We start from the raw sequence: 72,089 nt of genomic DNA on the forward strand, positions 1-72,089 counted from the left end.
CTGACATCACCCTAGAACAGGGGTGTCAAACTCATTGGTTACAGGGCTGGATCTGACATAAATGAGACCTTGTCGGGCTGGGCCAGGTATGTCATAAAATGTAATGCCGGGGAGCAGAGATAGAAACTTTATAAGGATACAAACACAATTTAAACATTTTTTTAAATTAAATAAAACATGCTTAACTGTATTAGAACTCTTGCAATATTGTGGTCAGTATAAAAGCAAGCTCTCCCTCTCCTCCCATTTCCCCAAGAGAGGAGCCTCAGGCAATGGGGAAAATAGAGGCTTTCCTCTGTAGCTTTTGGGCAGTTGAGAAATCCTGGCAAAGCGACTTGTGATGCAGAAAACAAGCAAAGAAAGGGAGAAAGTAGTGGAAGCTGAAGAAGAAGGATACCTTTAAGAGGTGCAAAGCTAGTCCAAGTGAGGTAATTAAAAGGGAACACAGGCTGTGGCAAATCAAATGTAAGTCTGTGATCAGGCAGGCAGAAAGGGACTATGAGGAGTTTACAAAAAAAACATAAAGACCAACAATAAAAATTTCTTCAAATACATTAGAAGCAGGAAACCAGCCAGGGAGGCAGTGGGGCCCTTGGATGACCAAGGGATAAAAGGATTACTGAAGGATAGGGAAATGGCTGAGAAACTGAATGCATTTTTTGCCTCCGTCTTCACTATGGAAGAAGAGAAGTGTTTGCCCACTCAAAAACCTCTGATTTCAGGAGGGGTGTTGAAAGACCTGAGTCAGATTGAGGTGACTAGACAGGAGGTCCTACAACTGATGGACAAATTAGAAACTGATAAGTCACCAGGCCTTGATGGCATACATCCAAGAATTCTGAAAGAATTAAAATGTGAGATTTTGGCTCTCCTGGCAAAAATATGTAATCTTTCTTTAAAATCTGCCTCCGTTCCTGAGGACTGGAAGGTAGCTAACATCACCCCCATCTTTAAAAAGGGTTCCAGAGGAGATCTGGGAAATTACAGGCCAGTCAGTCTGACTTCAATGCCAGGAAAGTTAGTGGAGATTGCTATTAAAGAGAGAACCAGTAGGCACATTGATGAACGAAGATTACTGAGGAAGACTCAACATGGGTTCTGTAAGGGAAGATCTTGTCTCACTAACCTGTTAGAGTTCTTTGAGGGGGTGAACAAACATGTGGACAAAGGGGACCCAATAGATGCTATTTACTTTGACTTCCAGAAAGCTTTTGAGAAAATTCTTCATCAAAGGCTCTTAAGTAAGCTCAAGAATTTAGTAAAATGTTTGAAAGAATGTGTTGAGTGTATACAGGGCAAGGTTTCGAACTTCTATTTACTGGGAAGGGGGCGTGTGAAGCAGGGAACAACAAAGCAAGTGGAATAGGAAGTCAACACAAACGCCCATCCGTCCTCCTATCTGATGGGGATTTTCTGTTTGAAACTCAATTCTCTGTATCTCAAACAGTTCGATGGATCGCTGGATCAAATCATCTTTGAGAGGCATTTAACATGAAAGCAAAAATGTATTTATTACTACAAGGGGATTGGGTACTGGGAGGTAAAAGAACAAAGCACTAAGTGCTACATCCTAACAGATTGAAGAACACATGCTTAATGGAGGATACTTCCCCCTTCTCCTTGACCTCTCTGCCTGAACAAAGGAAGTCTAACTGGCCAACTAACTGGCCAAACAAACCTACAAGCTTTCCCGCTTTATCTCTTGATTGACAGTAACCAGGATCCTCTTCCTAGGTCATGCAAACAAAAGGGAATCAGGTACAGTATTAACCCTTTGACGACTGGGACTTTAGAACATTGCAAAAGACAAGCAGAACAGATACATAATTCCAACACTATGTCCAGCAGCACCTTCAAGACTCAAAGTTGGTGGCAGGGCATGAACTTTTGCAAGTCTGTATAAATCGATGGTGCCGTCTCATTTGGAGTACTGCGATGGGCCCTGTTGGATCAGGCCAGTTTCCCCTCCAGTCCAACACTCTGTGTCTCATAAGAACATAAGAGAAGCCATGTTGGATCAGGCCAGTGGCCCATCCAGTCCAACACTCTGTGTCACATAAGAACATAAGAGAAGCCATGTTGGATCAGGCCAATGGCCCATCCAGTCCAACACTCTGTGTCACATAAGAACATAAGAGAAGCCATGTTGGATCAGGCCAATGGCCCATCCAGTCCAACACTCTGTGTCACAGAAGAACATAAGAGAAGCCATGTTGGATCAGGCCAATGGCCCATCCAGTCCAACACTCTGTGTCACACAAAGGATGAAAAAAACAGGCGCCATCAGGGGATCCATCAGTGGGGCCAGGACTAGAAGCCCTCCTACTGTGCTCTTCCAAGCACCAAGAATACAGAGCATCACTGCCCCAGGCATAAGAACATAAGAGAAGCCATGTTGGATCAGGCCAATGGCCCATCCAGTCCAACACTCTGTGTCACACAGTGGCAAAAAAATTTTATACATACACACTCACTGTGGCTAATAGCCACTGATGGACCTCTGCTCCATATTTTTATCTAAACCCCTCTTGAAGGTGGCCATGCTTGTGGCCACCACCACCTCCTGTGGCAGTGAATTCCACATGTTAATCACCCTTTGGGTGAAGAAGTACTTCCTTTTATCCGTTTTAACCTGACTGCTCAGCAATTTCATTGAATGCCCACGAGTTCTCGTATTAATAATAATAATAATAATAATAATAACAACAACAACAACTTTTTATTTCTATCCTGCCCTCCCCGCCAGGGCGGCTCAGGGCGGCTCACAACATAAAATACATTATACATCCATTTACTTATAAAATCACAGTTAAAACAATTTACAAATTATTAAAATTAACAATAACAACAATAACAATATTGTGAGAAAGGGATAAAAGTCCTTCTTTCTCTACTTTCTCCATCCCATGCATAATGTTGTAAACCTCTATCATGTCACCCCGCAGTCGACGTTTCTCCAAGCTAAAGAGCCCCAAGTGTTTTAACCTTTCTTCATAGGGAAAATGTTCCAAACCTTTAATCATTCTAGTTGCCCTATTCTGGACTTTTTCCAATGCTATATTATCCTCTCAGTGAGGTCCGTTTCCCAGAGGAAGGTAGTCTTCAAGAACACGGTGCTGGCTATACCCTCTCCTGGTCAGGTAAGTCAAAGGCTGAGAGCCGCCTTTCTGGTGTTGGCTTCATGGTCAGGAACTCCATTGCCTCCAAACTCGAAAACCTGCCAAGAGGTCACTCAGATCGCATCATGTCCATGCGCCTCCCACTTCAAAACAAGCAGCATGCAACACTCTTCAGTGTGTATGCCCCAACCCTTCAAGCAGATCCTGCAGAAAAGAACAAGTTCTATGCTGATCTACGCAACCTCGTACGGAAGACCCCTACAGAGGACAAGGTGATCATCCTTGGCGACTTCAATGCCAGAGTAGGTAAAGACTCGGAAGCCTGGAAAGGAGTACTTGGCAAACACGGCATTGGCAACAGCAATGACAACGGGCGCCTCCTGCTAGAATTCTGCATGGAGCACCAGCTCACCATCACCAACACTATCTTCCAGCAGAAGAACAGTCTGAAGACAACCTGGATGCAACCACGGTCCAAGCACTGGCACCTTATCGACTACATTCTGGTGCGCCAGAGAGACCTTCGAGATGTCTTAAACACCCGAGTAATGCCCAGTGCAGAATGTCATTTGGATCATCGTCTTGTACGCTGCAATCCCCGTCTTCACTTTAAACCCACACACAGGAGAGGAGGTATCCCTCGGAGGAAGTTTCAGGTTGGCAGCCTCCAGTCAGCCGAAGTTAAAGCTACCTTCCAGGCAAAACTCCAGTCAAGAATTGAGGACCCCAGTTGCCCCACAGACCCCTCTCCAGAAACACTCTGGGAACACCTAAAAACTACCGTCCTGCAGATCTCTGAAGAAGTCCTCGGGTTCTCCACAAGGAAAAACAAGGACTGGCTTGATGAGAACAATCAAGAGATCCAAGAATTACTGGCGAAAAAGAGATCTGCCTACCAAGCACATCTTGCTCAGCCCTCCTGTCCTGGGAAAAAAGCAACCTTTCGCGCTGCATGTAGCAACCTCCAGCGCAAGCTTCGAGACATTCAGAACGAGTGGTGGACCAAGCTTGCAGAGAGAACCCAGCTGTGTGCAGACACTGGTGATTTAAGAGGGTTCTACGAAGCCCTGAAGGCAGTATATGGTCCATCATATCAGGCTCAGAGTCCCTTGCGTAGTGCAGACGGCCAAGTGCTCCTCACAGACAAGGCATCCAGACTGAACCGGTGGTCGGAGTATTTTCAGGTTCTCTTCAGTGCCAACCGCGTAGTTCAAGATTCAGCAATCCACCTCACCCCACTTCAACCAGTGAAAACAGAGTTGGATGAGATCCCACCCTAGAAGAGACTGTTAAAGCCATCAAGCAACTGAAAAGTGGCAAGGCAGCGGGAGTTGATGGAATTCCACCAGAGATCTGGAAGCATGGGGGCACAGTACTACATAGCTCACTTCACAAAGTACTTGTCACCTGCTGGGAACAAGGCAAATTACCACAGGACTTTCGCGATGCAATCATCATCATCACCCTATACAAGAACAAAGGGGAAAAGTCAGACTGCTCCAACTACCGGGGGATAACCCTGCTCTCCATCGCAGGCAAAATCCTTGCCAGAATACTCCTGAACAGACTGGTGCCCACCATTGCAGAAGAACTCCTCCCAGAGAGCTAGTGCGGCTTCAGAGCTAACAGGAGCACCACCGACATGGTATTTGTTCTCAGGCAGCTGCAAGAGAAATGCAGGAAACAGAACAAGGCTCTGTAGGTGACTTTTGTCGACCTTACCAAAGCTTTCGATACCGTTAGCAGGAAAGGCGTGTGGCAAATCTTGGAACGTTTAGGATGTCCCCCAAGGTTCCTCAGCATGATCATCCAGCTACACGAAGACCAGCGAGGCCAAGTCAGACACTGCAACGACCTCTCGGAGCCCTTCCCAATAGGCACAGGTGTAAAGCAAGGCTGCGTTCTCGCGCCAACTCTCTTTACGATCTTCTTTAGCATGATGCTTCAAAGAGCCGCAGTAGATCTAGATGATGACGATGGTGTCTACATCCGCTATCGCACCGATGGCAGCCTGTTCAACCTGAGGCGACTAAAGGCCCACTCCAAGACAATGGAAAAAATCATCCGAGAGCTACTGTTTGCTGATGATGCTGCACTCGTCTCCCACTCGGTATCAGCTCTGCAGCATATGACGTCCTGCTTTGCAGAGGCTGCCAAACTATTCGGCCTAGAAGTTAGTCTGAAGAAGACAGAAGTTCTCCACCAGCCTGCACCCCAGGAAGATTATCACCCTCCCTGCTTCACTGTGGGTGAATCAGTTCTTAAGACAGTCCAGCAGTTCAGCTACCTGGGGTGCATCATCTCCTCAGATGCCAAGATAGACAAGGAGATTGACAACAGGCTGGCAAAGGCAAACCGTGCCTTTGGCCGACTGCACAAAAGAGTGTGGAGCAACAAGCATCTGAAAAAAGGCACAAAGATCAATGTTTACAAAGCGGTTGTTATGACAACCCTCATCTACGGCTCCGAATCGTGGGTTTTATACCGTCATCACCTGCGACTCCTCGAGCGCTTTTATCAGCGCTGCCTTCGCACCATCCTCAACATCCACTGGAGTGACTTTGTGACCAACACTGAAGTCCTCAAGCGGGCGGAGGTTACCAGTATCGAGGCACTGCTGCTGAAGACGCAGCTGCGCTGGGCAGGGCATATTTCTAGGATGGAAAACCACCGCCTTCCCAAGATTGCCCTGTATGGCGAACTCTCCACCGGCCATCGAAATAGAGGGGCACCAAAGAAGAGGTACAAGGACTCCTTGAAGAAATCCCTGTCGCATCAACCATCACCAGTGGTCTGACCTAGCCTCAGATCGCAAAGCATGGAGACACACCATCCACCAGGCTGTCTCTTCCTTTGAGAACGCACGCATAGCTGGTCTTGAGGACAAAAGGAGATTGAGGAAGAATCGCACTGCTACAGCACCAACCCTAAATCAGACTTTTCCCTGCAGCCACTGTGGCCGGACCTGCCTGTCCCGCATTGGTCTTGTCAGCACCAGCGAGCCTGCAGCAGACGTGGACTATTGCACCCTTCTTAAATCTTCGTTCGCGAAGCCAAGCCGAGAGAGAGAATATCCTGTTTGAGGTGTGGTGACCAGAACTGCACACAGTACTCCATACCAAACCTTTAATGGCATAATAGATTCAGATAAAAATACACAGAATATAAAAATTTAAACATTGGAGATAAAATCAAAATAAAACCGAGCTTACAGATACATTCAAACATGCTCAGAATTAAATTTAAGGATGTCAGCCAGAAATTTTGCCACAGCCTCACTAACCACCCCCTCAGTATCACTCAATAAATAATAACAGGGTGGCAGAATAGACAAATCTGGAGAAAAAGAAAGCTTGCCAAATAAATCTTTATGGAGGTTATGGTAAAAAGAACAATCAAGCAATATATGCTGGATTGAGTCAGGGGTATTCGCTCCACAGGAGCAAAGTCTGTCGGCTAAAGGGACTCGCTGATATCTCCCTTGTAAAACTTTGGAGGGAAACGCATTTAGTCTGGCCAACATAAATGCCCTGCGATGACTTGGAGTGGTTAGGTCTGATAGATAATTGGGCATTTGGCCACAAAAAGCATAAAGACCTAAGGAAGCTGGAGAGCAAGTATAAGGGAGAGTTGGCCGTAATTTCGTTTCCTCCAATTCCCACAGTCTCAGTTTAATACATCTGAAGATATATGACTCTTCAGAGGTAGAAAAATCATCTACCTCTAACCCCAATTGATTGAGTTTAGACAGAAGCACTGCTGTCCAGGACGAAATATATGGGTCTCTTTTCATACAATCAAGAAGGCTGTTGGGATCTGTTCTAAAATGAATTTTGAGCCAGAATTTAAACACTGCAATCCAGGCTTTTGTCTCCACCAAAGACTGACCCACTTCAGAGCAGAGAGCAAAGTAGGACACACATTTTGGCAAACCAAGAATTTGTCTAAAGAATGAGGCTTGAATGCCCTCCACTTTCCTGGTAAAAGCTGAGATCCATATAGGGATACCATAGAGGATTTGGGCAAGCGTTTTGGCTTTGAATACTTTAATAGCTGCTGGAACTAATTGGTTGCCCCTTGCAAAGAAAAACTGTTTAATTTGAGCAGCTGAACACTTAGCCAAGTTGATGGTGTTGTTACGATGTGAAACCCAGCTTAACTTGTGGTTAAAAGTGATCCCCAAGTATTTAAAATTTTTTGTTTGCTCGATTGTTGAATTGCCAATAAACCATCTCTGTGGGCCCCAGCAATTTGAAAAGACAACTACTTTAGATTTGGTATAATTGATAGTAAGTGAATTACAATTACAGTAGTCATAAAAGGCGTTCAAATACCTTTGCAGGCCCACTCTTGTACAAGAGAGGATGGTAGTGTCATCGGCATAAAGTAATAAGGGGACCGCTCGGCCTGCAAGTTTAGGCGGATGACCATTGATAGGGGTCAAAAATTGTGCCAGGTCAGTTAAAAATAAATTAAAAAGATGTGGGGCCAGCACACAACCTTGTTTTACCCCCTTTAACACTGGGATTTTACTAGTCAAGTCACCGCTAGAAGAAAATTTCACTTGGCAAAAGGTATTAGAATGAAGTTTCCTCAAGAGAAACAGCAAACGAGGGTCCATTCCCAGGTAACCAAGCTTGATCCATAGTTGGGCTCTATCTATTGAATCAAAAGCACCCTTCAAATCGATGAAGGCAGCATATAATTTTTTTGACCCGGTATGCATATATTTTTCAGCAAGGAAGGCCAGAGTGCAGCAGTGATCCATAGCAGATTTGCCTTTGGAGAAGCCGATCTGTTCAGGACCTATGATGTTGCCTAGGCGCATCCAGTCAGTTAATCGGAGTTCTAAATGTTTTGCATACAATTTGCCCACTATAGATAATAAACTAATGGGGCGGAAGTTTTCTGGTAACTCCAACCCCCCCTTTTTGTATATTGGGATAATTATAGAGTCAAGCCAAGAGTCAGGGATGGAGCCATGCAGATCGATAAAAGAGAACAATTTTGCAAGGGGCAAGAGCCACCAATCGGCAAACTTTGTGAATACCTCAGCGGGAAGGCCATCAGGGCCAGGTGCTTTACCCGCTTTTAAATCCTTCAATAACTCACTGATTTCCTCTAGAGTTACTGGAGGCCAGACCGGCATATCAGTAACTGAGGGGTTTGCTAAGATAGGAGGGGATACACATGGGGCAGCAAAAATGTTAGAGAAGTAATCAACCCATGTTTGCTCAGAGATATTTGGGTCAGTAACAGAATTGTTTTTTAGATTACCTGAAATGATTCTCCAGAAGGCCTTATTATCGTTAGATTTTATCGAGTGGTAAAGTTGGACCCATTTATTCTGAAAGAAAGCTTTCTTTTTGGATGTAGTAAGCTCCAGGTAGGCTGTCTTGTAAGCAATGTAGGCCTTAATTTTTGATTGGTCTTTGGAGTGACAAGCCTCTTTAAAATGAGCTCTCAGTTCTTGTTTCCAAGCTAAACAATCTGTATCGAACCAGCTGGAGAAACTAGACCTAGACAAGATCACCGGTTTAGCTTTGGCACTACAATAATCAATTAATAATGAAAATCCTGAAAGGATTGAATCATCTGAATTGGAATTTATGATTGAATCCCTTAATCTGCATAGCGCTTCAGAGCCAAAGAGGGAAGAAAACTCCCTTTCTAGGGCCGAGGACCACTTGATTTTTTTTAGAACATTCTCAGGGGCCTTCATGGATTGGGAAGGTGATACCATATTAACCTCCAGATCCAATCGTAGGGATAGAGTTAGGGGCAGGTGGTCACTTTCTGTGCGCGGATCGATGTAAAAGTTATCGATAGATGACAGAAGGTTGGGTGAGCCCACACAAAAATCTATCACACTGCAACCCCTTGTGGAAAAAAAAGTAAAGTCATTTGCAGCTGGAAATTTGGAGAGACCATTAAGTATTATAACATTGTGCGCTATGCAGAATTCAATTAATCTAAGACCCGCCTTATTGGTTAAAGTATCTTTAGAACAACGGGGTAAACATAGTTGTAGTGGAGGGGATTCAACCGCTTCAAAGCCAAAATGAGAGATCCATTTCTGATTGTTACTGCCTATCCGAGCATTAAAATCACCAAAAATCATGAGCTGAGCAGTATGGAATTTCCTAGACAAAGACGTCACATAGTCAGAAAATTTCTCCCAGACAGCATCTAACTCCAGCTCACCATTAGAAGGGGCTAAATAAACATTAATCATGATTAGGGTCAGTGCTGGGGAGGACAGCAATAAAGCCTGGGCAATTGGCGGGCAAGGATCCAGGAGGATCACCTTAAATGGTAAGCTGGATTTCACCAAAGCAGCCATGCCTGCTTTACTGCGACCTTTAGAGTGAGATCTATAAGCGGGGAGATTAAAAACTTTAAAATCCGTCAGTCTAAAACTGTCTTCTGCCCATGTTTCCTGAAGGAAGACACAATCAAAGGATTTCAAAAAGTCCAAAAAATCTGAGTCATTCGCTTGTATTCTGTTCTTGTATTCTGTCCTTGATAATAGTTTCTACCAACTTTCCCGGTATTGAAGTCAGACTGACAGGCCTGTAATTTCCCGGATCTCCTCTGGAAACCTTTTTAAAGATGGGGGTGACATTTGCTACCTTCCAGTCCTCAGGAACGGAGGCAGATTTCAATAAAAGATTACAGATTTTTGTTAGAAGATCCACAAGTTAAATTTTGAGTTCTTTCAGAACTCTCGGATGTATGCCATCCGGACCCGGTGACTTATTAGTTTTTAATTTGTCTATCAGTTGTAGGACCTCCTCTTTTGTCACCTCAATCTGACTCAGGTCTTTCAACACCCCTTCCAAAATTAGTGGTTCTGGGGCGGGCAAAAAGTTCTCGTCTTCCACAGTGAAGACGGAGGCAAAAAATTCATTCAGCTTCTCAGCCATTTCCCTATCCTCCTTCAGTAAACCTTTTACCCCATGGTCATCCAAGGGCCCCACTGCCTCCCTGGCTGGTTTCCTACTTCTAATATATTTGAAGAAATTTTTATTGTTGGTCTTTATGTTTTTTGCAATATGCTCCTCATAGTCCCTTTTTGCCTGCCTGATCACAGTCTTGCATTTGATTTGCCACAGCCTGTGTTCCCTTTTACTAATCTCACTTGGACTGGATTTCCACCGCTTAAAGGAGTCCTTCTTACCTTTTACAGCTTCCATTACTTTGTTTGTTAACCATGCAGGCCTTTTCTTATGCCTGTTTGTGCCTTTCCTAACTTGTGGTATGTATTTTATCTGAGCTTCTAGGATTATAGTTTTAAATAGTCTCCAAGCTTCCCCAAGTGTTTTGACCGTATTTACCTTTCTTTTCAGTTTCCTCCTCACATGCCTCCTCATCTCAGTGTATTTACCCCTTTTAAAGTTAAAGGTGGTTGTGGCGGTCTTTTTGGGCAACTCCCTGTTTATACAAATGGTGAAATCAATAACATTATGGTCACTGCTCCCAAGCGGCGCAATCACTTTTACATCTCTCATCAAGTCTTGGGCATTACTTAGGACTAAATCCAGGATCGCCCCACCCCTGGTAGGTTCTGAGACCATCTGCTCCATAGCACAGTCATTGAGAGCATCAAGAAACTCAGTCTCTTTCTCTCTACCAGAACACATATTGACCCAATCAATCTGTGGGTAGTTAAAATCACCTATCACGACACAGTTTTTACGTTTAGCCGCTATCTTTAAGCCTTCCATCATATTATAATCGTCCTCTCTCTTTTGATTTGGTGGGCGATAACAAACTCCCATAGTTAAATTTCCTTTTGGGCCCTCTATTTCAACCCAAAGCATTTCTAAAAGTGAATCTAATTCTCTGACCTCAGTCTTACTGGACCGTATATCCTCTCTGACATACAGAGCCACCCCACCTCCAACCCTTCCCTTCCTATCCTTCCGATATAACTTATATCCAGGAATCACCGTGTTCCACTGATTCTCCTCATTCCACCAAGTTTCTGAAATTCCCACAATGTCTATGTTTTCTCCCAACACTAAACATTCCAATTGACCAATTTTACTTCGGACACTTCTAGCATTTGCATACAAACATCTATAATTTCCCAGGCGAGCTAGGCCCGCCACCTTCCTCCTGCCGCCTCGAGACTCTGGCAGACAGTCCATATTGTTTGTCACCTTCACAGTGGACAACTCTGGTCCGTTACCCGGTAGAAAAATAGCAGCCAACCCTTCATCTCTTTGAGACGAGTCCTCCCGAACCAGAGACATTTCATCTCCTGTCGGCTTTCCCCCAAGATTTAGTTTAAAAACTGCTCTGCCACCTTTTTGATTTTAAGCGCCAGCAGCCTGGTTCCATCCGGGGACAAGTGGAGACCGTCTCTTTTGTACAGTTCCCTCTTGTTCCAGAAAGCATCCCAGTGCCTAACAAACTTAAACCCTTCCTCCTTACACCATCGTCTGATCCACACATTGAGACTTCTAATTTGCGCCTGTCTCTCCTGCCCTGCACGTGGAACAGGTAGCACTTCCGAGAAGGCTACCTTGGAGGTCCTGGCCTTAAGTCTCCCGCCTAGCAGCCTAAATTTTTCCTCCGGAACCTCACGACTGCATTTCCCCACATCATTGGTGCCAACATGCACCACGACCAAAGGCTCCTCCCCAGCACTGTCTATCAGCCTATCTACTACACGCTTAATGTCCGCTACCTTCGCACCAGGCAGGCAAGTCACCATATGGTCAGTATGCGGTTTGGCCACCCAGCTGTCTACTTGCCTAAGGATCGAATCACCAACTACCAAACCCCCCCCTCTCCCCTTGCTCAGGGATGGTTCCTTGGCGCGAAAGGATTCCAGCTCACCAACCTAAGAAGAGGTCCCTTCTGAGGGCGCATTCCCCTTATCCTCAGCACGGTGCCCTGTTCCCTCTTGACCCTCTCGCTCTCTGGCAGCAATGGGGCCGCCACGTTCAGAGCGGGGCTCATCTAATACGCCCCTGAGAGTCTTCCCCAAGTGCCTAACTGACCATCTCTGCTTCCCCAGGGCAGTCACCTCGGTCTCAAGGGTACGAACCCGTTCCCTGAGGACCAGGAGTTCCTTGCATCGAGCACACACCCAAGACTTCTGTCCTTTGGGCAGATAGTCGTACATGTGACACTCAGTGCAAAACTCTGGAAAGCCCCCACCCCCCTGCTGGCATTCTATCTTCATATATATATATATATAAAATATACAGTCCTCTTTACATGCTGTTTGTTTAAGTGGCTGTTCCCAGAGTGCTTCTGGAGAAGGGTCATTACCCTTTTCCCTCCCCCCCAATCATAATTATAAACACTGGTAACATAAGGTAACAATTTTTATTTCTACATCCTTAATCATTTTTCACCACCATCCCCTATATTTCTTTCTAATTACCCTCCCCCCGTTACTTGGCTCCCGCTGATGATAATAATTCAAAATAATAATATTTAAAGGTACTCTATTCTAATCAAGAACCAATATTTATACTCTATCTTCTTCTAAAACTTAATCTTAATCATTATCAAAAATTGCTAATATTTAAAGATACACTTAACTCCTAAACCAAAAATTAATATTCTTCTTAGAAGGATTGTCCAATGTCCTTTTACTTTCCACTCTTTTTCTGCATATCTTCTAAATTTTTTCCACTCCATCTTAAAAACCTCCAAATCACAGTCTCTTAAAGTTCTTGTTAATTTGTCCATTTCACTCCATGTCATAACTTTAACTCTCCAATCCCATTTTTCTGGTATTTTTTCTTGCTTCCACAACTGCGCATATAATGTCCTAGCAGCTGAGAGCATATACAATATTATAGTTCTATCTTCTTTTGGAAACTTTTCCATTTGTAATAATAATAATAATAATAATAATAATAATAATAATAATAATAATAATAATAATAATATTTAATTTGTATCCCAGGTGCCATCAGGAATAGAAGAACATAAGAGAAGCCCTGTTGAATCAGGCCAATGGCCCATCCAACACTCTGTGTCACATAAGAACATAAGAGAGGCCATGTCGGATCAGGCCAATGGCCCATCCAGTCCAACACTCTGTGTCACGTAAGAACATAAGAGAGGTCCTGTTGGATCCGGCCAGTGGCCCCTCCAGTCCAACACTCTGTGTCACAAAAGAACATAAGAGAAGCTCTGTTGGATCAGGCCAATGGCCCATCCAGTCCAACACTCTGTGTCACATAAGAACATAAGAGAGGCCATGTTGGATCAGGCCACTGGCCCCTCCAGTCCAACACTCTGTGTCACATAAGAACATAAGAGAAGCCCTGTTGGATCCGGCCAGTGGCCCCTCCAGTCCAACACTCTGTGTCACATAAGAACATAAGAGAAGCCCTGTTGGATCAGGCCAATGGCCCATCCAGTCCAACACTCTGTGTCACACAAAGATGGAAAAAAACAGGCGCCATCTGGAGGTCCATCAGTGGGACCAGGACACTAGAAGCCCTCCCACTGTGCCCCCAAGCACCAAGAATACAAAGCATCACTTGCCCCAGACAGAGAGTTCCATCTGTACTCTGTGGCTATCAGGGCTCCCAGTGTCCTGGCCCCACTGATGGTGCCTGGGTTTTTTACATGAGCATCATTGTCAGATAACAGAGAAAGTTTCAAACTCTCAGACCCAGGTGACCAGGAGGGTAAAGGCTAATCCCCCTAAAGGAAGGCCTCCAGCAGCATTAAAGAGCCTGTCAGCCAATCAAGGCCAAAAGATAAAGTATCATTTGCAGGTGTAGGATGCTTAGGTAGAGCACACTGAAGCCCCAGCTGGAATACTTCACAGAGGGTTAGAACAACACTCCTTTGGCAGCAGGAGCCGAAGCAATTTACGATTTGTGTTGCTGATCAAACATCTGAGAGGGAACGAACTTCAATAACAAATGATACTTCTGTTCACCCCAGTCCCCACAATTAGATGGGAAAAAAAAAACAATTTACAATAATAATTTAGCAATTTGCAATAATTTCATAGCAATATTCATCAACTTATTAAAACTAATTTCAAAGGACCAGATAGCTATGTATAAGGAGTATAAGTCTGATGTACCTGATACACATTATAATCTCTTAAACAACCTATGAACATTCCTTAGTTCAGCTTCGTTTTCTCAGATTAATAAACAATCTAGGGTTGCCAACTGCCTGGAAGAAAAGAGTCTGGTGTCCTCCTAAGATCATATGGGGTAGTGGGATGTATTTGAAGGCTTGAAACACGGCTAAAGCTTCTTCCATATTTAGAGCATTTTTAAATATTTCTTCCTGGTTACAGTAACATTTCTGTGCAGATTCAACCTTTCTACAATAGTTTATATAGTGCCAGTTCTTTATACGGATTGTGGCTCTTTTTTAGTTATAAAATAAGATAAAAGCTGCTTTAACAGGCTAAGCAATTACATGGTTTCTATTCTTTGGTGCCGCTGAAGAGTGTCACTCCGACTAAATCTCTTTCCACGCTCTAAGCATTGGAAAGGTCTCCCCATTGGGTGGGTTTTCTGATGATTAGGAAGAATGTCACTCCCACTGAATTTATTTCCGCACTCTGAGCATTCAAAGGGACTCTCTGAGGGCTTTGAAGATGGCCACTCTGACTGAATCTCTTTCCACACTTTGATCATTCAAAAGGTCTCTCCACAGTGTGGGTTTTCTGATGGCGTTGAAGATTCTGTCTATCACTGAACCTCTATCCACACTCTGAGCATTCAGAAGGTCTCTCCCCTGTGTGGGTTCTCTGATGACTCTGAAGATGGCCACTCTGACTGAATGTCTTTCCACACTTTGATCATTCAAAAGGTTTCTCCCCTGTGTGGGTTCTGTGATGCTTTTGAAGATGGCTACTGACAGTGAATCTCTTTCCACACTCGGAGCATTCAAAAGGTTTCTCCCCTGTGTGGGTCCTCTGATGCTTTTGAAGACTGCCACTGTCAATGAATCTCTTTTCACACTCTGAGCATTCAAAAGGCCTCTCCCCTGTGTGGGTTCTCTGATGACTTTGAAGATTGCTACTCTGTCTGAATCTCTTTCCACACTCTGAGCATTCAAAAGGTCTCTCCCCGGTGTGGGTTCTCTGATGACTTTGAAGAGCGCTACTGACAGTGAATCTCTTTCCACACTCTAAGCATTCAAAAGGCCTCTCCCCTGTGTGGGTTCTCTGATGACTTTGAAGACTGCTACTCTGTCTGAATCTCTTTCCACACGAGCATTCAAAAGGTCTCTCCCCGGTGTGGGTTCTCTGATGACTTTGAAGAGCGCTACTGACAGTGAATCTCTTTCCACACTCTGAGCATTCAAAAGGTCTATCCCCTGTATGGGTTCTCTGATGACTTTGAAGAGAGCTACTGACAGTGAATCTCTTTCCACACTCTGAGCATTCAAAAGGTTTCTCCCCTGTGTGAGTTCTCTGATGGTATTGAAGATTGCCACTCTGACTGAACCTCTTTCCACACTCTGAGCATTCAAAAGGCCTCTCCCCTGTGTGGGTTCTCTGATGACTTTTAAGATGCTGTTTCTCACTGAATCTCTTTCCACATTCTGAGCATTCAAAAGGTCTCTCCCCGGTGTGGGTTCTCTGATGGTGTTGAAGAGCGCTATTGACAGTGAATCTCTTTCCACACTCTGAGCATTCAAAAGGCCTCTCCCCTGTGTGGGTTCTCTGATGACTCTGAAGATGGTCACTCCGACTGAATCTCTTTCCACACTCTGAGCATTCAAAAGGTCTCTGCCCTGTGTGGGTTCTCTGATGAGTTTGAAGATTGCTACTCTGACTGAACAACTTTGCACACTCTGAGCATTCAAAAGGTCTCTCCCCTGTGTGGGTTCTCTGATGCTTGTGAAGATTCCCTGTCTCACTGAATCTCCTTCCACTCTCTGTGCATTCAAATGGTTTCTCCCCTCTTCGTTGTCTTTGGTGCAGAGGGAGCTGTGATCTGGTTTTGAAGTGGTTTACACACTGAACGGATGTACTTGCCGTCATTATCCTCTGCTTTGGAAAACGTGCATTATGATCTGACAACTGCTGATCCAGTTCCTCACCCTCCTCATTGCTCTGATCATTCTGGGCTGGAATAAGAAGAGAGATCCCATTAACACCTGGAGGGCAGGTAGGTTCTAAAAGCATCGATGTGACTGCAGGAGCAAAGGACTGAGGGCCCTTCGGCCTCCTTCGGCTTGCCTGATCTTAACCTCTCTCCCACCCTCCCCAGATATCTAGTCTTTCAGGATACCTCATCCCTACGAGAGCCACACCTGAGCTCTTGCTCAGAGGAAGCTCCTGACCCTACAAGTCCCAGTCCCCAGAAGGCCTCCTGTCCCTGCAGTGGGCTGTCTGATTGTACCAACCAAATGTTGCTCCGAACTCAATCCAAAATCCCCCATGGCTATTCCTTGCCTCTTCCAGAGCCAGTTTGCTGTAGTGGTGAAGTGTGCGGACTCTTATCTGGGAGAACGGGGTTTGATTCCCCACTCTTCGACTTGTAGCTGCTGGGATGGCCTTGGATCAGCCATTGCGCTCGCAGGGCTGTCCTTGAAAAGGCAGCTTCTGAGGAGAGCTCTCTCAGCCCCACCCACCTCACAGGGTGTCTGTTGTGGTGCAGGGGGGAAGGTAAAGGAGATTGTGACCGCTCTGAGACTCTTGAGATTCAGAGTATAGGGCGAGATATAGATCCAATATCTTATTCTTCTGGACACTCCCAGAAGGACTCCTCCCCCCACAGTGGGCTGTATGATTGTACCAACCTGCACTGGAGACACTGTACTGATCGCCTGTAGTGTTCTCAGCCTGGTTCAAAGTGCTGGTTTTGACCTTTAAAGCCCTATATGGCTTGGGTCCTGTCTACTTTCTGGACTACCTTTCCCCATACGAGCCCTAGAGAGCACTACGATCAAGCTCGTTAAATCTGTTCAAGATCCCCGGGCTAAAGGATGCCCGTTTGACCACTACAAGTGCAAGAGCCTTTTCCGTGGCTGTGCCTGCCCTCTGGAAGGCCCTCCCTGAGGAGACCAGGGACCTGCAGAATCTATCACAATTCCGCAGGGCCTGTAAGACATACCTTCTCAGGCAGGCTTTTAATAACTAAACGGAGGCACTTTTATCATCTATGGGGGTGTGTACTATCTACCCCACAAGAGCATCAGAAATTAATTCAAAACAGACAGAGCGTGCCATCTGAACTGTATTTGTTTTAATATTTTAATGTTTTAATAATGTTTTATTGTTATAATGTGAATCTGTCACCGAATTGTGACCATTGTTAGCCGCCCTGAGCCCGTTTGGGGAGGGCGGGATACAAGTGCAAGAAATAAAACTAAAATAAATAAATAACTAAATGTTGCTCCGAAGTCAATCCAAACTCCGCCATGGCTATGCCTTGCCTCTTTCTTGGCCTAACTGAATGATACTTACTGTCAGACAGCTCATTTGGGGAGGAAATTTGCTCTTGAGATACTGTTGAGAAACTCCCCAGCTTTTCTTTGGATGCAAGGCGATTGTCTTTCTCCACCAAAGTCTCTCTTATACTTCTGGCTTCATTTGCAGAGAGAGAGAAAGAAAAAGTAAACATTCTTCTATCGGGAAGGAAATAAATTCAATAGTAAAAATTCTTCTGGAATCATGGTCAGGTCTTAGCCCGCAATCCCAGCCAGTGTAAGAGGGACAGATCTGTGAGGCAAAGCAGCCTAGTTCGCCTCAAGGGTTAATATGAGTATTAAATGGTCCGTCTGACTTGCAGATGGTGGCGGGCTGCGGAGCAGCAGTGAGGAATTCAGGTGGGGGCCACAAGAGCGGTGATGAGAGTGGGGGCCACCAGAAAAGCAGCGGGGAGTTTGTGCGGGGGCTGCAAGAGCAGCGGCGGGGAGATCGGGTGGGGCAGCCAGACAAGGAGTTCGGAGATCGGGTGAGCGCCGCAAGAACAGCAGCAATGAGATCAGGGGCTGCAAGAGCGACGGGGAAAGGAGGGGCCATACATGTTGAGGAGGGGTTCGGTGGAGGGGCCGTGCCCCCCTGGGACCTCCCTTAGGTACGGGCCTGCCTCTCATGTAATTCTGTAATGTGAGAATGGACCTTTCTTGTGCTGTTGTAATGTAAGAAAACATTCTATGGTTTCTCCAAAAAGGTTTTACCAAACATTGTTATCCGGGACACCTTCTCAGGCTTCGGTGACGGCCACAACACTGGTCTCAGTCGCCCCTCACCAAAGCTGGAAAGGCCTCAACATGATGTATTGCTATTCAACAGTTTGATTCCAGCATCATACCAGGGGTACCAACTCACACCTTTGGCCCCTGTGAAGCTCCTTACCCAGAGAGATGACGCTTCCATAGTTTTCCCGCATGACTTCCCTGTAGAGAGTCCTCTGGCCCGGATCCAGCAGCGCCCACTCTGCTGGGGTGAAGCAGACAGACACCTCCTCAAAGGAATAATATAATAATAATAATAACTTTTAATTTCTATCCCGCCCTCCCCGCCGAAGCAGGCTCAGGGCGGCTCACAACATAAAATACATTATACATCAAATAACATAAATTGCAAATAAAATCCAAGTTAAGACAAATTACAAGTTAAAATTTACAATGTACGATATAGTGCTAAAACATTCGATCTTCAATAATTCCATAAAATTCAGTAACCAAGAGCAATTTTTTAAAGGCATTTCCTAGTTTATCACTGAAGGCTAGTTTATAGAGGTGGGTCTTACAGGCCCTGCGAAATTGTTCCAAACTCCGCAGGGCCCGCACCTCCTCCGGGAGTTGATTCCACAGCAGTGGAGCAGCAATAGAGAAGGCCCTATCTCGGGTGGCCTTCAATCTGGCCTCCCTTGGCCCAGGGACGGTCAGCTGGTTTTTTCCAGCTGACCGCAATGCTCTTTGGGGCTCATATGGGGAGAGACGGTCCTTCAGGTAGGCAGGTCCTCGGCCATATAGGGCTTTAAAGGTGATAACCAGCACCTTGTAACGAACTCGGTATCCCACTGGCAGCCAGTGCAGTCCGCGCAGCCCCGGCTGTATGTGCTCCCATCTTGGGAGTCCCAGCAACAGCCTAGCCGCCGCGTTCTGCACCAGCTGCAGCCGCCGAGTTCGGCACAGGGGCAGCCCCATGTAGAGAGCGTTGCAGTAATCCAGTCTCGAGGTGACCGTAGCATGGAAATGGGGCACTGAAAGAAAAAGCAGATTCCCTCGTCAGCGATCACAAAATCCTAGAGTTGGAAGGGACCTCCAGAGTCCTCTAGTCCAACCCCCTGCACAATGCAGGAAACTCACAAACCCCTCCCCCAAAATTCACAGGATCTTCAGTGCTGTCAGACGGCCATCTAGCCATCTGTCTTTTCTTTCTTTTTAATGGTTTTAACTATTTAATTTAACCTGTCTTATTGTGTGATTTAATTATTTTATTATGCTATAAATCAGCCCTGTATCCCACTTGGGAAAGGGCGGACTAGAAATCCGCATAATAGCTAAATAAAATAAATAAACCTCCAAGGAAGGAGAGCCCACCACCTCCCAAGGAAGCGTGTTCCATGCAGAACAGACATTGCACACTGGAAGGGAGGAGTCTGGGGCAGAACAGGATATTCGGCTTGGCATGGGTAAAGGGAACTGCATTTAGATCCTCTCTCATCCGGACCATTGTAGAAACTGTGGGAGCAGAAGCACCCCCTCCCCGAGAAAGAAGGGGGACCCAGGCCGTCTCCCGCTCATCTCCCCTACCTGAACTGGAGGTAAAGCAGCCGTTTCCACACCTCCAGAAAGACAGCGGCTCAACAGCGTCTCTCCACTGCCTGTTCATAACAGAAAGGAAGAAGGGAGGGGGTTTGACTTCTTATTCCATTTGCTCTGTCACTCCCTGCTTCACACACCCCCTTCCCAGGCGTCTGAGAGGTTGCCCTTTGTACACTCCACACATTCTTTCACACTTTTTACTAAATCCTGGGAGAGGCAGAAGAGAAATACCCAGGAGGCTCGGGGTGAAAATCTCTGCCAACATATTTCAGACTTCAAACGTGCCCTGGGAACTCTGGAGTTCCTAAAGTTACAGCATCCCTGCTGGATCAGAGCCCAAACTCAGGAATCCCATTATCCTGCCGCCTGGACCCTTTAGTCTGGGCTGGGGGTGGATATAGATAGGGGTGGAAATGACGTTGCATGAAATGTCACCATCATGTTTAGCCCAAATCCCAGATGTCACTGGAGCATTTCTGGAGAATCTGGAGAATCTAGGGCAGGGGTGTCAACCACTTGGACCATGTGCCAGAAGCGGACCACCCAGGGCTTTGATCAGACCCACGGAGCTCTTTTCTGCCCCCTCGTCTTTACCCTTTGAACCTCGAAGACCACCTCCAATTCAATTCTCAGGCTCTTTGAAGCTCTGAGGAAGAGTCTCCTTCAGTTGGGAGCTTCAAAAGCTCTTTAAAGACCCCCTTGAAGCTCCAAGGCTGAGTCTCAGTTCCCGGCTCTTCCTGCCTTTCTTTGCTGGCTGCTGCAAGGAAAACGTGGGGTGGATTTTAAGGTCCATTCCATGTTTTCCTTGTAGCTTTCTCTTTGCTCTGCAATGGTTTCAAATGGAGTGGAGAGGGTTACATTTTCAGAGTTCCTATAGGCAGCTCAAACTCATGCTTCCTGGAGTTGTGTCCCTGCAAACAAAATGTTGATGCTTTCAGCCAGCTTATCTGTTGAATGGCTCTAATCTAGTGAGTACTCTAATGTGGGAACCCACAGCCAAAGGGGGATATTGTACTGGAAAGCCATTGCCAACCTGAGTAGACTTGGGGGTGGGGGAGAAGCTTACAATGCCATTTCACTGTTTCCACAGAGTCAGAGCCTTTGTGCCTTTTCTTGATGTTTTATTTTAAAAATTGCACTGCCAAATTTCACTGTTTTCCCCACCTTTCCAACAAACAAAATACTGGAAGAGTTTTAAGCAAGTTTGCATTTTAAGTTTAAAAATAATATCTTTAACTGTGTTTGTTTGCGTCTGTTATAAAGTTTATATCTACACTACCTGGGAATATATTTTATGACAGAAACGGCCTGGCCCCACAAAGTCCGATTTCTGTCAGCTCCAGCCCTCCTAACGAAGGAGTTTGACACCCCTGATCTAGGGTACTATCCGTGGTAAGTTTCACAGCAAGGCCTCCCCAAATCTCCTGGGGTTCCGGCCACACCCTGCCATCCCAATTGCACAATCCTGTTTCCCACAGTGGCCCCTCAGATGCCCCTATAAGCACAGGCACAGAAGCCACATTTCCCCCTTGATTACTGGCCTCTAGGAACTGGTTTCCAGCGCTCTGCTGCCCCAGAAGGCTGAATCGGTCTGATCCCCTTGGAGAAGAATGACAGTTAGTGGGTATTGAGTGCTGTGTGTTCTGTGAAGACCTATTTCATTCTTTTCCTGACCTGAATGCTCTCCCTATCACATTCACGGGGTGCCCCTATCGCCTCCAGGCACAAAGAGTCCTTACCAGAGGAGAGGGCATCTTGGGCACCCTCCTGGGTCTGCGCCCTCTGCCCTTGCTCCAAGGAAGCTCCGTCTGCCCCAGAGAATGCAGCTTCTGCCTTCACCGATGGTCCCCACATCTGAAACGGCAGCAAGGGAAAGGGGTAAGAGACGGGATGGAAAAGAGACCATGCACTGGATCCTGCCCCACTCCCAGACTCTGCACCCTTTCATCAGCAGACCTGGTCAATTATCTGGAGGGAGCAGAAATTATCTACTAGAAGAGGCTGCTGAAGGAGGTATTTAAATCTCCCATTTGGAGGATTAACACTTGGAGAAATTTCCCTCAAGGAAACCTTAGATAAGGCCAGATATTGAATGGGACGTAGCCAGAGGAAACCCCCTCACCTGCTGCTCTGGCTGCCTCTTCTCCTCTGCCTGACTCAGGAGGAAACCTTCAGCCAAGGCCACCGCCTGAGAACTGGTCTCCGGCCCACATCCTCTGACCCAGCACTGCATTTCCTGGGGCAGGAGGGCCAGGAACCTCTCCAGAACCACCACGTCCAGGACCTGCTTCTTGGTGCGCCTCTCCGGCTCCAGCCAGTGGTTGCAAAGGCGATGGAGCTGGCCGCAAACCTCTCGGGGCCCATCAGTCTCGTGGTAGCAGAACTGTGTGAAGCTTTGGAAATGTGCGTCTGAGGTCACAGTGTCCTTAGGCAGGTTCTCTGGCACAGGGCTTTCCCAGAATTCAAGGCTGCTCCCAGCTAGGGTGGGACGGGGGCCTCTGCTTGCCATCTTCGAAACTCCAGGTCCTTCTGGGTCCTGCTCTTCCATCCCCTTCTCTTGGGCCACCTCTGACTGTGTCAATGTCCCTTTAGTGACTTGACTATGAAGAGAGGCTTCTTTTTGGGGAGGGGGAAGGAGAGACAGAGAGAATTACATGTCACAAGGAAAGCAAATGAGAATCGCCCCGGTGGATCAGAAGAAAAGTGTTTCCACATGTTTCCCTCCAGAATTGGATCCAAACAAATGCGGTCTCTACAATCCACCGGGTGAGAAAGGCTCTGAACTCCACTCCCTTTACCCGTGCCAAGCCAGACATCCTGTAACATATGGGGACCATATAAACTCAGCTTGTTATCCCTGTTGGGTCCTCACATCTCTTATACATTTTCACTGAGTTGTGTGCTAATCCGCTGCTCACCCTCTTCCTATACATATGGACTGCTAGCCTGCATTTCAGTGAATCTGAAGAAGCGTGCTCAGCTCGAACGTGACCGGCATCTCCCAACACCAAACTACAGAAAATTGTGTTTGATGCCTAAAAGGAGCCCCTAAAACCAGTCCTTCTTGCTGTTTAAAGTGCCTGTATTCAAATAGAAAGTTTCGCTACTTTCCACCAATTCCCCTCTCAGGGCTTGGCAGAACTCCCACCAACAGGTGCTGGGTCTCAGTACCCACAAATACTGCCACGAAAAAAGGGGGGAGGGGGCAGAGCCCTAAAACTGCTTGCAAGTACAAACAATGAGGTAAGGAGGATGACCCCCCACACACATGAAAACAGTCATTGTAATATCACCCAAGCCCCTGAAAGCAGAGAATGATAGAGTTGGAAGGGACCTCCAGGGTCATATAGTCGAACCCCCTGCACAATGCAGGGAACTCACAAGCCCCTCACCCTCAATCAACAGGATCCTCATTGCTGTCAGAGGGCCATGCTACCTCTCTTGAAACACCTCCCAGGAAGGAGAGGCCAGTTAAAGCATAGAACCCTAGAGTTGGAAAGGACCTCCAGGGTCATCTAGTCCAACCCTTGCACAATGGAGGAAACTCACAAACCTTTCCCCCTCAATCCACAGGACTCTCATTGCTGTCAGATGGCCATCTAGCCTCTGTTTAAAAACCTCCCAGGAAGGAAAGCCCAGTTAAAGCACAGAATCCTAGAGTAAGGAGGGACCTCCAGGGTGATCTAGTCCAACCCCCTGCACAATGCAGGGAACTCACAAGTCCCTCCCCCTCAATCCACGGGACCCTCATTGCTGTCAGGGGGCCATCCAGCCTCTGTTTAGAAACCTCCAAGCAAGGAGAGTCCAGTTACAGCATAGAATCCTAGAGTTGGAAGGGACCCCCAGGGTCATCGAGTCCAACCCCCTGCAAGATGGAGGGAACTCACAAACCCCTCCCCCTAAATTCGCAGGATCCTCATTGCTGTCAGAGGGTCATCCAGCCTCTCTTGAAACCCCTCCCAGGAAAGAGAGCCCAGTTAAAGCATAGAATCCTAGAGTTGGAAGGGACCTCCAGGGTCCTCTAGTCCAACCCCCTGCACAATACAGGGAACTCACAAGCCCCTCCCCTCAATGCACAGGACCCTCCTTGCTGTCAGGGGCCCCGCAGCCTCTCTTGAAGCCCCTCCCAGGAAGGAGAGGCGGGTCCTTCCCTGCAGGCTCCGGAGCCCTCTCTGCTTGCCAAGCCCTCCCGCCTCCTCTCGCGGGGCTCCGTGCATTGAGCGAGCGGGGCTGCCTTCGGGGAGCCAGAGCAGCAGGAGGGGGCTGCAAGACTCACCAGTCCGCCGGCTCCGTTCCCCCAGGGCCTCCGGGTGCAGCAGCCTCAGTGCCCCGGCCTCGCCGGGAGACCCTCCCCGGCCCCTGGGTTCCGCCCCCAACAGTTCCGGCCTCCCTCCCTCCCTGCGACTTCCTTCCTTCCTTCCCTCCTTCCGTGCAGGTGGGCGGCGCGGGGGGGGGGGGGGGGCTCCTTTCCTGCGCCGTCTTTTAGACCCAGCCCGGCCTTCTCCCGCTCCCGTTTCCTTGCAGAGCTCCCTGCTTGTCTGCCTTGCAGCAGGGCAGGCAGAAACTCAGCGGGTGAAGTTCGGCGCCTGGTTAGTGGTGCCAAGTCCCATGCAAGAAAAATCTGGGGACTTTGGGGGTGGAGCCAGGAGACATTGGGGGTGGAGCCAGGAACAAGGGTGTGACAAGCACCATTGAACTCCAAAGGGAGTTCTGGCCATCGTATTGAAAGGGACCACTGCTCACCTTTTAAATACCTCCCTTCCATTAGAATCAATGAAGGATAAGGGCGCCTTCTTTGGGGTCTTATAGTATTGGACCCCCTGGTCCAATCTTTTTGAAACTTGGAAGGTGTTTTGGAGAGAGGCACTGGATACTATGCTGCAAATTTGGTACCCCAACCTCAAAAAACAGCCGCCCCCCACTAGCTCCAGATACCCGCAGATCAATTCTTCATACCCTATGGAAATCGGTCTCCATAGGAAATAATGGAGTGCTCAAAGACATTTTCCTCCCCCCGCTTTCTGATGACCCTGAAGCGAGGGGGAGGGCCTCCAAACCGGGGGTCCCCTGCCCCAATCTGCCCCACAAATTACGAAGAAACCATCAAATTCACATATACAATTTTATCAGAAATTGATGTCACTATAGTTATGATAATTTTTGATAAATTTGTATAAGTGAATTTGATGGTTTCTTCATTATTGTATCATGGTATTTGTTTGGTTTGCTGTCTCCCCCTGATTCTCCCTGGTTGTATTACCCTCCTGGGGTTTGTCAACCCCTCCTGGCATGTTGAAATAACTGCCTGTCCGGAGAGTGGTCAAGAGAAGCCCCACAGGGGAGGGGGAGCCGGAGGTGTAGCTAGGATTTTAAAACTCATGGGGCTTTTTATAAAGTCAGGGGCCCCCCTTTCCCAGCCACAATGGGGCTTGCTGCTTCTCAGAAGCTTTCTGGGGTTGGAGCAAAAGCTGGAGAACATAAGAACATAAGAGAAGCCATGTTGGATCAGGCCAACGGCCCATCAAGTCCAACACTCTGTATCACACAGTGGCCAAAAATTTTATATACACACATACACTGTGGCTAATAGCCACTGATGGACCTGTGCTCCATATATTTATCTAAACCCCTCTTGAAGGTGGCTATACTTGTGGCCGCCACCACCTCCTGTGGCAGTGAATTCCACATGTTAATCACCCTTTGGGTGAAGAAGTACTTCCTTTTATCCGTTTTAACCTGTCTGCTCAGCAATTTCATCGAATGCCCACGAGTTCTTGTATTGTGAGAAAGGGAGAAAAGTACTTCTTTCTCTACTTTCTCCATCCCATGCATTATCTTGTAAACCTCTATCATGTCACCCCGCAGTCGACGTTTCTCCAAGCTAAAGAGTCCCAAGCGTTTCAACCTTTCTTCATAGGGAAAGTGCTCCTTTAATCATTTAATCAGCCCTTTAATCATTCTAGTTGCCGTTCTCTGGACTTTCTCCAATGCTATAATATCCTTTTTGAGGTGTGGCGACCAGAACTGCACACAGTACTCCAAATGAGACCGCACCATCGATTTATACAGGGGCATTATGATACTGGCTGATTTGTTTTCAATTCCCTTCCTAATAATTCCCAGCATGGCATTGGCCTTTTTTATTGCAAACGCACACTGTCTTGACATTTTCAGTGAGTTATCTACCACGACCCCAAGATCTCTCTCTTGGTCAGTCTCTGCCAGTTCACACCCCATCAACTTGTATTTGTAGCTGGGATTCTTGGCCCCAATGTGCATTACTTTGCACTTGGCCTCATTGAACCGCATCTGCCTCGTTGACGCCCACTCACCCAGCCTCAACAGATCCCTTTGGAGTTCCTCACAGTCCTCTCTGGTTCTCACCACCCTGAACAATTTAGTGTCATCCGCAAACTTGGCCACTTCACTGCTCACTCCCAACTCTAAATCATTTATGAACAAATTAAAGAGCATGGGACCCAGTACCGAGCCCTGCGGCACCCCACTGCTTACCGTCCTCCACTGCGAAGACTGCCCATTTATACTCACTCTCTGCTTCCTATTACTCAGCCAGTTTTTGATCCACAAGAGGACCTGTCCTTTTACTCCATGACTCTCAAGCTTTCTAAGGAGCCTTTGATGAGGAACTTTATCAAAAGCTTTCTGGAAGTCAAGGTAAACAACATCTATTGGGTCTCCTTTGTCCACATGTTTGTTCACCCCCTCAAAGAAATGTAACAGGTTAGTGAGGCAAGATCTTCCCTTGCAGAACCCATGCTGAGTCTTCCTCAATAACCCGTGTTCATCAATGTGCCTACTCATTCTGTCCTTGATAATGGTTTCTACCAACTTTCCCGGTATTGAAGTCAGACTGACTGGCCTGTAATTTCCCGGGTCTCCCCTGGAACCCTTTTTAAAGATGGGGGTGACATTTGCTACCTTCCAGTCCTCAGGAACGGAGGCAGATTTCAATGAAAGATTACAGATTTTTGTTAGAAGATCCACAAGTTCAACTTTGAGTTCTTTCAGAACTCTCGGATGTATGCCATTCGGACCCGGTGACTTATTAGTTTTTAATTTGTTTATCAGTTGTAGGACCTCCTCTTTTGTCACCTCAATCTGACTCAGGTCTTTCAACACCCCTTCCAAAATTAGTGGTTCTGGGGCGGGCAAAAAGTTCTCGTCTTCCACAGTGAAGACGGAGGCAAAAAATTCATTTAGCTTCTCAGCCATTTCCCTATCCTCCTTCAGTAATCTTTTTACCCCATGGTCATCCAAGGGCCCCACTGCCTCCCTGCCTGGTTTCCTACTTCTAATATATTTGAAGAAAGTTTTATTGTTGGTCTTTATGTTTTTTGCGATATGCTCCTCATAGTCCCTTTTTGCCTGCCTGATCACAGTCTTGCATTTGATTTGCCACAGCCTGTGTTCCCTTTTACTAATCTCACTTGGACTGGTTTTCCACCGCTTAAAGGAGTCCTTCTTACCTTTTACAGCTTCCATTACTTTGTTTGTTAACCACGCAGGCCTTTTCTTATGCCTGTTTGTGCCTTTCCTAACTTGTGGTATGTATTTTATCTGAGCTTCTAGGATTATAGTTTTAAATAGCGTCCAAGCTTCCCCAAGGGTTTTGACCGAGAACTTTTTGCCTGCCCCAGAACCACTAATTTTGGAAGGGGTGTTGAAAGATATCAGAAAAATCAGCTGTCGCTGAACATGCACTTCAAGAAGGAGACCACGTCATCCACTTTGAAAGAACTGAAGTCCTTTCTACGGTCTCACATTATCTTACCCGCCTGAACAGAGAAGCTATTGAGATTTACAAACACCAGCACAACTTTAACAGAAAGGAAGAAGGCATTTCCATCCACCAAACTTGGTACCCAGCTCTGCAAAACACCCTACAGACTGTAAATTGCAGGTCATAGAACAACCAGCACATTCCACAGAACAATCAGCACAGTCAACAACCCTCTTCCTTATCTTCACACCCCTTCCAACACTCCTAGCAATCAACACAGAACAATGGTCACATTCCACAGCCAGTTTCCTTATCACTTCCCTTCCAGGAAGCCCCACCATACAATGGGCACATCCACAAACCAATTGCCCTCTCACCACACTCCCTCCAGCCTAGAAATAGCAGCTCTCCAGCAGCCCTGGCCTCACTCAATGCACAGCAGCCAAGAAGGTCAGAGCGCCTGCTCCGGCTGCAACGCCACTGAGGATGTTCTCTGCAGCTGAGAACGAAACGTCTGGAAGAAAAACTTTCTCCAGTAGAACACGGCACTTGAGCCCGAAAGATTCTACAAACCGTAATGATGATGCCAGCCGTGAAAACCTGAAATCTCAAATGAAAAAGTTGTGAAGCAACCCAAAATAAGACAGAAAAACTGCCAGATGCAACACCTGAAGACCACATGCTTCTGGTATGAGATGTACTTAACAAAAATCCCAAGAAAATAAAATTTCCAAAAGGTTGGATCCGGTATTGCTTTAGCAGAATAGATGCTCCATATAAACCCAAGATTACAAATATAAACTTCCAACCCATTGTCCTAGATCAAAAAACTTAACATCTGTTAGGTACACCATTTCTTTAAAACAAAGATGATCACAAGCTAAATATCTTAAAAATATTCCCCTTAAAATTAACGCTACACAATCTAAGTACAAGGGAAACTAATAACAGCCACTAGAAAATTATTCTCAGACCCAAAAGGTAAAGCAAATAAAAAGAAATAAATTATCAGAGGAATAGCTTCTAATCTAGAAGAACTCTTAGCCTCAGGGCAGTTTACAGGCAGAGTCTTTTCTCTGGCAGAGAAAGATTAGCTGTAAGTGGAACTTTGGGATGCCAGCTCCAGGCTGGAGATCTCTGAATATTTGAATTAAATTTGAAGATTACAAGGCATTCAGTCCATTTTCCTGGACACTTTCTCTCCCAGAGGCACTCACCTTAATTGTTCTGGTTTGGTGTAGTGGTTAAGTGTGTGGACTCTTATCTGGGAGAACCGGGTTTGATTCCCCACTCCTCCACTTGCAGCTGCTGGAATGGCCTTGGGTCAGCCGTAGCTCTGGCAGAGGTTGTCCTTGAAAGGGCAGCTGCTGTGAGAGCCCTCTCCAGCCCCACCCACCTCACAGGGTGTCTGTTGTGGGGGAGGAAGGTAAAGGAGATTGTGAGCCGCTCTGAGACTCTTCGGAGTGGAGGGCGGGATATAAATCCAATATCTTCTTCTTCTTCTTACATTATATTTTGGGGAGTGATCTCCAGGTTCCACCTGGAGACTGGCACCCTTGCAAAACAGTAGTGTTTTGAGCAAGCCAAGGAGCTTCCAAACTGACCTCTTTTTTTAATACACATCTTCCTTCCAGGCATTTTAAATTTACTCATTTTGTTTATGGAGACATTCTTGCAGAATTTCAAAAAATTTGAATTTATATCTTTAGACCCAAACCCAGGAGAATATGAGAATTCAGAAAAATATCTCAGTTGTGCCTCCCCCCCTTTGATACCATGGGGCATATCTATAAACACAAGATGGGGAAGGTGATGAGATATGTCTGCCTGGTGGGGTTTCAGATTTTACACTTCTCATTTCTACAATTAAGACTAAAGTTTCCTTTTTAATATCTCACGGCATGCTAAAAATTATTCCTGTTGCCCTTTTCTGGTTCTGTTAAAGATTTCAGATTGAGAAAAGAGAAGAGGATTAACATTCCTTCCCAAGGGGGGAGGGCAGGAAGGGAGAGGTTCCCTGTGCAAGCACCAGTCATTTCTGACACTGGGGTGACATTGCCTTCACAACATTTTCACAGCAGACTTTTTACGGGGTGGTTTGCCATTGCCTTTCCCAATCATCTACGCTTTCCCCCAGCAAGCTGGGGACTCATTCTACCGACCTCAGAAGGATGGAAGGCTGAGTCAACCTGGAGCCGACTACCTGAAAACCCTGCTTCCACTGGGGATCAAACTCAGGTTGTGAGCAGAGCTTAGGACTGCAATTATGCAGCTCTTACACTCTGTGCCATGGAGTTCTTGTGGGGGAAGGGCAAGAAGACTTCAAATCTGCAATCTTTAACTTCCCTATGCCAGGCTCCAATTTGGGGCTGATTTAGGCACTCTCTGTACATGCTCAGAGGCCTTTCCTTGAGCCTGAAATTTATAGAACTGAAGCAGTAAATATTTAACAAAACTAGTTTAAACTCTCTTTCTCAGAGATATTTGATTCTGGCATTTTAAAAATGAAAATAAAGGTACAACTCTCTGAATATCTCTCTCAATCATGACAATAAATTGCATTTATTTAATTTGCATCCTTGCTGCATTTTAAAAGAGCTAAACCTAAGTTCTTTTGGGATGACTGTAATGCAGTAGCCATGTACCAACTAATTTTAGCGCTGAAATAGCTGAATAGCCTTAACTGGATATACCAGGAGGGTCTGGGAGGCATAAAAAATAACGAGTACATTTCTTTGCCTAGCCTAACCTAGACTAGAGCCTATTTTGCTAATTCCATTCGGGGAAACCCTTGGATTTCATCTGGACATTTGAACTCTGTATGCTAATATATAGCTCTCTGAATTTATCCCCAGTTAGCTAATTACATTGAACAACTCACTAAAACCAATGCTTTCATGCTGTCAGCAAAGGGTTCATTGAAGTTCGCAAAATAATCAGACTTGTTTCTTTTGAAACTAAGTTGCATTTATTGGTAACTACAATGTTACTCTAGCATGGATTCATTGGAACTAATGGCGAATAGCTCGAACCAATGACATTTAAGATTACACTTCAAAGGGTTTGCGCTTTAAACTATTTCTCATAATAAAAGTACAGACTGACCCTGCGAGTAACACATTTCACACGCCCGCTTATCTTTCACAGTTGGTGGTTACATTCCCCCCCTGGTGGTGTCCTTGCTCGGCTCAGGAGGCGCCTGGGAAGTTAGCTGAGCACTTCAAAGCTTTATTACTGGCCTTTGAAATCTTGGAAACATTCACACGGCTTTCCCCCCTTTACTATGCAGGGTACCTGGGTTAGTAGCATAGGAGCTTATTAAGCATTCAGGTTAGTATTGAATAAACAAATATAACTTCAGTAATTAAATGTAACTTCAATGAAACATAGTCTGACACCTGCCTATTCGGTAAAATAAACTTTATTTATTTGTGTGGTTAGTTACTTTCAGGCCACCACAATCTGAGCCAAACTCATCCGCTAGCCTTTGGAAGTACCTACTATCAATCTGTGAAAACTGACTTGGGGAAGCCCTTGCTGCAGTGGTGTGGCTTGGTTTTCTCTAGAGTTTTCCTAATAGGCAGAGGCTTGACTAGGGCCTCTGTGCGAAAGGATTTATCCAGTCTGGTGGCAACCTACCTTCCTGGTGTTTCTGGGGAAAATACCAGACTCTGGACCTGTGTTTAACTATCAGTTGGCAAGTCTGCTGACCCACCTCGGCCAAAAAGGTGGCAGACTTCGTCACACTAACAGGGATCTGATCTTTTGGGCAAGACCACATTCTCTACAGTTAGTTTTATTTCCTGAATGGGGTTGCCATATCCAGACAGAACAGATTGCTTAAGATCTAAAACAGAAGTCTAAAGAAAGATGAGATCCCAAGGGAACCAGGCTCTGAGCTCTCACTCACACCAAACTTCCATTACCCTGCAGAGAAAACTGAGTCTGCAGCCTGGAACTTTGTGCTGTGATTCCAGGACATCTCCAGGCCTTCCCTTGAGAACTGGCCTCATCTAATTTTAGTCCAAATCATTGCTCTTCTGTTCTTTATTTTATTAAGGGGAGAGAGGTCTTTGTTACCTTACAAAGCCAGGTCTCTCCATTCTAAAAGACATTCAAATCCAAAAGTTAGATTTTTCTTGAACGGGAGGTCTAAGGACAAAGGAGCCTTGCCTGCCCATTTGGAACTACCATTCTCTGACATTCCCCAGAATTCTGGCTTTTTACGTTCCCCATGGCACCAAACATTTAGACAAGACACTTCTAGGAAAAACAAGAAGACGACGACATTGGATTTATATTCCACCCTCCACTCAAGAGTCCCAGGGCGGCTCACAATCTCCTTTATCTCCCTCCCCCACAATAAACACCCTGTGAGGTGGGTGGGCTCTCCCAGAAGCTGCCCTTTCAAGGACAACCTCTGCCAGAGCTATGGCTGACCCAAGGCCATTCCAGCAGCTGCAAGTGGAGGAGTGGGGAATCAAACCCGGCTCTCTTAGATAAGAGAGCTCTGGCTGACCCAAGGCCATTCCAGCAGCTGCAAGTGGAGGAGTCGGGAATCAAACCCGGTTCTCCCAGATAAGAGAGCTACGGTTGACCCAAGGCCATTCCAGCAGGTGCAAGTGGAGGAGTGGGGAATCAAACTCGGCTCTCCCAGATAAGAGAGCTCTGGCTGACCCAAAGCCATCCCAGCAGGTGCAAGTGGAGGAGTGGGGAATCAAACCCGATTCTCCCAGATAAGAGTCTGCACACTTAACCACTACACCAAACTGTCTCTCAAACAGAAAACCGGAGCTGCCAGTTCAGGGTCTGGCAGCCAGGGAGCCCTGAGGGGTTTACACTCCCTTTCTCTCGTGACCCAGTAAGATTTCCCTACTGGGAACTACACAAGAGAAAATCCCTCTCTCTTAGAGGCTTTGTCTCTCATTCACATACACACCCACCACAGAAATCCTCCCAGATCCTAACTTCTGTGCTTCAGCTCCAGAGCCTAATAGACAGAGCTTTAAGGGGTGATCAGGCCCTTCTTCTCTCCCAGAGAGAGGCAATCAAAATTCCAAACAGTTCATACTCACAATCCTGAAGATCTTCCAATTCCCCATAGACGTCGGTTTAACCAGGCGCGGGTTCTCGATTGACTGACCGGGCACCCCCCCCCCCACCAGGGCAGAGAGAGCTGGACTCAAGTCAAAAATCTGACCTTGATGCCTAGTCCAGTTCTTTCCTGCCATGAGGGTGAAGGCAGACGGTTATGCAGTCATCAAAGGGAAGGAAAAATCCTTACCTCGTCATTCCCGGCCAATGCACCATTTTTAAGTAGCAGTAGAATAACGAGGCCCCACACATTGCTTGGCTTAAACCGAGATATTTTACTTTGATATCAAAGTGAACTTGTCAGCATAAGCTTCAAAATGACAAAGTTAAAATCATCAGCCTTCTGACCATTTTTATTCATCCCCAAAACAACCAGACTAGCCCACAGTCCTTATGTAATTCAAATGCTCCACCTCCTGCTTTCCTTTTCTTGTCGTTTTCCTCTGCTGTGTTCCTTTGCCTTCATGTGTTTATCAGCTCTCGGCAAGGAGCTTCTTCAGAGGGCCTGCCCATTATCAGTACACATCTGTGTCTTACACCAATTTAAGCTGCCTGCTTTTCTAACAATTACAGCTCTTCAAATATTGCATCAGACATTCTCTTTGCTGTTAAAGGCAAAACCATATTTTCAATTATTATTACTATATTCATAATTATTCAGGGGTCTCCCCTTCATTTCAAACATGGCTAAAGTTTCTTCAATATTTAAAGAATTTTTAAATATTTCTTCCTGGTTACAGTTACATTTCTGTGTAGATTCAAGCATTCTACAATAGTTTATATAGTGTCAGTTCTTTATATGGATTGTGGCTCTTTTTTAGCGAAAAAATAAGATAAAACCTGCTTGAACAGGCTAAGCAATTAAATGGTTTCTATTCTTTGGGTTATTTGGTGCTGCTGAAGAGTGTCACTCCGACTAAATCTCTTTCCATGCTCTGAGCACTGAAAATTTCTCTCCGTTGGGTGGGTTTTCTGATGATTTGGAAGAATGTCACTCCGACTGAATCTCTTTCCACATTGAGCATTCAAAAGGTCTCTCTCCTGTGTGGGTTCTATGATGCCTTTGAAGATTCCGTCTGTTACTGAATTTTTTTCCACACTCTGAGCATTCAAAAGGTCTCTCCCCTGTGTGGGTTCTCTGATGACTTTGAAGATGGCCACTCTGACTGAATCTCTTCCCACACTCTGAGCATTCAAAAGGTTTCTTCCCTGTGTGGGTTCTCTGATGCCTCTGAAGTTTCTGACTCTCACTGAACGTCTTCCCACTCTGAGCATTCAAAAGGTCTCTCCCCTGTGTGTGTTCTCTGATGACTTTGAAGATGGCCACTCTGACTGAATCTCTTCCCACACTCTGAGCATTCAAAAGGTCTCTCCCCTGTGTGGGTTCTATGATGCCTCTGAAGATGGCCACTCCGATTGAATCTCTTTCCACACTCTGAGCATTCGAATGGTCTCTCCCCTGTGTGGATTCTCTGATGACAATGAAGAGTGCCACTGTGACTGAATCTCTTTCCACACTCTGAACATTCAAAATGTCTCTCCCCCGTGTGGGTTTTCTGATGATTTTGAAGACTGCTACTCCGAGTGAACCTCTTCTCACACTTTGAGCATTCAAAAGGTCTCTCCCCGGTGTGGCTTCTCTGATGCCTCTGAAGAGTCTGTCCCTCAATGAACCTCTTTCCACACTCTGAGCATTCAAAAGGTCTCTCCCCGGTGTGGGTTCTCTGATGCCTTTGAAGACTGCCACTGTCAGTGAATCTCTTTCCACACTCTGAGCATTCAAAAGGTCTCTCCCCTGTGTGGGTTCTCTGATGACTTTGAAGACGGCCACTCTGACTGAATCTCTTCCCACACTCTGAGCATTCAAAAGGTCTCTCCCCTGTGTGGGTTCTCTGATGCCTTTGAAGATGGCCACTCTGACTGAATCTCTTCCCACACTCTGAGCATTCAAAAGGTTTCTCCCCTGTGTGGGTTCTCTGATGCCTCTGAAGTTTCTGACTCTCACTGAACGTCTTCCCACACTCTGAGCATTCAAAAGGTCTCTCCCCTGTGTGTGTTCTCTGATGACTTTGAAGACAGCCACTCTGACTGAATTTCTTCCCACACTCTGAGCATTCAAAAGGTCTCTCCCCTGTGTGGGTTCTCTGATGACTTCGAAGAGTGCCACTCTCACTGAACCTCTTCCCACACTCTGAGCATTCAAAAGGTCTCTCCCCTGTGTGTGTTCTCTGATGACATTGAAGATGGCGACTCTCACTGAACCTCTTTCCACACTCTGAGCATTCAAAAGGTCTCTCCCCTGTGTGTGTTCTCTGATGACTTTGAAGATGGCCACTCTGACTGAATCTCTTCCCACACTCTGAGCATTCAAAAGGTCTCTCCCCTGTGTGCGTTCTCTGATGCTTGTGAAGATTCCCTGTCTCACTGAATCTCCTTCCACTCTCTGTGCATTCAAATGATTTCTGCCCTCTTTGTTGTCTTTGGTGCAGAGGGAGCTGTGATCTGGTTTTGAAGTGCTTTACACACTGAACGGATGCACTTGCCCTCATTATCCTGTGCTTTGGAAAATGTGCATTATGTCGTCTTCCATCTCTCTTCTCAGCTGTATGGCTGCCTTTCTTTCTCTTAGGTCTACCTGGATTCCTGATGTTTTCATTCAAGTCCACCTTTTCAACTCGATCTGGCAACTGCTGATCCAGTTCCTCACCCTCCTCATTGCTCTGATCATCCTGGGCTGGAATAAGAAGAGAGATCCCATTAACACCTGGAGGGCAGGTAAGTTCTAAAGGCATCGATGTGACTGCAGGAGGAAAGGACTGAGGGCCCTTCGGCCTCCTTCGGCTTGCCTGATCTTAACCTCTCTCCCACCCTCCCCAGATATCTAGTCTTTCAGGATACCTCATCCCTACGAGAGCCACACCTGAGCTTTTGCTCAGAGGGAGCTCCTGACCCTACAAGTCCCAGTCCCCAGAAGGCCTCCTGTCCCTGCAGTGGGCTGTCTGATTGTACCAACCAAATGTTGCTCCGAACTCAATCCAAAATACCCCATGGCTATTCCTTGCCTCTTCCAGAGCCAGTTTGGTGTAGTGGTGAAGTGTGCAGACTCTTATCCGGGAAAACAGGGTTTGATTACCCACTCATCCACTTATAGCTGCTGGAATGGCCTTGGATTAGCCATAGCTCTTGCAGAGCTGTCCTTGAAAAGGCAGCTTCTGAGGAGAGCTCTCTCAGCCCCACCCACCTCTGTTGTGGTGTGGGGGGGAAGGTAAAGGAGATTGTGACCGCTCTGAGACACTTGAGATTGAGAGTATAGGGCGAGATATAAATCCAATATCTTCTTCTTCTTCCTGAGGAGACCAGGGCACTGCAGGATTTATCACAATTCCGCAGGGCCTGTAAGACATACCTGCTCAGGCAGGCTTTTAATAATTAAATGGAGGTACTTTTAACATCTATGGGAGTGTGTACTATCTACCCCACAAGAGCATCAGAAATTAATTCAAAACAGACAGAGCGCGCCATCTGAACTGTATTTAAAATGTTTTAATATTTGAATGTTTTAATCATGTTTTTTTGTTATAATGTGAATCTGTCATCGAACAGTGATTGTTGTTAACCGCCCTGAGCCCGTTTGGGGAGGGCGGGATGCAAATGCAAGAAATAAAAATAAATAAAATAATTAACTAAATGTTGCTCCAAAGTCAATCCAAACTCCCCCATAGCTATGCCTTGCCTCTTTCTTGTCCTAACTGAATGATACTTACTGTCAGACAGCTCATTTGGGGAGGAAATATGCTCCTGAGATCCTCTTGAGAAACTCCCCAGCTTTTCTTTGGATGCAAGGCGATCGTCTTTCTCCACCAAAGTCTCTCTTATACTTCTGGCTTCATTTGCAGAGAGAAAGAAAAAGTAATAATTCTTCTGTCAGGAAGGAAATAAATTCAAGAGTAAAAATTCTTCTGGAACCATGGTCAGGATCTTAGCCCGCAATCCCAGCCAGTGTAAGAGGGCAGACCAAATTCTGTTGAATTAGAGATAGGCTGTGAGGCTTTTGCGAACTATTTTGCGGACAAGATCGCGTCACTCCGCCACGACCTCCCTGTCAACTTTGAGACAGTTAACGCAACCGAGGCCCCGAGCATGTCTTCGAATTATATCCTGGATGGTTTCAGCCCCCTCAGCCTGGAGGAAGTCGACAGGATTCTCTCATCTGCCCGCCCAACAACTTGCAAATTGGACCCTTGCCCTTCCTGGCTTATTAAATCCTATACGGGATATCATAAACAGATCCCTAACGGAAGGGCTTTTTCCGGCGCCCCTTAAAGAGGCCGTGGTCTGGCCCCTCTTAGAAAAACCATCTCTAGACCCGGCCCAATTGGCACACTATAGGCCGGTCTCAAACCTGCCCTTTCTGGGCAAACTTATTGAGAGGGCAGTGGCGAGGCAGCTACAGACTTTCCTGGAGGACGCTTCCATCCTCGACCCACTTCAGTCCGGCTTCCGTCCAGGTCACGGGACGGAGACGGTGTTGGCTGCCCTGGTAGATGACCTTCAACGGCATCTGGATCGGGGTGGCTCGGCAGTACTGATGTTGTTGGACCTATCGGCGGCGTTCGATATGGTCGACCATCGGTTGCTGACTCGCCGCTTTGCCGACGCGGGGATTCAGGGGTTGGCCTTGCAGTGGCTTTCCTCCTTCCTTGAAGGTCGGGGACAAAGGGTCGCGATTGGGGGGGAACTGTCCCAGAGGTGCTCACTTAACTGTGGGGTGCCCCAGGGAGCGGTTCTCTCCCCGATGTTATTTAACATCTATATGTGACCTCTTGCCCAGATTGCCCGAAGGTATGGGCTGGGGTGTCACCAGTATGCTGATGACACCCAGCTCTATCTACTTATGGACGGCCGACCGGTCTGCGCCCCAGAAAACCTGGATCGGGCATTACAGGCCGTGGCTGAGTGGCTCAGACTGAGTGGACTGACACTGAATCCTGCAAAGACAGAGGTCCTTTTTTTGGGCCGTCGGGGACCGGGGGGGGGGAAATCCCCCTGCCAGCTTTTGACGGTGTACCGCTGAGGCCAGCGGACAGGGTCAGGAGCCTGGGGGTGCTATTGGAGCCGTCCCTAAAGATGGAGGCTCAGATAGCGGCCACTGCCAAGTCCGCGTTTTTTCATCTTAGACGGGCAAGGCAGTTGGCCCCCTTCCTGGCCCCCGACGACCTAGCAACAGTGATCCACGCCACGGTCACCTCGAGGTTGGATTACTGCAATGCCCTCTACAAGGGGCTGCCCCTGTGCCGGACCCGGAAATTGCAGCTGGTGCAGAATGCTGCGGCCCGGCTGTTATTGGGCCTCCCAAGGTGGGGGCACATCCGGCCGGGCCTTCGGGCTCTGCACTGGCTTCCAATAATATACCGAGTCCAGTACAAGGTGCTGGTCATCACCTTTAAAGCCCTATATGGCCTGGGACCTGCCTACCTGAGGGACCGTCTCTCCCCACACGTTCCCCAGAGAGTACTGAGGTCTGGGACTCAAAATCTGCTCACCATCCCCGGGCCCAAGGAAGTGCGTCTCAAGGCAACTAGAGACAGGGCCTTTTCCACAATGGCCTCTATGTGGTGGAACCAGCTACCGGAAGAGGTGAGGGCCCTGCGGGATCTTGCTCAGTTCCGCAGGGCCTGTAAGACAACCCTCTTCCGGTTAGCCTATACCTGATTAGATAATGTAGCTACCAGATTTCTGTGATTATACTGTATAGTTTTAGTGTTATAATTTTAAGGTTTTTAGGTTTTAATTGTCTGATTTTACATGTAATAACTTGTTCTGATTTTACTGTTTTACTGTTTTATTGTCGTTGTAAGCCGCCCTGAGCCACTTGTGGGAAGGGCGGGATATAAGTCACCAAATAAATAAATAAAATAAATAAAGATCTGTGAGGCAAAGCAGCCTAGTTCCCCTCAAGGGTTAATGTGAGTATTAAATAGTCTGTCTGACTTGCAGATGTTGATGATTTCACCCCGTCCCCCAACCTTATCTTTTTCAAGGCTGGCTTTGGTGAATCCTGAGAACCTGTATCTGGTTGTCTAACCAGGAGTTAGGGGGGAATGGGTGGGTACTGACAGCTTCTAGAAGACTCCATCAGGGAGGACCCTCGATTGGGTCATTCGGACCACCTGACACTACAGAGGTAGAAGTATACTACCAGGGGGACCCAAGCTTGGGTTCTTGACAGGATCTTTTCCAGGTCCCAGTCAAAGGGGATGTTTGTAATCCCATCCAGGGGGGAGGGGGTGTTGTAAATGTAAGCAGCAGAGAAATGAGGATCTGGCGCATTCCAGATTCTTTCTCAGGGTCTCTTTCATCTCCACCTTTGCCTCTGGCTGGGACACCTTCTCAGTAACACCAACAAAACAGGATCACATTTCACACAACAAAAGAAGCAAACACTGGTGTACTGGCTAACAATGTTTAGTAAAACCTTTTTAGAAAGCAGCCTCGTGGCGCAGAGTGGTAAAGCAGCAGTACTGCAGTCTGAACTCTCTACTCACGACCTAATTTCCATTCCGGCAGAAGCTGGATTCAGGTAGCCGGCCCAAGGTTGACTCAGCCTTCCATCCTTCCGAGGTCAGTAAAATGAGTACCCAGCTCGCTGGGGGGAAAGGGTAAAAGACTGGGGAAGGCAACGGCAAACTACCCCGTAAAAAGTCTGCCGTGAAAACATTGTGAAAGCAACGTCACCCTAGAGTTGGAAACGACTGGTGCTTGCACAGGGGACCTTTCCTTTCCTTTTAGAAAAACCCTAAGTTTTTTTGTACATTACAAAAGCACAAGAAAGGTCCATTCTCACATTACAATATTACAAGAAAGGTCCAATGTGCACCCAGAAACTTTCCATTCAATCCCTCTGGAGCTTGCTTTCTGCCATAAAAAGGAACAGCTTGCTCCTAATAAAAATATTGTAGAGAGCAATTTGCCAGCAAGTTCCAGAAGGCTTTTGTATCTGGTTAAAGAAGTGGTTCAGGACTGGTTTAAGCTCCAAGTAAATATATATATACACTTAAGTGGGACTGAGTGGCAAGTTTTTACCAACAATTAACAATATCTTAAAATTTAAAAATTATCTATTTCCATTCAGCTTTGTGGTGTGTCCTGTTGTTATCGCCATGGTTTATCCCACGGTGAGAGAACTTGAAAAAAACAGATGTTGCAGAAGAGCATTTACATTCCATTGTTAGAAGACGTTGACAACCCTGAAAGAAATAAGAAGGACTACTCTTGAGGAAGAAGTTCATGGAAAAAATGAGCCTATATCTCATCTAAATCTGAGAGGCTCACTGGACCTCTCTCCTGGCCCGTAGCCAGAAAATTTCTGGGGGAGGGGACCCAGAGGAAAAAAAAATTGGTGGCGGGCTGCGGAGCAGCAGTGAGGAATTCAGGTGGGGGCCGCAAGAGCGGTGATGAGAGTGGGGGCCACCAGAAAAGCGGCGGGGAGTTTGTGCTGGGGCTGTAAAAGCATCGGCGGGGAGATCGGGTGGGGGCAGCCAGACAAGGAGTGCGGAGATCGGGTGAGGGTCACAAGAACAGCAGCGCAGAGATCAGGGGCTGCAAGAGCGGCGGGGAAAGGAGGGGCCATACATGTTGAGGGGAGGTTGGGTGGAGGGGCCGTGTCCCCCTGGGGGCTCCCTTAGGTACGGGCTTGCCTCTCTTGTAATACTGTAATCTGAGAATGGACATTTCTTGTGCTGTTGTAATGTACAAAAAGATTATATGGTTTCTCCAAAAAGGTTTTACCAAACATTGTTATCCGGGAAACCTTCTCAGGCTTTGGTGACGGCCACAACACTGGTCTCAGTCGCCCCTCACCAAAGCTGGAAAGGCCTCAACATGATGTATTGCTGTTCAACAGTTTGATTCCTGCATCATCCCAGGGGCACCAACTCACACCTTTGGCCCTTGTGAAATCTCCTTACCCAGAGAGATGACGCTTCCATAGTTCTCCCGCATGACTTCCCTGTAGAGAGTCCTCTGGCCCGGATCCAGCAGGGTCCACTCTCCTGGGGTGAAGGAGACAGACACCTCCTCAAAGGAAACGGGGCACTGTAAGAAAAAGCAGATTCCCTCGTCAGCGATCACAAAATCCTAGAGTTGGAAGGGACCTCCAGGGTCCTCTAGTCCAACCCCCTGCACAATGAAGGAAACTCACAAAGCCCTCCCCCTAAATTCACTGGATCTTCATTGCTGTCAGATGGCCATATAGCCATCTGCCTTATTTTCATTCATTTTAATTGTTTTAACTTTAATTTTAACTGTCTAATTTAATTATTTTATTATATTGTAATCAGCCCTGAATCCGACTTGGGAAAGGGCGGACTAGAAATCCGCAAAGTAAGTAAATAAAATAAATAAAGCTCCAAGGAAGGACAGCTCACCACCTCCCAAGGAAGCCTGTTCCATGCCGGACAGACATTGCACACTGGAAGGGAGGAGTCTGGGGCGGAACAGGATATACGGCTTGGCATGGGGAAAGGGAACTGCATTTAGATCCTCTCGCATCCGGACCATTGTAGAAACTGTGGGAGCAAAAGCCCCCCCTCCCCGAGAAAGAAGAGGGACCCAGGCTGTCTCCCGCTCATCTCCCCTACCTGGACTGGAGGTAAAGCAGCCGTTTCCACACCTCCAGCAAGACAGCGGCTCAACAGAGTCTCTCCACTGCCTGTTCATAACAGAAAGGAAGAAGGGAGAGGGTTTGACTTCTTATTCCATTTGCTTTGTCACTGCCTGCTTCACGCACCCCCTTCCCAGGCATCCGAGACAAGCCCTGTGTACACTCAACACATTCTTTCACACTTTTTACTAAATCCTGGGAGAGGCAGAAGAGAAGTACCCATGAGCCTCAGGGTGAAAATCTCTGCCAACATATTTCACACTTCAAACGTTCCCTGGGAACTCTGGAGTTCCTAAAGTTACAGCATCCCTGCTGGATCAGAGCCCAAACCCAGGCATCCCATTCTTCTGCCGGCTGGGCCCTTGAGTCTGGGCTGGGGGTGGATATAGACAAGGGTGGAAATGACGTTGCATGAAATGTCACCATCACGTTCAGCCCAAATCCCAGATGTTACTGGAGCATTTCTGGAGAATCTAGGGCAGGGGTGTCAACCACTTGGACCGTGTGCCAGAAGCGGCCCGCCCAAGGCTTTGGTCAGACCCACGGAGCTCTTTTCTGCCCCCTCTTGTCTTTACCCTTTGAACCTCGAAGACCACCTCCAATTCAGTTCTCAGGCTCTTTGAAGCTCTGAGGCAGAGTCTCCGTCAGTTGGGAGCTTCAAAAGCTCTTTGAATCCCCCTTTCAAGCTCGCAGGTTGAGTCTCAGTTCCCGGCTCTTCCTGCCTTTCTTTGCTGGCTGCTAAAAGGAAAACATGGGGTGGATTTTAAGGTCCATTCCATGTTTTCCTCGTAGCTTTCTCTTTGCTCTGCAATGGTTTCAAATGGAGTGGAGAGGGTTACATTTTCAGAGTTCCTACAGGCAGCTCAAACTCATGCTTCCTGGAGTTGTGTCCCTGCAAACAAAATGTTGATGCTTTCAGCCAGCTTATCTGTTGAATGGCCCCAATCTAGTGACTACTCTAATGTGGGAACCCGCAGCCAAAGGGGGATATTGTACTGGAAAGCCATTGCCAACCTGAGTAGACTTGGGGGTGGGGGAGAAGCTTACAATGCCATTTCACTGTTTCCACAGAGTCAGACCCTTTGTGCTTTTTCTTGATGTTTTATTTTAAAAACTGCACTGCCAAATTTCACTGTTCCCCCACCTTTCCAACGAAAAATACTGGAAGAGTTTTAAGCAAGTTTGTATTTTAAGTTTAAAAATAATATCTTTAACTGTGTTTGTTTGCGTCTGTTATTAAGTTTATATCTCCACTACCTGGCAATATATTTTATGACATAAAAGGCCTGGCCCCACAAAGTCCCATTTCTGTCAGTTCCAGCCCTCCTAACAAAGGAGTTTGACACCCCTGATCTAGGGTACTCTCCGTGCCAAGCTTCATACCAAGGCCTCCCCAAATCTCCTGGGCTTCCAGCCACACCCTGTCATCCCAATTGCACAATCCTATTTCCCACAGTGGCCCCTCAGATGCCCCTATAAGAACAGGCACAGAAGCCACATTTCCCCCTTGATTATTGCCCTGTAGGAACTGGTTTCCAGCACTCTGCTGCCCCAGAAGGCTGAAACGGCTGATCTCCTTGGAGAAGAATGAGGGTTAGTGGATATTGAGTGCTGTGTGTTCTATGGAGACATATTTCATTCTTTTCCTGGCCTTAATGCTCTCCCCATCACATTCACGGGGTGCCCCAATCGCCTCCAGGCACAAAGAGTCCTTACTAGAGGAGAGGGCATCTTGGGCACCCTCCTGGGCCTGCGCCCTCTGCCCTTGCTCCAAGGAAGCTCCGTCTGCCCCAGAGAATGCAGCTTCTGCCTTCACCGATGGTCCCCACATCTGAAACGGCAGTGAGGGAAAGGGTTAAGAGACGGGATGGAAAAGAGACCAGGCACTGGATCCTGCCCCACTCCCAGACTCTGCACCCTTCCATCAGCAGACCCGGTCAGTTATCTGGAGGGAGCAGAAATTATCTACTAGGAGGCTGCTGAAGGAGGGACTTAAATCTTCCATTTGGAGGATTAACACTTGGACAAATTTCCCTTAGATAAGGTGAGATATGGAATGGGACGTAGCTGGAGGAAACCCCCTCACCTGCTGCTCTGCCTGCCTCTTCTCCTCTGCCTGACTCAGGAGGAAACCTTCGGCCAAGGCCACCGCCTGGGAACTGGTCTCCGGCCCACATCCTCTGACCCAGCACTGCATTTCCTGGGGCAGGAGGGCCAGGAACCGCTCCAGAACCACCACGTCCAGGACCTGCTTCTTGGTGCGCCTCTCCGGCTCCAGCCAGTGGTTACAAAGGCGATGGAGCTGGCTGCAAACCTCTCGGGGCCCATCAGCCTCATGGTAGCGGAACTGCGTGAAGCGTTGGAAATGTGCATCGGAGGTCACGGTGTCCTTAGGCAGGTTCTCTGGCACAGGGCTTTCCCAGAATTCAATGTTGCTCCCAGCTAGGGTGGGACGAGGGCCTCTGCTTGCCATCTTCGAAACTCCAGGTCCTTCTGGGTCCTGCTCTTCCATCCCCTTCTCTTGGGCCACCTCTGACTGTGTCAATGCCCCTTTAGTGACTTGACTATGAAGAGAGGCTTCTTTCTGGGGAGGGGGAAGGAGAGACAGAGAGAATTACATGTCACAAGGAAAGCAAATGAGAATCGCCCCGGTGGATCAGAAGAAAAGTGCTTCTTGTGGTTTGTAGATCCGGTTTTATTTCGTTTTGCTATGTAATTAGATCCAAGTAGTCAGCCATGTTGGTCTGAAGTAGTAGAACAAAATAGGAGTCAAGGGGCACCTTTAAGACAACTTAGTTGTATTCAGAATGTAAGCTTTCACGTGCTCTCTAAGCACACTTCATCAGGCGAGGAATCCGGTACAGGGAGCAAAGCCACACCTAGCTGGTAATCCGTAGCTCAGAATGCAAATTGGTACAAATTTAAGATCCAAACACAGTATAGTAAAATTATATGGTAGGGAGTGGTTTAGAATGCAAATTTAAGATTCAATGGCAGAATAGTGAGATTAACAGATGGAGCAAACCTTTGATCTGAGTAGCATGAGCATGCAAAAGCAATAAAACAGTAATATGTCAAAATGTGACAATGTCTGTTAATGACTATATTGTATTAATCTGAGATATAAATACCTTCCATTGAGCCAGGCTTAATACCACATAGTCATTGACATTCTCAAATTTTGACATATTACTCTTTTATTGCTTTTGCATGCTCATGCTACTCTGATCAAAGGTTTGCTCCATTTGTTAATTTTACTATCAATCAAAAGCCTTTATTGGCATATATCAGATTATAAACAAACAGATAAACAGCTACAGAAACAATAAAACAGTCTTATGCAGCTATAGATTGGATTAACTTGGCGGGTCCTTCCCTGCAGGCTCCGGAGCCCTCCCTGCTTGCCAAGCCCTCCCGCCTCCTTTCGCTGGGCTCCGTGCATTGAGCGAGCGGGGCTGCCTTCGGGGAGCCAGAGCCGGCGTGCAAGAGCAGCAGGAGGGGGCTGCAAGACTCACCCGTCCGCCGGCTCCGTTCCCCCAGGGCCTCCGGGTACAGCAGCCACAGCGCGCCGGCCTCCCTCCCTTCCTCCCGGGGACTCCCTTCCTCCTCCCTCCTCTCTTCCTTCCTGCCTGTCAGTCCGTTGCTCCACAGCACGCCGGGAAACCCTCCCCGGCCCCTGGGTTCCGCGCCCCAAGAGATCCGGCCTCCTCCAAGAGTTCTGGCCTCCCGGGGACTCCCTTCCTTCCTTCCTTCCTTCCCTCCTTGCAGGGGGGGGGGGGGCGGGGTCCTTTCCATTCGCCGTCTTTTAGCCCCGGCCGGAAAACGCAACGGGACCTTCTCCTGCTCCCGTTTCCTTGCAGAGATCCCGCGCTTGGCTGCCTTGCATCCCGCGTTTCTGCCTTGCATCAGGGCAGGCAGAAACTCAGCGGGTGAAGTTCGGCGCCTGGCATTAGGGTTGCCAAGTGGTGGAGCCAGGAGACTTTGGGGGTGGAGCCAGGAGACTTTGGGGGTGGAGCCAGGAGCAAGGCTGTGACAAGCACGATTGAATTCCAAAGTGACTGCACACCTTTTAAATCTCTTCCCTCCTTTGGAAACAATGCAGGATAGGGGCACCTTCTTCGGGGGCTCATAGAATTGGACCTCCTGGTCCAATCTTTTTGAAACTTGGAGGGTGTTTTGAAGAGAGGCACCAGACACTATGCTGCAAATTTGGTGCCTCTATCTCAAAAAACAGCCGCCATCCCCCCTAAGCCCCAGAAAACCACAAGATCGATTCTCCTTTCTACCCTATGGCAGGGGTGGCCAACGGTAGCTCTACAGAAGTTGTTTGCCTACAACTCCTGTGACGGAACCGGCCCAATTCTGCCTTAAGACCCGGTCCCTTTTTAGTTGCCAACTCCTGAAGGGAGCTTATCTTCTCCCCCCCCCGCCCCAACTAGGGCTGAAGCAGTTGAATAAAGCAGGAGTCAAGGGGCACTTTTAAGACCAACCAAGTTTTATTGAGAACGTAGCAAGTCACGACTGGTTCAGGTAGGGTTGCCAAGTCCAATTCAAGAAACATCTAGGAACTTCGGGGGTGGAGCCGGGAGACTTTGGGGGTGGAGACAGGACAAGCACGATTGAACTCCAAAGGGAGTTCTGGCTATCACATTTAAAGGGACTGCACACTTTTTAAAATGCCTTCCCTCCTTTGGAAACAATGAAGAATAGGGGCACCTTCTTTGAGGGCTCACAGAATTGGACCCCCTGGTCCAATCTTTTTGAAACTTGGAGGGTGTTTTGGAAAGAGGCACCAGACACTATGCTGCAAATTTGGTGCCTCTATCTCAAAAAACAGCCACTCCCCCCCGAACCCCAGATACCCACAAGATCGATTCTCCTTTATACCCTATGGAAATCGGTCTCCATAGGGAATAATGGCACGCTCAAAGGCATTTCCCCCCCCCCCCTCGCGTTCTGATGACCCTGAAGCGGGGGGAGGGCCTCCAAACTGGGGGATCCCCTGCCCCCACCTGGGGATTGGAGCAACCCAAAAAGAGTAGCGTGGAAAATGGAGCAGGTAGAAAGCACTAAAGCATCCATGATAAACCAGCCTCAAGAATAAATAATTTCTGTTCATATACAAAACATAGAAACCTTGTGCAATAATTATTACAAAGGTGCAATGATATCACATCGGAGTCCCATAAGTTCACGATGAGAGTTCTTGTTTTTGTAGAAAAAGGTCCAGAATGCGATAAGACAAGCCGTGAAAACAGAGTCTAAAGCTCCAATTCTCCTCTAGATGTAACCGGTGTAGATCATGTCGACAGCAAGGACCATTGATGCAACAGGGATGCACATATGGCCATGTGGCTTCTACAAGCTTCAGTATCTTTTATAACATTATACATGGCAATAGCTCAATCCTTTCTGCAGAGTAACAACGGTGAAACTTGGAGGGTGTTTTGGAGAGAGGCACTGGATACTATGCTGCAAATTTGGTGCCTCTCTCTCAAAAAACAGCCACACCCGCCCCCCCAGCCCCAGATACCCACAAGATCGATTCTCCTTTCTACCCTATGGCAGGGGTGGCCAACAGTAGCTCTCCAGATGTTTTTTCTACAACTCCTGTGATGGAACTGGCCCGATTCTGCCTTCAGACCTGGTCCCTTTTTAGTTGCCAACTCCTGAAGGGAGCTTATCTTCTTCCCCCCACTAGGGCACGCTGCCACCACCTGCTCAGTTTAGGGGTTCCTGACTCAGAGGAACAGACTCCCAATTCCCCCTTCCTGCCAGTTCTGTGGCCTCAAGCTCCTCAGCCAACCCAGCACCTGGTTAACCCAGAGACCAAAGTCCTCCTCTGGGAGACCCCTGGAGGATTGGCACCCTTGCCAACTGTATGCCTTCCCCCTTCCCTGGACTCCCCGCTTGTTAACCGGTTTTGGGGCCAAGGCCCTTTAAACCCCAAGAATTTACCAGGCAGAGACTTCTTGCTCAAAAATCCAAAGGTTTATTTGTAAAAAGAAATCACGTTGCAATGCGGAGAGAGATCTCAGGCTAGAGCTGTCTCTCTCCCGTTTTAGCATAAGCTGCTGTTTTTTAAAGCATTCCCGACGCAACCCCCCCTTTCTCTCTCCCCCTGTGACCAGACAGGCCAGAGACGCAGGATTCACAATCTGACTCCTCCCGAGCGCAAAACAGCACTTCCCAAATCATTACCTCATTTCTCCTAAGTGAGTAAAATTCCACACTAACTGGTGAGGCTGACTTTACAATCTGTCTACTAACTAGATACGCATGCCCCAAAGCGTCTTGTCTCAGCAAACCTCCCCCTCCCTTACATAGTTACCCTTTTAACCTTAACGGTTTCCAAGGCAACTCCACTCCCGTCTTTGGCTTAAAAGAATACCTACAGATAAGCAATAAGCAATTAACATACATAGGAGCAATTATGAGTAACATACACAGCGCCCTTGCATTTAGGCTTTCTTCTGCGTGAGCCAGACTCTTGGTTTAATTATTTTTCAACACTCTTTCAGTGGCGTGTAGGGTTGCCAAGTCCAATTCAAGAAACATCTGGGGACTTTGGGAGTGGAGCCAGGAGACTTTGGGGGTGGAGCCAGGAGACATTGGAGGCGGAGCCAGGAGCAAGGGTGTGACAAGCACAATTGAACTCCAAAGGGAGTCCTGGCCATCATATTTAAAGGGACAGCACCTTTTTAAATGCCTTCCTTCCAAAGGAAATAATGAAGGATAGGGGCACCTTCTTTTGGGGCTCATAGAATTGGACCCCCTGGTCCAATCGTTTTGAAACTTGGGAGGTATTTTGGGAAGAGGCACTAGATGCTATACTGAAAATTTGGTGCCTCTATCTCAAAAAACAGCCCCCCCAGAGCCCCCGATACCTCCAGATCAATTCCCCATTGCACTCTATGACAGGCCTCTCTGGAGCCTGTAGGCCTAGGATCATGACACCATGTCTGGAGAGTCGTGGAAAGCTGAGAAAGTAGGGCTGCCAAGTCCTCCCAGGCCACTGGCTGGGGGGGGGGGGGGCATGGGGTTGCCAACTTCAGGCCATGAAACTGAGAGGAGTGAAATAATGAAATGAGCTGAAACAGGAGGAACCAAATGTAATGTCTTAGTGATTGTTAAGGTGCAAGGAGCAGAACTGGGTACAAACATTTAGTAACCATAGCACAGGGGTAGTAGCCATTGTTAAAACGCAGAAACCGAAAAGAAATAACACGGCTGAACAAGCCATGGCAACAGTAAAGATTAATAGCAATCGAGATTAATAAGCAGCAAGTACGCAGGCGTAATCAAGTAATGACTATTAACTGACACACCCCACCTCGGGGAAAGGTAAATTTAAATGCACATGCAATGTATGTAACGGGAGGGGTACATATCAAGGAGGGGGTGAAGTAGGCGTGCCGGGTAGCCTGTACCCTCTAAGTACCTCAGCCTATGGGGAAAGGAGGAGGGACTCATCGGCCGGGAGTAAAGGATAAAATGGCATGTATGGAACTAATCAGGGAGCTCGTTGAAAAGCGACTCCCCTCTTTCTTGATATCAATAAAGTTGTATACTTCAAAGGAGACTCCCGACTGACAGCTCTTTTTCTTTGCATCTCCTGGAGGGGCCAGGGGAGGCAGCCAAATTGTCTCTAACAATTGGGGGCTCTCGTCCGGGATCACGTGACCTGTCGCCAGCCCACTCAGCGAACTCCAATTGGGAAGGTGCACCTCGTGAGTATTTCACGACCCATTGGATCTCCGTTGGCTGGGATTGGAGACAGCTCAAGACCCGTTACACTGTAGATCGCAGTCAGTCGGTGACGCTCCAGGCAGGAGGGGCCTGCCAGGCAGGAGGGGCCTGCCAGAAAGACGAGCTCGCACAAACTTGGAAATCGGGACGTCCCGTCTAGTTAAGGTAAGACCGCGGCAAATGGGAAATAGAAGTTCTCAGTTTAAAGAGTGTAACGGATCTGGGGAAGCTTAGGGAATCCCCCAGATACAGGCAGACAGTCATTTAGCACTGATGCTAAAGAAGCTAGAAGGATAGTCTTTGACTGTTTGAATAAGGAGAAGATGGTGAACTTCTCTGTTTTTGTGTGGCCAAAGTATAAGTTGCGGGGACTTATCTGGCCTCCCTTTGGTAGCTTTGATGAAACAGTGAGACAGCTGTTAAACATTTATATTAATGAAAGGAGGCCTTGAAATGAGTAATCCAGTTATGTGGGGGCATGGATGCCTCAACCAGGATCACTGGTCTGCATGATGAAATTTAAAAGGGAAAAACAAAAAGAAATGGTTGCTTTTAGTGTGGCCACAACAAAGGGAACTCTCTTGGCTAAAGTCTCTTGGGGAGGGACGGTGGCGCAGTGGTAGAGCATCTGCTTGGAAGCAGAAGGTCCCAGGTTCAATCCCTGGCATCTCCAAAAAGGGTCCAGGCAAATAGGTGTGAAAAGCCTCAGCTTGAGACCCTGGAGAGCCACTGCCAGTCTGAGTAGACAATACTGACTTTGATGGACCAAGGGTCTGATTCAGTATAAGGCAGCTTCATATGTTCATGTTCAAGTCTGGATACCAGTCTCCAGGTGTAGCCAGGAGACATCCTGCAATTTCTCTAGATTGCAGCTGCATTCTTAAAGTATTCCAGGAACTTCAACCTGGACATGGTTATTGGGTGATCTTTGTCAGATAATCCTCTTGTAGTAAAGAAAGTATTTATAGTAATGAGTGTTGGGAAACAGAGAGGGGAGAGAACTGGTCAAACCCCCCCCCCCCACACACACACACTGTTGGAATATTTTTTCCTTTTCCTTTCTTTTCCCTTCTTTTGTTCTTGTTAGTATTTGGTATTTGTAAAGAAGTGACATATCTTTACACTTAGTGAAAAGTGTAAGTTCTGCGTTGCATAAGTAAGCTAATTTGGAAATGTTGTTGGAACATTATAAAGAAATACATTATAAAGAGAGTGCTGTCTGTATAGTCAGAGATTATAAAGAGAGTGCTGTCTGTATAGTCAGAGATTAAAAGTGTTTGGAAAGTAGTAAAGTGTTAAAATAAAGTTCGCTTTCATGGTTGGAGTTTAGCAGGATAACTGTGGCATAGAAGGTTAAAATAGCTGAAAGTGTTAGGAAGGATTTCTTTCTTTTAAAGTGGTGATAAGAGTTAAGAGTTTATTTTGGTGTACATATTTTGAGTAGCTAAAACATTCCGTTGCTTTCCTTGTAAATTGTTTGGCAAAACCTTTTATAGACCAAACTTTGAGCCTTTCTCCTGCCAGGAGACTGGCATCCTCCAAGTCCTAGCCCCTCCTTTTGGAATGTTAGGAAACAATACAATATGTAGCTAAGATGGAGAAAGCAGGTTCTTTCTCCAAGGATTTTTTTTTTCTTGCTGAACAGAGGTTTGCCTTAAAACAAAGAGTTAAGTATTCAGAATGAATGTAAGATGGGAGGGTTTTTTTAAAAGTTTTTATAAAGTAAAAGGACAGTTGTAGATAAATTATTTTTCCCCTAATGTTACTCCTTCAGAAGCCAGTTGTTTCCAGTTTTGTTACGTTTTTAATTTTAAGCATTTACAGCTTTTAAACCTGGTTTTTATCAATGTTCTGTAAATAAACAAGGAAGTTGTTGAAGCACAATTAGTGGGAGAAGAAAGTGCAATGTTTATGTCATTGGTTATAAAGAACATGATGCTTTAACCCTAAAAGGGTGAGGGCCAATGTTCCCTTTAAGATGAGTTGGCATGGGCAGGCTCATGGATTTCTAGCCTTCAGCTCACACTTTTTGTAAAAGTAGTCCCGGAGCACAACTGCCAGTACTTGGCAGCTTAAAAGGAACATTGGTAGGGTTAAAATTATGCACTATTAAAAAATGCACTATTATATCAGAAGTTGTGGAATAAAAAGTGAGATATCTGAATTGGACCCCCAGAGGAAATAACATTCTCTTAAGCAGACTCAAAGTTTTAATGATGTGAATTTAGAGATTTCTAATCCAAAGGTAGGCAGGACCAGCCTTCTAGATGCAGTGGGGTGAGAATGGCAACCTTGTGTGCTGCCTAGAGAAATAACTTTTGTTGAGAAATACTTTTAATAGTAGTTTATAAACAATAAAACAGAATAATTATGACAAATTCCAGATTTCTAAAATGTAAAACTATAATGTTAAAACCATAGAATAAACATTGAGTTTAACTTTATATTTGGAATCTGGAGACTTTTAAAGAACAAGGAATGGAGAAACATGATAATGTAAAATTTACAAAACCTCCAGATCAAAAAGCTAACCAAATCTAAAAGATGTTCCTCTACTCCAGGGAAGTGCTGGTTCTTTCCAAGCAGTAGAGGAGAAAAGGTGCAAGGATATAAAGGGAACAAGGGGGAACAAAAGGCAGGAATAATTAATTTGGGATGGTCTGGCCAAACCTGTACTTCATGTTTTCAAATGTAAACTCTATTAAAGAGAAAGGGTAGTTTATTTAGGTTAATAAAACTCTTAAACATTTTGAAGGGAAAAAGAAAATGAAAATGCTAACCAGTAAAGGTGGGTGGGGAATTCAGATCCTGAATTTAGCAGGAGCTCACAGGAGAGCAGCTCCTGAACTTTTCTGATGGCACCACCTCTTCCTCCCCATCTAGCTACCTTGTCTATTGAAAAATAGGTGCAACTGCATAACAATCCCTGGATGGAATCCGCCAACTATTTTTTTTTACAATACCCCTGATAAAATTAATATCAGAAGAATGAAGGACTGGTGAAGCAAAGGGAACAGAACAGTTAATTATGTGTGTGCAGGTATCAGATTTAATTTTTGGATAAGGTTATAGAGAATAAGCTAACTAATGTGGCAGTTAAAAAAAAAAAGCTAAAGAAGAAACAATAACAGGGTTTTGGGAAAAGTGGCATTATAAAGTTTAGTTGAATTTAAGGTATAATTTGTGTAGGAGACTGTAAAAGGAAAAACAGTGGCTCTCCAAGCCATTAATTAAATAAGTGTTAAAGTGGTTGTATGAAGGGAAGTATAAGGGAGTTCAAGCCAAGATGGATATAGGAAATTTGTGTGTTTAGGAAATTTTGGAAAAAACCTATATCGTGTGTGTGTGGTGTATAAAAGTGGATAGTACTGAAATGCCTTGAGGAGGAAGGCTAAAATATTGTTTAGTGCTAAGGGATCAGTTACTCTACCTTGATATACCTACTTCTATTTATCAAAATGCTGCTAAAAAGTTTGCCTCAGTCAGGAATAACTGGCTGAGTTATTATGTGTTATTTGGATCAGCTACTGTCCGTGCTGTTTTCTTTCTTCAACAGAAAAGCCTTGCTGATGCGAACGCTGTCCCTACACCAACATGGACTGGTGACTGGGTTTTAGTCAAGACTGGAAAGGAAAGGCCGTTGTCTCAGCAGTGGTTAGAACCTTGCCAGGTGACACTAACAACGTAAACAGCAGTTGGCACAGCAGAGAATGGCTGGATGTATTACACGTGGTGAAAGAGGCTCCAGCAGCAGTGAATTACATGGCTGATAAATAAAATTGTTGAACAGTAGCATAAAATCACAAACAAATAACTTTTAATTTAAGTTTTCTAAGTGTTAAATGGACTCTAAAAAGATTGTTTTATATAATTCATATCGTTTGATACATTATAACTTTGGAGTAGGAGTAGGTTGCAAAAGGGAGATTGTGTAACACATATAAGGGTAAGGTTTACCAGAATGACAGGTGGCTGGACCCTATCATGACGAAGATTGTATCTGATTTTACAAAAACTTCTGTTAATAATACCGATCTCTAAGGTCCAATGTCCTGGAACTGGAGGAAACACCTGGATCCGCCACGCTCATTATATGTTTCAGCAACATGGGAAAAGCTCTAGATTAATTTATGAGCATCCCGCATCAGTAGCCACGCTGAGTCTGCTACCTGGACTAATAAGTGAGCCCCCCCATTAGTAGTAGGGTCCTTACAAGCATTATCTCAACGATCAGAACGCGAAATATTGTTTGTCTCCCCCTCAAAAATAGGAAAAACCGGATTAAGGTGGTTTAGATACAGCAAGTTGACCGCAGGCTTATGTTTCTGTTGCGTTCATAGTGGAGTATGGAACTCTATAGTGCCAGGCTTCAACCAGGCACAAGAAAGAATGAGCAAGCTGAGTAACTACAGCGCTTGCACAGACTACTTCTGGTTGTCAAAACCAGGAAATCATACATGGGGGAACAAAACTCTCCTGTGGGGCAAGACAACTCTGGGAGATATTTTTCCTGACATACCAATGTTCCAGGCTGATTATTCAGGTAAAGGTAGTATATGTTCAGGGATGAAAATAAAAGATCCCAACCTGTGGTTTTTCTTTGATAAGTGGGCCACTAATTATCATCCTGGGTACAGGAGAGGGGCATGTGTTGGGATAGGATTCTTAACATTCCCGGTGCAGGTGTTGCCCAAGCATTCCCGGGTAAAAAGGGAAGATCACCTCGGTCCCAGAGACGGACAGTTAGGAACAAATTGCAAAGATGAAGTAATTGTGGGCCATCAGCTCTCAGATGATGCAGGCAGCCGCATAGGGGGAGGATTAATAACAGGTCTTTTAACATTAGGAGCCTATCCAGGAATAGTGGCACAAGAAAATCGTAAAAGCATAATAGATCTGACCTGTAGACTAGAGAAAATGGTGAATGCAACAGGGAAGGTCATCAGAGAATTGCAAACTGAGATAGAAGAATTAAGTCAAATCCAGCTACAACATCGGATGGCCCTAGACTATTTGTTAGCACAGCAAGGAGGATTCTGTAAGGTGATAGGAACACAATGTCATGTGCAGTTTCATGATTTAAACAAAAGCATAGAAATGCACCTACAAGAAATGCAAACTACTTCAAAGGAAAACTATGAAGGAATACAAAGTCCCTGGAACTGGCTTACCTCCTGGTTACCAGGCTGGGGGTGGCTCAAGAGCATATTGCAGATCGGTATGATCATAGTAGTAATCAGCATCATCTGTTGTTGTTGTCTCCACTGCTTACCGGTGTGTAGCAGTGCTTGCCAGTCAGCAATAAAGAAGCATACCAAGAAAGGGCAAGCTCAGCTGATGGTTGCAAAGTCTGAGAATGTTTCAGCTCAGGTAAAAATAAAAAGAGTAGGGATTGAGAGGAGTGAAATAATGAAATGAGCTGAAACAGGAGGAACCAAATGTAATGTCTTAGTGATTGTTAAGGTGCAAGGAGCAGAACCGGGTACAAACATTTAGTAACCATAGCACAGGGGTATTAGCCATTGTTAAAACGCAGAAACCGAAAAGAAATAACACGGCTGAACAAGCCATGGCAACAGTAAAGATTAATAGCAATCGAGATTAATAAGCAGCAAGTACGCAGGCGTAATCAAGTAATGAATATTAACTGACACACCCCACCTCGGGGAAAGGTAAATTTAAATGCACATGCAATGTATGTAACGGGAGGGGTACATATCAAGGAGGGGGTGAAGTAGGCGTGCCGGGTAGCCTGTACCCTCTAAGTACCTCAGCCTATGGGGAAAGGAGGAGGGACTCATCGGCCGGGAGTAAAGGATAAAATGGCATGTATGGAACTAATCAGGGAGCTCGTTGAAAAGCGACTCCCCTCTTTCTTGATATCAATAAAGTTGTATACTTCAAAGGAGACTCCCGACTGACAGCTCTTTTTCTTTGCATCTCCTGGAGGGGCCAGGGGAGGCAGCCAAATTGTCTCTAACAAAACTCCTGGAGATTTAGGGAGGGAACCTGGGCAGGACAGCAACCTCTAGGAGGGGTTCAAGGTCTTCAGAACTTCCATTTTCTTCAGGGGGACTGACAAATATACTGGCAGAGCTGAGAAGGGGTGGGAGCCAGAGGGACGCCACATCGAAGGTTCAGAGGGAGCATTCCTGCACCCCAAGATCCCTTAGCCCAAACCCATCTGTCTTTCTCTCCCGAGTTAGACAAACCTGGGCAGAGCTATTCAACCTGGTGAATACAAGGAGCTTCCACCTTCTTGGGCAGCAGAGTGCTGAACCAGTGCTTAAGGTTCAGCTTCTGTGCCCATGCTTATAGGGGCATCTGGAGGGTTCTTGTGGGAAATCGGATAGCAGAGTAGGGAAGGCTCACTGTGGCCTGGCACCCCCTGCTTGCTTTGGGGATGGTTTGGGGTCAGATGTGATGTCATCTCCACACTGCATCTGGGTGAAAACCTGGTTGGGAGGACAAGAGATGCTCCGAAAACTCACTGACATCACCCTAGAACAGGGGTGTCAAACTCATTGGTTACAGGGCTGGATCTGACATAAATGAGACCTTGTCGGGCTGGGCCAGGTATGTCATAAAATGTAATGCCAGGGAGCAGAGATATAAACTTTATAAGGATACAAACACAATTTAAACATTTTTTAAAATTAAATAAAACATGCTTAACTGTATTAGAACTCTTGCAATATTGTGGTCAGTATAAAAGCAAGCTCTCCCTCTCCTCCCATTTCCCCAAGAGAGGAGCCTCAGCCAATGGGGAAAATAGAGGCTTTCCTCTGTAGCTTTTGGGCAGTTGAGAAATCCTGGCAAAGCGACTTGTGATGCAGAAAACAAGCAAAGAAAGGGAGAAAGTAGTGGAAGCTGAAGAAGAAGGATACCTTTAAGAGGTGCAAAGCTAGTCCAAGTGAGGTAATTAAAAGGGAACACAGGCTGTGGCAAATCAAATGTAAGTCTGTGATCAGGCAGGCAGAAAGAAACTATGAGGAGTTTGCAAAAAAAAAAAAACATAAAGACCAACAATAACAATTTCTTCAAATACATTAGAAGCAGGAAACCAGCCAGGGAGGCAGTGGGGCCCTTGGATGACCAAGGGATAAAAGGATTACTGCAGGATAGGGAAATGGCTGAGAAACTGAATGCATTTTTTGCCTCCGTCTTCACTATGGAAGATGAGAAGTGTTTGCCCACTCAAAAACCTCTGATTTCAGGAGGGGTGTTGAAAGACCTGAGTCAGATTGAGGTGACTAGACAGGAGGTCCTACAACTGATAGACAAATTAGAAACTGATAAGTCACCAGGCCTTGATGGCATACATCCAAGAATTCTGAAAGAATTAAAATGTGAGATTGTGGCTCTCCTGGCAAAAATATGTAATCTTTCTTTAAAATCTGCCTCCGTTCCTGAGGACTGGAAGGTAGCTAACGTCACCCCCATCTTTAAAAAGGGTTCCAGAGGAGATCTGGGAAATTACAGGCCAGTCAGTCTGACTTCAATACCAGGAAAGTTAGTGGAGATTGCTATTAAAGAGAGAACCAGTAGGCACATTGATGAACGAAGATTACTGAGGAAGACTCAACATGGGTTCTGTAAGGGAAGATCTTGTCTCACTAACCTGTTAGAGTTCTTTGAGGGGGTGAACAAACATGTGGACAAAGGGGACCCAATAGATGCTATTTACTTTGACTTCCAGAAAGCTTTTGAGAAAATTCTTCATCAAAGGCTCTTAAGTAAGCTCAAGAATTTAGTAAAATGTTTGAAAGAATGTGTTGAGTGTATACAGGGCAAGGTTTCAGACTTCTGGGAAGGGGGCGTGTGAAGCAGGGAACAACAAAGCAAGTGGAATAGGAAGTCAACACAAACACCCATCCGTCCTCCTATCTGATGGGGATTTTCTGTTTGAAACTCAATTCTCTGTATCTCAAACAGTTCGATGGATCGCTGGATGAAATCATCTTTGAGAGGCATTTAACATGAAAGCAAAAATGTATTTATTACTACAAGGGGATTGGGTACTGGGAGGTAAAACAACAAAGCACTAAGTGCTACATCCTAACAGATTGAAGAACACATGCTTAATGGAGGATACTTCCCCCTTCTCCTTGACCTCTCTGCCTGAACAAAGGGAGTCTAACTGGCCAACTAACTGGCCAAACAAACGTACAAGCTTTCCCGCTTTATCTCTTGATTGACAGTAACCAGGATCCTCTTCCTAGGTCATGCAAACAATAGGGGATCAGGTACAGTATTAACCCTATGACGACTGGGACTTTAGAACATTGCAAAAGACATGCAGAACAGATACATAATTCCAACACTATGTCCAGGAGCACCTTAAAGACTAAAAATTGGTGGCAGGGCATGAACTTTTGCAAGTCTGTATAAATCGATGGTGCCGTCTCATTTGGAGTACTGTGTGCAGTTCTGGTCACCACACCTCAAACAGGATATTCTCTCTCTCGGCTTGGCTTCGCGAACGAAGATTTAAGAAGGGTGCAATAGTCCACGTCTGCTGCAGGCTCGCTGGTGCTGACAAGACCAATGCGGGACAGGCAGGTCCGGCCACAGTGGCTGCAGGGAAAAGTCTGATTTAGGGTTGGTGCTGTAGCAGTGCGATTCTTCCTCAATCTCCTTTTGTCCTCAAGACCAGCTATGCGTGCGTTCTCAAAGGAAGAGACAGCCTGGTGGATGGTGTGCCTCCATGCTTTGCGATCTGAGGCTAGGTCAGACCACTGGTGATGGTTGATGCGACAGGGATTTCTTCAAGGAGTCCTTGTACCTCTTCTTTGGTGCCCCTCTATTTCGATGGCCGGTGGAGAGTTCGCCATACAGGGCAATCTTGGGAAGGCGGTGGTTTTCTATCCTAGAAATATGCCCTGCCCAGTGCAGCTGCGTCTTCAGCAGCAGTGCCTCGATACTGGTAACCTCCGCCCGCTTGAGAACTTCAGTGTTGGTCACAAAGTCACTCCAGTGGATGTTGAGGATGGTGCGAAGGCAGCGCTGATGAAAGCGCTCGAGGAGTCGCAGGTGATGACGGTATAAAACCCACGATTCAGAGCCGTAGATGAGGGTTGTCATAACAACCGCTTTGTAAACATTGATCTTTGTGCCTTTTTTCAGATGCTTGTTGCTCCACACTCTTTTGTGCAGTCGGCCAAATGCACGGTTTGCCTTTGCCAGCCTGTTGTCAATCTCCTTGTCTATCTTGGCATCTGAGGAGATGATGCACCCCAGGTAGCTGAACTGCTGGACTGTCTTAAGAACTGATTCACCCACAGTGATGCAGGGAGGGTGATAATCTTCCTGGGGTGCAGGCTGGTGGAGAACTTCTGTCTTCTTCTGACTAACTTCTAGGCCGAATAGTTTGGCAGCCTCTGCAAAGCAGGACGTCATATGCTGCAGAGCTGATACCGAGTGGGAGACGAGTGCAGCATCATCAGCAAACAGTAGCTCTCGGATGAGTTTTTCCATTGTCTTGGAGTGGGCCTTTAGTCGCCTCAGGTTGAACAGGCTGCCATCGGTGCGATAGCGGATGTAGACACCATCGTCATCATCTAGATCTACTGCGGCTCTTTGAAGCATCATGCTAAAGAAGATCGTAAAGAGAGGTGGCGCGAGAACGCAGCCTTGCTTTACACCTGTGCCTATTGGGAAGGGCTCCGAGAGGTCGTTGCAGTGTCTGACTTGGTCTCGCTGGTCTTCGTGTAGCTGGATGATCATGCTGAGGAACCTTGGGGGACATCCTAAACGTTCCAAGATTTGCCACACGCCTTTCCTGCTAACGGTATCGAAAGCTTTGGTAAGGTCGACAAAAGTCACATACAGAGCCTTGTTCTGTTTCCTGCATTTCTCTTGCAGCTGCCTGAGAACAAATACCATGTCGGTGGTGCTCCTGTTAGCTCTGAAGCCGCACTGGCTCTCTGGGAGGAGTTCTTCTGCAATGGTGGGCACCAGTCTGTTCAGGAGTACTCTGGCAAGGATTTTGCCTGCGATGGAGAGTAGGGTTATCCCCCGGTAGTTGGAGCAGTCTGACTTTTCCCCTTTGTTCTTGTATCGGGTGATGATGATTGCATTGCGAAAGTCCTGTGGTAATTTGCCTTGTTCCCAGCAGGTGACAAGTACTTTGTGAAGTGAGCTATGTAGTACTGTGCCCCCATGCTTCCAGATCTCTGGTGGAATTCCATCAACTCCTGCTGCCTTGCCACTTTTCAGTTGCTTGATGGCTTTAACAGTCTCTTCTAGGGTGGGGATCTCATCCAACTCTGTTTTCACTGGTTGAAGTGGGGTGAGGTAGATTGCTGAATCTTGAACTACGCGGTTGGCACTGAAGAGAACCTGAAAATACTCCGACCACCGGTTCAGTATGGATGCCTTGTCTGTGAGGAGCACTTGGCCGTCTGCACTACGCAAGGGACTCTGAGCCTGATATGATGGACCATATACTGCCTTCAGGGCTTCGTAGAACCCTCTTAAATCACCAGTGTCTGCACACAGCTGGGTTCTCTCTGCAAGCTTGGTCCACCAATCGTTCTGAATGTCTCGAAGCTTGCGCTGGAGGTTGCTACATGCAGCGCGAAAGGTTGCTTTTTTCCCAGGACAGGAGGGCTGAGCAAGATGTGCTTGGTAGGCAGATCTCTTTTTCGCCAGTAAATCTTGGATCTCTTGATTGTTCTCATCAAACCAGTCCTTGTTCTTCCTTGTGGAGAACCCGAGGACTTCTTCAGAGATCTTCAGGATGGTAGTTTTTAGGTGTTCCCAGAGTGCTTCTGGAGAAGGGTCATTACCCTTTTCCCTCCCCCCCAATCATAATTATAAACACTGGTAACATAAGGTAACAATTTTTATTTCTACATCCTTAATCATTTTTCACCACCATCCCCTATATTTCTTTCTAATTACCCTCCCCCCGTTACTTGGCTCCCGCTGATTATAATAATTCAAAATAATAATATTTAAAGGTACTCTATTCTAATCAAGAACCAATATTTATACTCTATCTTCTTCTAAAACTTAATCTTAATCATTATCAAAAATTGCTAATATTTAAAGATACACTTAACTCCTAAACCAAAAATTAATATTCTTCTTAGAATGATTGTCCAATGTCCTTTTACTTTCCACTCTTTTTCTGCATATCTTCTAAATTTTTTCCACTCCATCTTAAAAACCTCCAAATCACAGTCTCTTAAAGTTCTTGTTAATGTGTCCATTTCACTCCATGTCATAACTTTAACTCTCCAATCCTGTTTTTCTGGTATTTTTTCTTGCTTCCACAACTGCGCATATAATGTCCTAGCAGCTGAGAGCATATACAATATTATAGTTCTATCTTCTTTTGGAAACTTTTCCATTTGTAATAATAATAATAACAACAACAACAATAATAATAATAATAATATTTAATTTGTATCCCAGGTGCCATCAGGAATAGAAGAACATAAGAGAAGCCCTGTTGAATCAGGCCAATGGCCCATCCAACACTCTGTGTCACATAAGAACATAAGAGAGGCCATGTCGGATCAGGCCAATGGCCCATCCAGTCCAACACTCTGTGTCACGTAAGAACATAAGAGAGGTCCTGTTGGATCCGGCCAGTGGCCCCTCCAGTCCAACACTCTGTGTCACAAAAGAACATAAGAGAAGCTCTGTTGGATCAGGCCAATGGCCCATCCAGTCCAACACTCTGTGTCACATAAGAGAGGCCATGTTGGATCAGGCCACTGGCCCCTCCAGTCCAACACTCTGTGTCACATAAGAACATAAGAGAAGCCCTGTTGGATCAGGCCAATGGCCCATCCAGTCCAACACTCTGTGTCACACAAAGATGGAAAAAAACAGGCGCCATCTGGAGGTCCATCAGTGGGACCAGGACACTAGAAGCCCTCCCACTGTGCCCCCAAGCACCAAGAATACAGAGCATCACTTGCCCCAGACAGAGAGTTCCATCTATACTCTGTGGCTATCAGGGCTCCCAGTGTCCTGGCCCCACTGATGGTGCCTGGGTTTTTTACATGAGCATCATTGTCAGATAACAGAGAAAGTTTCAAACTCTCAGACCCAGGTAACCAGGAGGGTAAGAGGCTAGTTCCCCTAAAGGAAGGCCTCCAGCAGTATTAAAGAGCCTGCCAGCCAATCAAGGCTGAATGATTAAGTATCATTTGCAGGTGTGGGATGCTTAGGGAGAACACCCCAAAGCCCCAGCTGGAATACTTCACAGAGGGTTAGAACAGCACTGCTTTGGTAGCTGGAGCTGAAGCAACTTACAATTTGTGTTGCAGATCAAACTTGGTCATGGATATATGCTTTGTGTGTGTAAGTCTGCCATACAAGAAATGGATAAATGGCCCTTCAGCCTCAATTCAACTTCATAGAGTCCCCCCCGCCCCTATTCTGGAGAGCCAGTTTGGTGTAGTGGTGAAGTGTGCGGACTCCTATCTGGGAGAACCGGGTTTGATCCGGTTGATCCGAAGTGGGAGCACATACAGCCAGGGCTGCGCGGACTGCACTGGCTGCCAGTTACATACCGGGTTCGCTACAAAGTGCTGGTCATTACCTTTAAAGCCCTATATGGTCGAGGACCTGCCTACCTGAGGGACCGTCTCTCCCCATACGAGCCCCAGAGAGCACGGAGGTCAGCAGGGAAGAACAAGCTGACTATCCCTGGGCCAAAAGAGGCGAAACTGCAGAACACTCGCGCACGGGCCTTCTCCATTGCAGCTCCACACCTATGGAACCAGCTCCCAGAAGAGGTGTGGGCCCTGCGGAGCCCTGACCAATTCCGCAGGGCCTGCAAGACCATCCTCTTTAGGATGTCCTTTGCGGACTGCTGATTGAAGAACTGCTGAACTGATGGATTCGCCTGTCTTCCGCCTAAGTGATCTTCGCCATTGTGTCAACTGACAGAATAGCACCAGAAATACCACTGTTATTGTTAAATGTAAATTAGAATGGTTTTTAAGACTAATGCTGATTTTAAAGTTTTGTATAACTATTGTATGGATATGTTGTTAGCCGCCCTGAGCCTGCCTGGGCGGGGAGGGCGGGATATAAATAAAATTTTATTAGTATTATTATTATATTATTATCCCCCACTCCTCCACTTGCACCTGCTGGAATGGCCTTGGGTCAGCCATAGCTCTGGCAGAGGTTGTTCTTGAAAAGGCAGCTTCTGTCAGAGCTCTCTCAGCCTCCACCGACCTTACAGGGTGTCTGTTGTGGGGAAAGATATAGGAGATTGTAAGAACTTTCCTTGAAAGAGAAGTTGCTGTGAGAGCCCTCTCAGCCCCACCCACCTCACAGGGTGTCTGTTGTGGGGGAGGAAGGGAAAGGAGATTGTGAGCCGCTCTGAGACTCTTCGGAGTGGAGGGCGGGATATAAATCCAATATCTTCCATTCTATACTACCCACTCCTTCCCCAGAAGAAGCAAGTCTGTTCTTATAAACGGTGGTGGCTACAAGCATAGACAGCTCCACTTGAAGCTACTTTATACTGAATCAGACCATCCATCCATTAATTTGCCTCTACTCAAATTGGTAGTTGCTTTCTAGGGTCTCAGGCAGAGGTCTTTGTCATCACCTACTGCAGGGATGGGGAACCTTTTTTCTACCAAGGGCCATATGGATATTTATAACATAATTCACGGGCCATTAAAAATTATCTACTTAAAAAACAGTGTTCTGCTGAGGTAGAATGATTCAGGCCAGCAAAATTAATGAGAATGATTGTTTCTTTTATTAATTAATCTTCTCCTTCCACAAGAGACACCCTGTGAGTTAGGTGGGGCTGAGAGGACTCTCACAGCAGCTGCCCTTTCATGGACAACCTCTGCCAGAGCTATGGCTAACCCAAGGCAATTCCAGCAGTTGCAAATGGAGGATAGGGAATCAAAGCCCGTTATCCCAGATAAGAGTCCGTGCACTTAACTACTACACTAAACTGGCTATCAAAGTTACATTTGATATCACTCTTGCTCTTATTTTCATAGCTGCAGGGGCAAACAAAGAGACTCTATAACATACATGAGCATCATTGTCAGATAACAGAGACAGGAAGTTTCAAACTCTCAGACCCAGGTAACCAGGAGGGGAAGAGGCTAATCCCCCTAAAGGAAGGCCTCCAGCAGCATTAAAGAGCCTGCCAGCCCATCAAGACCAAAAGATAAAGTATCATTTGCAGGTGTAGGATGCTTAGGGAGAACACACTGAAGCCCCAGCTGGAATACTTCACAGGTGGTTAGAAGAACACTCCTTTGGCAGTTGGAGCCGAAGCAACTTACGATTTGTGTAGCTGGTCAAACATCTGAGAGGGAACAAATTTCAATAACAAATGATACTTCTGTTCACCCCAGCCCCCACAATTACATGGGAAAAAATTACAATTTACAATAATAATTTAGCAATTTACAATAATTTCATAGCAGTATTCATCAACTTATTAAAACTAATTTCAAAGGACCAGATAGCTATGTATAAGGAGTATAAGTCTGATGTACCTGATACACATAATAATCTCTTAAACAACCTATGAACATTCCTTAGTTCAGCTTTGTTTTCTCAGATTAATAAACAATCTAGGGTTGCCAACTGCCTGGAAGAAAAGAGTCAGGTGTCCTCCTAAGATCATATGGGGTAGTGGGATGTATTTGAAGGCTTGAAACACGGCTAAAGCTTCTTCCATATTTAGAGCATTTCTAAATATTTCTTCCTGGTTACAGTAACATTTCTGTGCAGATTCAACCTTTCTACAATAGTTTATATAGTGCCAGTTCTTTATACGGATTGTGGCTCTTTTTTAGTTATAAAATAAGATAAAAGCTGCTTTAACAGGCTAAGCAATTACATGGTTTCTATTCTTTGGTGCCGCTGAAGAGTGTCACTCCGACTAAATCTCTTTCCACGCTCTAAGCATTGGAAAGGTCTCTCCATTGGGTGGATTTTCTGATGATTAGGAAGAATGTCACTCCCACTGAATTTATTTCCGCACTCTGAGCATTCAAAGGGACTCTCTGAGGGCTTTGAAGATGGCCACTCTGACTGAATCTCTTTCCACACTTTGATCATTCAAAAGGTCTCTCCACAGTGTGGGTTTTCTGATGGCGTTGAAGATTCTGTCTATCACTGAACCTCTATCCACACTCTGAGCATTCAGAAGGTCTCTCCCCTGTGTGGGTTCTCTGATGACTCTGAAGATGGCCACTCTGACTGAATCTCTTTCCACAATCTGAGCATTCAAAAGATTTCTCCCCTGTGTGGGTTCTCTGATGACTGTGAAGATTGCCACTCTGACTGAACGTCTTTCCACACTCTGAGCATTCAAAAGGTTTCTCCCCTATGTGGGTTCTCTGATGCCTGTGAAGATGGCTACTGACAGTGAATCTCTTTCCACACTCGGAGCATTCAAAAGGTTTCTCCCCTGTGTGGGTTCTCTGATGCTTTTGAAGACTGCCACTGTCAATGAAACTCTTTTCACACTCTGAGCATTCAAAAGGCCTCTCCCCTATGTGGGTTCTCTGATGACTTTGAAGATTGCTACTGACAGTGAATCTCTTTCCACACTCTGAGCATTCAAAAGGTCTCTCCCCGGTGTGGGTTCTCTGATGACTTTGAAGAGCGCTACTGACAGTGAATCTCTTTCCACACTCTGAGCATTCAAAAGGCCTCTCCCCTGTGTGGGTTCTCTGATGACTTTGAAGACTGCTACTCTGTCTGAATCTCTTTCCACACGAGCATTCAAAAGGTCTCTCCCCGGTGTGGGTTCTCTGATGACTTTGAAGAGCGCTACTGACAGTGAATCTCTTTCCACACTCTGAGCATTCAAAAGGTCTCTCCCCTGTGTGGGTTCTCTGATGACTTTGAAGACTGCTACTCTGTCTGAATCTCTTTCCACACGAGCATTCAAAAGGTCTCTCCCCGGTGTGGGTTCTCTGATGACTTTGAAGAGCGCTACTGACAGTGAATCTCTTTCCACACTCTGAGCATTCAAAAGGTCTCTCCCCGGTGTGGGTTCTCTGATGACTTTGAAGAGCGCTACTGACAGTGAATCTCTTTCCACACTCTGAGCATTCAAAAGGCCTCTCCCCTGTGTGGGTTCTCTGATGACTTTGAAGACTGCTACTCTGTCTGAATCTCTTTCCACACGAACATTCAAAAGGTTTCTCCCCTGTGTGAGTTCTCTGATGGTATTGAAGATTGCCACTCTGACTGAACCTCTTTCCACACTCTGAGCATTCAAAAGGCCTCTCCCCTGTGTGGGTTCTCTGATGACTTTTAAGATGCTGTTTCCCACTGAACCTCTTTCCACATTCTGAGCATTCAAAAGGTCTCTCCCCGGTGTGGGTTCTCTGATGTTGTTGAAGAGCGCTACTGACAGTGAATCTCTTTCCACACTCTGAGCATTCAAAAGGCCTCTCCCCTGTGTGGGTTCTCTGATGACTCTGAAGATGGTCACTCCGACTGAATCTCTTTCCACACTCTGAGCATTCAAAAGGTCTCTCCCCTGTGTGGGTTCTCTGATGCTTGTGAAGATTCCCTGTCTCACTGAATCTCCTTACACTCTCTGTGCATTCAAATGGTTTCTCCCCTCTTCGTTGTCTTTGGTGCAGAGGGAGCTGTGATCTGGTTTTGAAGTGGTTTACACACTGAACGGATGTACTTGCCGTCATTATCCTCTGCTTTGGAAAACGTGCATTATGATCTGACAACTGCTGATCCAGTTCCTCACCCTCCTCATTGCTCTGATCATTCTGGGCTGGAATAAGAAGAGAGATCCCATTAACACCTGGAGGGCAGGTAGGTTCTAAAAGCATCGATGTGACTGCAGGAGCAAAGGACTGAGGGCCCTTCGGCCTCCTTCGGCTTGCCTGATCTTAACCTCTCTCCCACCCTCCCCAGATATCTAGTCTTTCAGGATACCTCATCCCTACGAGAGCCACACCTGAGCTCTTGCTCAGAGGAAGCTCCTGACCCTACAAGTCCCAGTCCCCAGAAGGCCTCCTGTCCCTGCAGTGGGCTGTCTGATTGTACCAACCAAATGTTGCTCCGAACTCAATCCAAAATCCCCCATGGCTATTCCTTGCCTCTTCCAGAGCCAGTTTGGTGTAGTGGTGAAGTGTGCGGACTCTTATCTGGGAGAACGGGGTTTGATTCCCCACTCTTCCACTTGCAGCTGCTGGCATGGCCTTGGATCAGCCATTGCGTTCGCAGAGCTGTCCTTGAAAAGGCAGCTTCTGGAGAGAGCTCTCTCAGCCCCACCCACCTCACAGGGTATCTGTTGTGGTGCAGGGGGGAAGGTAAAGGAGATTGTGACCGCTCTGAGACTCTTGAGATTCAGAGTATAGGGCGAGATATAGATCCAATATCTTATTCTTCTTGACACTCCCAGAAGGACTCCTCCCCCCACAGTGGGTTGTATGATTGTACCAACCTGCACTGGAGACACTGTACTGATCGCCTGTAGTGTTCTCAGCCTGGTTCAAAGTGCTGTTTTTGACCTTTAAAGCCCTATATGGCTTGGGTCCTGTCTACTTTCTGGACTACCTTTCCCCACACGAGCCCTAGAGAGCACTACGATGAAGCTCGTTAAATCTTTTAAAGATCCCCGGGCTAAAGGATGCCCGTTTGACCACTACAAGGGCAAGAGCCTTTTCCGTGGCTGCGCCCGCCCTCTGGAAGGCCCTCCCTGAGGAGACCAGGGCCCTGCGGGATTTATCACAATTCCGCAGGGCCTGGAAGACATATCTGTTCTGGCAGGTTTTTAATAACTAAACGGAGGCCCTTTTAACATCTATGGGGGTGTGTACTATCTACCCCACAAGAGCATCAGAAATTAATTCAAAACAGACAGAGCGCGCCATCTGAACTGTATTTGTTTTAATATTTTAATGTTTTAATAATGTTTTATTGTTATAATGTGAATCTTTCACCGAATTGTGACCGTTGTTAGCCGCCCTGAGCCCGTTTGGAGAGGGCGGGATACAAGTGCAAGAAATAAAAATAAAACAAATAACTCAATGTTGCTCCAAAGTCAATCCAAACTCCCCCATGGCTATGCCTTGCCTCTTTCTTGGCCTAACTGAAGGATACTTACTGTCAGACAGCTCCTTTGGGGAGGAAATTTGCTCTTGAGATACTGTTGAGAAACTCCCCAGCTTTTCTTTGGATGCAAGGCAATTGTCTTTCTCCACCAAAGTCTCTCTTATACTTCTGGCTTCATTTGAAGAGAGAGAGAAAGAAAAAGTAATCATTCTTCCATCGGGAAGGAAATAAATTCAAGAGTAAAAATTCTTCTGGAATCATGGTCAGGATCTTAGCCCGCAATCCCAGCCAGTGTAAGAGGGACAGATCTGTGAGGCAAAGCAGCCTAGTTCCCCTCAAAGGTTAATGTGAGTATTAAATGGTCTGTCTGACTTGCAGGTGTTGCTGATTTAAACCCCCCCCCCCAGCTTATCTTTCTCAAGGCTGTCTTTGGTGAATCCTGAGAAGCTGTATCCGGTTGTGTAACCAGGAGTTAGGGGGGACTGGGTGGGTGCTGACAGCTTCTGGAAGATTCCATCAGGGAGGACCCTCGATTGGGTCATTCGGACCACCTGACACTACAGAGGTAGAAGTATATTAACAGGGGGACCCAGGCTTGGGTTCTTGACAGGATCTTTTCCAGGTCACAGTCAAAGGGGATGTTTGTAATCCCATCCAGATGGGAGGGGGTGTTGTAAATCTAAGCAGCAGAGAAATGAGGATCTGGCCCCTTCCAGATTCTTTCTCAGGGCCTCTTTCATCTCCACCTTTGCCTCCGGCCGGGACACCTTCTCAGCAACACCAACAAAATGGGATCACACTTCACATTACACGCAACAAGAGAAACAAACACTGTGGTGTACTGGCTAACAATGTTTAGTAAACCCTTTTTAGAAAGTGGCCCCATGACACAGAGTGGTAAAGCAGCAGTACTGCAGTCTGAACTCTCTACTCATGACCTGAGTTCCATTCCGGCGGAAGCTGGATTCAGGTAGCCGGCCCAAGGTTGACTCAGCCTTCTATCCTTCCGAGGTTGGTAAAATGAGCACCCAGCTCGCTGGAGGGAAAGTGTAAAAGACTGGGGAAGGCAACGGCAAACCACCCCGTAAAAAGTCTGCCGTGAAAACATTGTGAAAGCAACGTCACCCTAGAGTTGGAAACAACTGGTGCTTGCACAGGGGACCTTTCCTTTCTTTTTAGAAAAACCATAATTTTTTTTGTACATTACAAAAACACAAGAAAGGTCCATTCTCACATTACAATATTACAAGAAAGGTCCAATGTGCACCCAGAAACTTACCATTCAATCCCTTTGGAGCTTGCTTTCTGCCATCAAAAGGAATGGCTTGCTCCTAATAAAAATATTGTAGAGAGCAATTTGCCAGCAAGCTCCAGAGGGCTTTTGTATCCGATTAAAGAAGTGGTTCAGGACTGGTTTAAGCTCCAATAAATACATATATATATATATATATACACACACACACACTTAAGTGGGACTGAGTGGTAAGTTTTTACCAACAATTAACAATATCTTAAAATTTAAAAATTATCAATTTCCATTCAGCTTTGTGGTGTGTCCTGTTGTTATCGCCCTGGTTTATCCCAAGATGAGAGAACTTGAAAAAAACAGATGTTGCAGAAGAGCATTTCCATTCAATTGTTACAAGAGGCTGACAACCCTGAAAGAAATAAGGACTACTCTTGAGGAAGAAGTTCATTGACAAAATGAGCCTATATCTCATCTAAATCTGAGAGGCTCACTGGACCTCTCTCCAGGCCCATAGCCAGAAAATTTCTGGTGGAGGGGCTCCAGAGGGAAAAAAAATTGGTGGCGGGCTGCGGAGCAGCAGTGAGGAATTCAGGTGGGGGCCACAAGAGCGGTGATGAGAGTGGGGGCCACCAGAAAAGCAGCGGGGAGTTTGTGCGGGGGCTGCAAGAGCAGCGGAGGGGAGATCGGGTGGGGCAGCCAGACAAGGAGTGCAGAGATCGGGTGAGCGCCGCAAGAACAGCAGCAATGAGATCAGGGGCTGCAAGAGCGACGGGGAAAGGAGGGGCCATACATGTTGAGGTGGGGTTCGGTGGAGGGGCCGTGCCCCCCTGGGACCTCCCTTAGGTACGGGCCTGCCTCTCTTGTAATACTGTAATCTGAGAATGGACCTTTCTTGTGCTGTTGTAATGTATGAAAACATTAAGAGAAACAGACCCTCTGATGTACTGGCTAACAATGTTCAGTAAAACCTTTTTAGAAAAACCATATAATTTTTTGTACATTACAACAGCACAAGAAAGGTCCATTCTCACATTACAATATTACAAGAAAGGTCCAATGTGCACCCAGAAACTTACTGCTCAATCCTTCTGGAGCTTGCAAAAGGAACAGCTTGCTCCTAATAAAAATATTGTAGAGAGCAATTTGCCAGCAAGCTCCAGAAGGCTTTTGCATCTGGTTAAAGAAGTGGTTCAGGACTGGTTTAAGCTCCTAATAAATATATATATACATTTAAGTGGGACTGAGTGGTACGTTTTTACCAACAATTAACAATATCTTAAAATTGAAAAATTATGTATTTCCATTCAGCTTTGTGGTGTGTCCTGTTGTTATCGCCCTGGTTTACCCCAGGATGAGAGAACTTGAGAAAAACAGATGTTGCAGAAGAGCATTTCCATTCAATTGTTACAAGAGGCTGACAACCCTGAAAGAAATAAGGACTACTCTTGGTGAAGGATTTCATTGACAAAATGAGCCTATATCTCATCTAAATCTGAGAGGCTCACTGGACCTCTCTCCAGGCCCGTAGCCAGAAAATTTCTGGTGGAGGGGCCCCAGAAGAAAAAAAAATTGGTGGCGGGGCTGCGGAGCAACAGTGCGGAATTTGGGCGGGGGCCGCAAGAGTGGTGATGAGAGTGGGGGCCACCAGAAAGAGTTCAGGTGGGGGCCACAAGAGCAGCGGTGGGGAGATCAGGCGGGGGCAGCCAGACAAGCAGTGTGGAGATCGGGCGAGGGCCGCAAGAGCAGCGGCGCAGAGATCAGGGGCCACAAGAGCGGCGGGGAAAGGAGGGGCCATACATGTTGAAGGGGGGTTGGGTGGAGGGGCCGTGCCCCCCTGGGACCTCCCTTAGGTACGGGCCTGCCTCTCTTGTAATACTGTAATCTGAGAATGGACCTTTCTTGTGCTGTTGTAATGTACAAAAAGATTATATGGTTTCTCCAAAAAGGTTTTACCAAACATTGTTATCCGGGACACCTTCTCAGGCTTCGGTGACGGCCACAACACTGGTCTCAGTCGCCCCTCACCAAAGCTGGAAAGGCCTCAACATGATGTATTGCTGTTCAACAGTTTGATTCCTGCATCATCCCAGGGGCACCTACTCACACCCTTGGCCTCTGTGAAAGCTCCTTACCCAGAGAGATGACGCTTCCATAGTTCTCCCGCATGACTTCCCTGTAGAGAGTCCTCTGGCCCGGATCCAGCAGGGCCCACTCTCCTGGGGTGAAGGAGACAGACACCTCCTCAAAGGAAACGGGGCACTGAAAGAAAAAGCAGATTCCCGTCAGAGATCACAGAATCCTAGAGTGGGAAGGGACCTCCAGAGTCCTCTAGTCCAACCCCCTGCACAATGCAGGAAACTCACAACCCCCTCCCCCTAAATTCACTGGATCTTCATTGCTGTCAGATGGCCATCTAGCCATCTGCCTTATTTTCTTTCATTTTAATGGTTTTAACTTTAATTTTAACTGTTTTATTGTTTGATTTAATTATTTTATTATGTTGTAATCCGCCCTGAATCCGACTTGGGAAAGGGCAGACTAGAAATCCGCAAAATAGCTAAATAAAATAAATAAATCTCCAAGGAAGGAGAGCCCACCACCTCCCAAGGAAACCTGTTCCATGCCGGACAGACATTGCACACTGGAAGGGAGGAGTCTGGGGCGAAACAGGATATACGGCTTGGCATGGGGAAAGGGAGCTGTATTTAGATCCTCTCTCATCTGGACCGTTGTAGAAAATGGAAGCAAAAGCCCCCCCTCCCCAAGAAAGAAGGGGGACCCAGGCTGTCTTCCGCTCATCTCCCCTACCTGGACTGGAGGTAAAGCAGCCGTTTCCACACCTCCAGGAAGACAGCAGCTCAACAGCGTCTTTCCACTGCCTGTTCATAACAGAAAGGAAGAAGGGAGGGGGTTTGACTTCTTATTCCATTTTCTGGTTGGTTCCCTGCTTCACACACCCCCTTCCCAGGAGTCTGAGACCAGCCCTGTGAACACTCAACACATTCTCTCACACTTTTTACTAAATCCTGGGAGAAGCAGAAGAGAAGTACCCAGGAGCCTCAGGGTGAAAATCTCTGACAACATATTTCAGACTTATAATATAATAATAAATAATAATAATAATAATAATAATAATAATAATAATAATAATAATAATAATAATAATAATAATAATAAATTTTTATTTATACCCTGCCCTCCCCGCCGAGGCAGGCTCAGGGCGGCTTATAGGACATGGCATAAGCCATGTTAGAACAATAAAAACAGGATAATACAGTTAAAATACAATTCACTATTAAACATTAAATAATGTAAAAACAGTCTAAAACAGTATAATTTAGTGGTGCTATTATCTCAGTTGGTGCTAAAGATGGCGTGATGCTTATGCCGGGTCCCATCTCAGAAGGCTAGTTGGAAAAGGGCGGTTTTGCACGCCCTACGGAATTGATTAAAATCCCGTAGGGCCCGCACCTCTTCCGGCAGCTGGTTCCACCATTGGGGTGCCTTTATAGAGAAGGCCTGTTCTCTAGTTGTTTTTAATTTGGCCTCCTTTGGTCCAGCTACTTCCAGAAGATTTTGTGAACTAGATTGCAGCGCTCTCTGGGGAGCATATGGAGAGAGGCGGTCCCTAAGGTAGGCAGGTCCTCGGCCATATAGGGCTTTAAAGGTAATAACAGCACTTTGTAACGAACTCGGTATACA

General features: G+C 46.4%; 2 protein-coding genes across 2 annotated transcripts; both read right to left on the bottom strand.

Moving 5' to 3' along the window:
- Positions 1 to 14,899: 14,899 nt before the first annotated feature.
- LOC132567496 (zinc finger protein 814-like) lies at positions 14,900 to 35,072 on the bottom strand (the record flags this gene model as incomplete). Its single annotated transcript, XM_060233175.1, has 2 exons — positions 14,900 to 15,994; positions 34,363 to 35,072. Coding segments are annotated over 2 exons (1,782 nt in total), but the record flags the coding sequence as incomplete, so codon positions are not given.
- Positions 35,073 to 63,328: 28,256 nt separating this feature from the next.
- LOC132590565 (zinc finger protein OZF-like) lies at positions 63,329 to 70,634 on the bottom strand (the record flags this gene model as incomplete). The annotated part of the gene is made up of 3 exons (XM_060263506.1): positions 63,329 to 63,404; positions 64,280 to 65,684; positions 70,520 to 70,634. Coding segments are annotated over 3 exons (1,596 nt in total), but the record flags the coding sequence as incomplete, so codon positions are not given.
- Positions 70,635 to 72,089: the final 1,455 nt, after the last annotated feature.

Source organism: Heteronotia binoei, chromosome 2 (genome assembly GCF_032191835.1).
Source record: "Heteronotia binoei isolate CCM8104 ecotype False Entrance Well chromosome 2, APGP_CSIRO_Hbin_v1, whole genome shotgun sequence".
Taxonomy (NCBI): domain Eukaryota; kingdom Metazoa; phylum Chordata; class Lepidosauria; order Squamata; family Gekkonidae; genus Heteronotia; species Heteronotia binoei.